At 40.7% G+C, this 72089-nt stretch overlaps 3 protein-coding genes across 3 annotated transcripts; all 3 read right to left on the reverse strand.

Moving 5' to 3' along the window:
- Nucleotides 1-15006: 15006 nt before the first annotated feature.
- On the reverse strand, nucleotides 15007-23676 carry LOC308090173 (threonine synthase-like 2). The gene is made up of 3 exons (XM_080435230.1): nucleotides 23471-23676; nucleotides 17841-18004; nucleotides 15007-15777 (listed from the first exon to the last, which is right to left on the reverse strand). Exons 1-3 carry the CDS (start codon nucleotides 23579-23581, stop codon nucleotides 15552-15554), a joined length of 501 nt encoding a protein of 166 aa, XP_080291356.1. The 5' UTR covers nucleotides 23582-23676; the 3' UTR covers nucleotides 15007-15551.
- Nucleotides 23677-30442: 6766 nt separating this feature from the next.
- Nucleotides 30443-32790, reverse strand: LOC308089664 (low affinity immunoglobulin gamma Fc region receptor III-A-like). Its single transcript, XM_080434522.1, has 5 exons — nucleotides 32661-32790; nucleotides 32321-32563; nucleotides 31852-31968; nucleotides 31035-31132; nucleotides 30443-30504 (listed from the first exon to the last, which is right to left on the reverse strand). The coding sequence occupies exons 1-5, from the start codon at nucleotides 32755-32757 to the stop codon at nucleotides 30475-30477; spliced, it is 585 nt and encodes a 194-aa protein (XP_080290648.1). The 5' UTR covers nucleotides 32758-32790; the 3' UTR covers nucleotides 30443-30474.
- Nucleotides 32791-49631: 16841 nt separating this feature from the next.
- On the reverse strand, nucleotides 49632-65442 carry LOC308090912 (uncharacterized protein; the record flags this gene model as incomplete). Its single annotated transcript, XM_080436185.1, has 21 exons — nucleotides 49632-49722; nucleotides 49813-49847; nucleotides 49939-49992; nucleotides 50126-50176; nucleotides 50402-50499; nucleotides 50599-50614; nucleotides 50869-50919; nucleotides 51168-51253; nucleotides 51352-51367; nucleotides 51672-51722; nucleotides 51964-52052; nucleotides 54262-54272; nucleotides 55869-55894; nucleotides 55987-56289; nucleotides 56434-56712; nucleotides 56861-57127; nucleotides 58009-58138; nucleotides 58311-58450; nucleotides 58788-58917; nucleotides 63596-63735; nucleotides 65439-65442. The coding sequence occupies 21 exons, from the start codon at nucleotides 65440-65442 to the stop codon at nucleotides 49711-49713; spliced, it is 1989 nt and encodes a 662-aa protein (XP_080292311.1). The 3' UTR covers nucleotides 49632-49710.
- Nucleotides 65443-72089: the final 6647 nt, after the last annotated feature.

The raw sequence follows: 72089 nt of genomic DNA on the forward strand, positions 1-72089 counted from the left end.
TCAAATTATTTGTCACATTGACAACTGCAAAGATCTGTGCAATTCCAGTGTGCCTTCTTGCATGAGCACCTTGCACCACAACCTCTTTTACAACCGCACTTGACCAGTTCATTGCAGGCTTTTGACGCCATCGGTAGAATGCTCCACACAGGAAGCCAGACCTGGTTGTTGTCATCCAATGTCCATCCCCATTCTTCTGGACTGGGTGTCGGCTGCTGGGCCTGTTCAGATGTGGCCCAGATCCCAGACTGGTAGGCAACTCGCTTCACGTGCTGCAGCAGTGAATCATGCGTTGGTGGAATGTGTTCCATTGTTTTGTTCTTCTGGCAGAACAACTCTCGTCGTGCTTCATTGACAGATTCCAAATCACTTGTCTTATCATACATGATGACTGTGAAACGCTCAAGAAGCGTGTTGGGCATCTATGGTCACAGAAGTATATGGATTTTCTGCCATGTAGGCCTGGGTGACCTCAGGGTAGGAATTCCAAGCCACCCATGCTGACTTCTTCCCTTTCCCGCAGAATGCTGATGTTGTGTCACAGCCTGTGTAACAGTGGAAGACGGGAAGTGCTGTGGACTTGTCTTTGCCCAGAGCATGGCAGATCGTGTTTATATGAACATAGGTGTAGTTCTTGCCAGTGCCAAAAGCAACCTAGATGTCTGCAGCTGGATACTTGGCGAGCAGGGCATGGAACTTGCCGATGAGGATAACGACAACATCCGTATCCACAGTGCGTATCAAGCAGGTAGATCAGCCATGTTCCAGGGCATCAAGCAGGTGAATCACTATCCTGGTGTTGGCCTCTTCATGGTTACATGGCAGCATCGAGTGGCTGGTGTCTGTGCCAACCACTGTGATGCCAGATGTGATGAAGACCAGCTTGCCCTCTGGCCAGGCAGTGGATGCAATCTTCCCAGAGAGAAAGGCAAAAAGTTCCTGCTTGTTTATAGGATCACGCAGGAAATCTGACCAATTCCCCGGCAGCTTGTTCTGACCAGCCACCTTCCGTTGTATCCCTTTGCCTCGCTTCTCCCTTGTTGACTCTTTAATGCTGCTGGTGATGTAAGTATCCCAGACCACATCAACTCTTTTGGAGATCTCCAGGTGTTTCATGATGTGGGGAACAAAGACACAACTGGCATATTCGTCAAATGTGGTAATGTTGGTAGTGGACAGGAAGTGCACCACAGCAGCTTCATCGAGTACTTTGACATCAAACGTAGCTGGAGGTTCTTCTTGTGTCTTCTGTCAGAATATTTAGCAGATCTGACTTCTTTCCCAGCCGTAGTTTCCCTCTGTCAGATAGAGAGGGAGGGTATGGATGGTTTTCATGTTTAAAGAAGGTGCTCATGTTCCCCTCTCTGTGTTGCATGGCTATATTTAACCGGGAGAAGAGTGCCACATCATCCTTCAACATTGAGATCTGCCCTGCCTGCTTGGTCTTGATCTTGAGTGTTGGGCATCTGAAGAGAGGCAGTGAGTTATTTTTGATGGGCTCATGAATGGAGTGTGTGCGGTCCATGATCACTGTCTTATGGTACTTGTCGTACTGCCCACTGATTCCACAGTGCGGACTGTGTTAACCACTGACTCGTCAATCACATTTTGTGTGTCCAACATTAGAAGCTCGTGGCTATCATCTAGGAACGGATTGCCCATCCCACTGATGGCGTGCACAAGTGCTAGTGTTTGCTCTTTGAACGTCTTTTGTGTAGCCTATGTATAAAATAGGGCTAAAATTGTTAATGTATGTTTCATAATATCATAATTTATATCTGAAAAGTAACTAGTAACTAAAGTTTTCAAATAATTGTAGTGCAGTAGAAGTAAAAGTATTGAAAATTGGAAATACTCGAGTAAAGTACGAATTCCTCAGTTTTCAAATTCCAGTACGGTACTTAAGTAAATGTACTTAGTTACTTTCCACCATTGATAACAACAGTCAGATCTGTCAAAGTTTGATAAAAACTCCAATACCAATATGTTGTGCATAATCTAGCCGACACATACATTTTAATACAATTGTGTAATACATATATGGCCAGAATCAACCAAATTATCTAATATTGGCAGAATTAGTCACTTATTGATATTCCCTATAGTTTTATTGCATTCCTTGTCCCAGAAAAAGTATATTTAGACACCAAGATTGACATTCTAAGTGGCTTGGAAGCCGAGATATTAGCACTTATAGATATTACATGGTGGCCATCTTTGCAATCCAAGATGGCCGCCTTCTGCCATCTTGATGACGTGGCTACCCTTCCAAAATGAAACTTATGGTGATGGAGAGCATGTAGAAAAAAATTGGCGCTTTTGTGAGCCGTGTCCACATTTTTCAAAAATCTGGTCTTAAGCATCCTCACTATAATAGATGTATGACCTCTGTGTGTGTCTGTGTGTGTGTGTGTGTGTGTGTGTGTGTGTGTGTGTGTGTGTGTGTGTGTGTGTGTGTGTGTGTGTGTGTGTGTGTGTGTGTGTGTGTGCGTGCGTGCGTGCGTGCGTGTTTACAGTATTTACAGTAAAAGTACTCAACTTTTTCAACAGTTGTCAAACTTTTTAGAAAATAGTAGATCTACAAGCTTGTGAATCAGCTATTTTCAAATAGATGACAAAATAGGGCTTAAGGGGAATGTTTTGTAATAACAATTTAACTCTATAAAGTAACTGGTAACTAAAGCTGTCAAATAATTGTAGTGGAGTTAAAAGTACAATAATTGCCTTTGAGATGTATTGAGAGTAGTGTTTTTCAGCTAAATGGGTGTAATTTGTACCCATTACAAAGGCATGTGAAACATCCACCAAGGTGATGTGAACCTTCAACCTTGGTGTGCACGCCTAGGCCACGCCTATTTCACACCACAGCTTCAGAGGAGGGGTTCTCAAACGTTCAGGCTGCGACACCCCAAAATAATCCTTTTTGAACTGGGGACCCCCCAAAATAATCCTTTTTGAACTGGGGACCCCCCACCTTGACAATCACTTGGAATTGTAGGAGTTGAGGCATTACATTTAGTTTGACTCGGTTCCACAAAGTTGTGAGGCGTTGTGAGCTTGTAGATCGGCACAATGTTTGCCTCTTTCTTATAGGTAATATTTGACATTTGGCAATTTTGTATTATATAGTCAGTTGATTACTTTTGATACAGTCATTTTTTATTTTGTAATTTATTTTTGAGGTATTAAAAAGGTCTTAAAAGTCCTTCAATTCTCACTTTACTGTCATCTAGGGATTCCCTCAAAATAATTTGGGGACCCCCTGGGGGTACCGACCCACAGTTTGAGAACCATTGCTTTAGAGTGACAACCAATCGGCTGTCGCTCTGTCTCGCGGCACTGACTATTCACCTGTTTCCTAGGCTGTGTGTTTTCCACTTCCTGTCGATTTGATCCAATGAAATCCAATGAAACTGGTCAGATGACCAATGATATCCAATGAAATCGACAGGAAGTGGAAAACACACAGCCCAAGGAAATTAGAAAACAAGGAAGGGACAGCCTAGGGGGCTGGCCGACGCCATTGCTTGCATAGCAGACGCCATTGATGCTCATGGGATCCAAAACTGGAACAGGAAGTTTGGTGAAATACTATGAAGTCTATGGCAGCCATCCGGACCAGCTTGTGAACAAACACTATTTCTGAACGATTGTGTCCTTTGTCAGATAATCGGTTCAGGAATATAAAAGAAGACATATCACAGGTTTTTATCCAATCAATTCGGATTTTTTTAGCACACTGTATAATTTTATTGAGGCATCTAAACAGCGGCATGTATCGTCCATAGACTGTATAAAAATCGTCTCTGGCAGTGTTGCCAGATTGTGTGAGAGAAATAAGCAACCAGGTCTAGGAAAACAAGCCCAAAAGAAGCACCGGGGGCCAGGGGTCTTCAACGTTTCCCCAAACTGATGGGGAGATGGAGCAGGGACCCCCTACCTTACCTCGACCCCATATATTGTATAATTATGTATACAATTGTGTTTCATAAACATACATGTTATTGTGCATCAATACTAAGCTATTAAAAATAATAGACAGATTAATATATTCATGCTTTTATTTTAAACATACATGTACAGGGTACAGTGAGTAGGGTGGCCGCACTGCCATTTAGTCAAGAAGAAGAAGAAAAAAGGTTATGTATAAGGGCAATCACAATCTGATGGAAATATGTGACTTTGATGTGGTGTCATAATTAGTGTGGTTGCCCTAACAGGGCAACCAAACTATTGTTATAGAGAAACTGAAAAACTTCAAACCGCATCTCCTCCCACAGTTTTCCCCCAATGTCGTGCCATACGTCAAAATGACCGGCTTGACCGGGAATTGTGTGCTTGTATTTTGCTAAGAGATTGGTTGCATAGTTTAATTGATATTAATTTATTAGTGAATTACATTTCCCCATCCACTTCAATGGAAAATGGGGAAATTAAAAAACTAGATTTCAAGTATTTTTTTCTCAGAAACCGTAAGAGCTAGAGATACCAGATTTGAAGGGGAGGTTCATAATTTAGTCCGAAATTATTTAAAAAATAATCAAACCATTTGGCCTCATGGTGGCGCTATAACAGTCCACTTTACGTTTTGGCCTATAACTCTTGAACCGTAGGTCATAGAATAAAAATATTTTTTTCCTTAGATTCCTTGGGTCATGACGCAGCTCCCCATATAGGCCACGCCCATTTGCGTCAGGATATATTTTCCGCCATTTTGAATTTTCTTCAAAACACACTTATTGCTCCTTTTCCTTCAAATTTTGTCCAAATCTCACACAAATCGGTACACGTGATCTATGGACCCATGCGATAAAGATATCCAAACGGCATTTTGATAGTCCTTCCCGTTCGTCCGTAAATGGCTTCCAAAGTTAGCGGGAGGGGCCCGTTTTACAAAAAAGCCCACAAATCACGAACAAAACGTCCGGTCAATCCCAAATTTAAATCACATGTCGAGGGTGGTTTACTCAACAAATCCCCCAAAGCATTTCCACTTTGATCCATAGGGGGCGCCACAAATGCTCAAAACGTAACCTTTTGATGCAAAAAATATATGTTGGGGGGACCAATCCTCTCAAAATGAAACGCAAGTGATCTCAGGAGTTGCGTGACAATGTAATTGGTGCAGCCTCCGACGGTATTCCTCCCAGCGTATTCCTCGAGTCCCGGCGGCAGCGACCCGCGACTCGCGTCGGCGCAACCACACTCTGCAATTGCCCTGAATTGCGACGCGTCTAGTTAAACTTAATGTTGACATGTCTCAATGACTATCAAGTAAAATACAAATAAAAACATGTCACTTCATGTTAAATAGGTGTCCGACCCCACACCCTCAGCAGTGCTTGTTGAACTGCTTGTTTCTGAGCCATTAGTCCACTGAGCGAGCTGAGCGACCATCCTGTGCCTCGTTATACATCTTCATAGCTAGTTGCACAAAGGACTGTCTGAGTCTATTTGCTGTCCGTGCGGGGAAGATGAATCTATCATTACCCCTGCTGCTGAACCTTCCTAAAGTAGGGATGCCAGGTTGCAAGTGGAGGAAAGCAAACAACACGCATGCATGCATGTTGTTTGCTTTCACATACACACACACACACACACACACACACACACACACACACACACACACACACACACACACACACACACACACACACACACACACACACACACACACACACACACACACAAACACAGATAAAATAAGATATGCACACAGACACTCATAGTCTAACCTCTGCCTGACACACCACACCATTCAACACTAGAACCAAATCATAATCCAAAATGTGACATAAATACGATCATAGTCGTAACAGTGTGTGCGTGTGTGTGTGTGTGCATGTGTGCGTGTGTGCGTGTGTGCGTGTGTGCGTGTGTGTGTGTGTGTGTGTGTGTGTGTGTGTGTGTGTGTGTGTGTCTTCATACTGCAGCCCCACAGAGATCACACTCTATGTAGGGCATGAGGAGCTTTAGCTTCCTGTCAACAAAAAGTTGTGAATTTACACCAAAACCACACGATGAGTGAGTTTGCAGATCGGCTATTTTTGGCAGACATTTAGCCCTTGAGAATCGGGTCGACTAAGTATAGGGCCAATCCTCATTAAGGATGTGTAATGGAGAAGCCTCAACAACCTTTATAGTTATCTCTGCCAGGCCGGACGGCCAAAGGCTTTAAAGGTCCAGTGAATACATTTTTGGTCATTTTATTTTGAAGTTTCAGTCTGAAACGGCCTCGCAACTAATCAGAAGGTTCCATCCCTTCAGGCTATGGCACGGTGGAACCTCACTCACACGGTGCACAGTGCTAGTGTTTGTAGCCTGCAGGCGCACGCTGGCCAAGGGAGAGAGAGACGGCCACTGTGCAGAATGTTTGTCACCAAAGTGCTATTTTCTAAACTAAAATGTTTTCAGATACATATTTTAGTGTGCTGATTAAGTTTACAATGAGTAATACACCGTAAGGTAGTAGTTCTGTAATTAGAATCAGCTGTGTTTGGATGAACGTGCATCTATGGGAATCACACAGCACAAAATCTGTGTCATCACGCAGCACGTTTTCGTTCACAGGAAATAATTAAGATTGGCTTTTTAGGGACTTTTGATATAAAAATACACAAAAATGTATATGCTCTAAAAGTGTGAAAAACATATTTTTTATTTCACCAGACCTTTAAATTTAGTTTTTGCCCTGTCACGGGGTAGCCTGTGCCCCACACACACACACACACACACACACACACACACACACACACACACACACACACACACACACACACACACACACACGCCATGTCACACACATCCATTACACACATAAGCGCACACGCACGCACACGCACACGCACGCACACACACACACACACACACACACACACACACACACACACACACACACACACACACACACACACACACACACACACACACCTACTTGCAAGCCCAACTGCGTAACGTCTTTGTCAAGTAGGCTAGCAGCCTAGATGAATGACAGATTGTGACACCAATCACATCGCCATGAATGGAATATGTTTGTATATTAATTTATTTAACCCATACCGAGCAGTGCGCGTTCGAGTTACACTAAAATAAAGCAGTCATGTAGGCTATTCCCTGTGAGACTCGGGCGGGCTGCAGTCAGTCCCGTGCCACCACGTTAATGAGAGATAGGCTGGAGAGGACATTAATGGATGAAGGCAGGTGTGTGTTGGGAGAGTTAAATGTCCGATCTCCCGGTGGCCATGAAAAGATTACAGCGGCGCTGCTGCGCCCGGTCCAAACTCCAGAAAATGCTCTTACATAAGAACTTGTATATTTTGAAAATAGCAGATCTACAAGCTCACAACGCATGGTGATGCGATACGATGCGTTGGGGGGGATATCCCCCCCACTTTTGGGATGAAGAATAAAGAAAAAGAAAAAACCTCTGACTACACTTCATGGAGTAGGCCTACATATGTTGTAAGGAATTAACAGAATTAACCGGATTAAAGTAACAAACCCCCCCAAAAAGTAACAAACATGTTCACGCTGGCTAAAGTCAAAGTCATGATACATTGATAAATGCTGAAAGTTGCGGTGATCTCGCTGTACGCCCATTATTTGGTCTACACCGTGTTGATAAATGAGGGCCAATGTGTTTATTTAAATTGTCATTCAGTTTTCACCCAAGTTGTACGTGTTTAATTGTAAAACATACAACTCTAACATTGTACAAATGGCACCAAATGTGGAGCCATTTGTACACTCTCATAGTTGTGGGGGTCTGTGTCCTGGTAATTGTAATCTGGAGTGTCAAGAATCCACTGGAAAATCAACTTTGATCTGCCCTGCCTCTACTCACTGTCACACGTGACGTGAAAGTAAAGACTGAAAGTCTCACTGACAAACGTATATATTTTCGATAGATGAGTGATCACAGCCACATCCAGCCTATAGCCAAACGTGTCCGTTTGGTTCCATTTGTACACTCTCACAGTTATGGGGGTCCTTGAAATAAAAACCTTTGAGAAGCAGCGCTGTAATTTAAACTCACACACTGTATAGAGACCTGGTTTCAACCATGAGCGTCACAAAAAAAACTATACAAAAAGTCAAAACAAACAGCTTCCATGGTGTTCATGATGATGACAATATGAACTCTACATACGTAGCTGTTACACTGAGCATAATTCACACAATATACATCTGTACACGCCAATGAAGTCTTTAGTCCATGTTTAAGATGTCCAGAAATTCATCTATTACCATGACTCAGCCATGCAACCTTTCCTCACTAGCATAATTTGCATACAATGTTTTGAACTTTGCACATTGTAAAGTGCTTTGGATAAAAGGTGCTGTATAAATACACCATTTTATAGACGGACAGGCATATTACATTTTTTAATATTTTGTATTATTTTTGAATAATAAAAATAACATTGCTGTCGGCAGACTATCTCCATATTTCAACAAAAATAAATTCATTATACAACTTCATTATACAAGTGACGCACACAAGTAGGGATAATAGCAGATCTACAAGCTCACTTAAAGCTTAAAAATACAGATTACAGGGCAAGAAAATGTATACTGTATACAGCCTGATGGAAAGACATCACAGTCCAAGCAACAGCATCAGTAAGATGGCAAAAACATAATGAAGAATATGCACATATTATATACAACACTATACACCAGGGGTAGGCAACCTTAGGGACAGGTACTCACACACACACTCATAGTCTAACCTCTGCCTGGCACACCACACCATTCAACACTAGAACCACATCATAACCCAAAATATTATAGAAAATACAACCATAGTCAATAGATGACTGATCACAGCCACACCCAGCCTATTCACACACTGTAGAGACCTGGTTTCAACCATGAGCATCACAACAAAACTATACAAAAAGTCAAAACAAACAGCTTCCATGGTGTTCATGATGATGACAATATGAACTCTACATACGTAGCTGTTACACTGAGCATAATTCACACAATATACATCTGTACACGCCAATGAATACACACACACACACACACACACACACACACACACACACACACACACACACACACACACACACACACACACACACACACCCATCTGCCATGACGGGCATGATGGCACAATGTAAATATATAAAACCTGGATATATTATATTCTTGTATAAACAGATGAATACAATAAATTAATACAATAATGTAAATGACATAATAATACTATTATAGAGGCTCAAAGTGCTTTACATAAAAATAGCAACAAAGGAAGTTAAGGAGGTGTTGATAGCAGAGTAGTTAAGGTGTATACGACATATAAGCTGATGTCTGACACTGAGTCCCGGGTTCGATTCGAGCCCGGCGAACCTTTGCTGTATGTCACTACCTGACTCTGTTTCCTGTCTCTCTACACTGTGGACTGTCAATAAAAGCAGGAAACCCCCCAAAATTAACTTTAATTTAACATTAAGAATAGGCTACGTCACAACTACATTTCACTTCACGCCATGTCACACACATAAGCGCACACGCACGCACGCACACGCACACACACACACACACACACACACACACACGCACGCACGCACACACACACACACACACACACACACACACACACACACACACACACACACACACACACACACACACACACACACACACACACAGTGCATGTTAACATGCAGTAAATCATCCAGCAGTACTAATGTGTTTAAGCGTCATGGTTCTCTTAGCTGTACTAATGCGTCATGGTTTTCTTATCTTTGTGCCCCAGTGTCTTTTCACAAGGTTCCACATCAAGCAACAAGTGTCATTAAAATCTTCTTCATCTGCCATGACGGGCATGATGGCACAATGTAAATATATAAAACCCAATAAATCAAATACTGGATATATTATATTGTTGTATGAACAGATGAATACAATAAATTAATAAAATAATGTAAATGACATAATAATACTATTATAACAGTGCTTTACATAAAAAGAGCAACAAAGGAAGTTTAGGAGGTGTTGATAGCAGAGTAGTTAAGGCGTATACGACATATAAGCTGATGTCTGACACTGAGTCCCGGGTTTGATTCTCGAGCCAAGTGAACCTTTGCTGCATGTCACTACCTGACTCTGTTTCCTGTCTCTCTACACTGTGGACTGTCAATAAAAGCAGAAAACACCCAAAATTAACTTTAATTTAAAATTATGAATAGGCGACGTCATAACTACATTTCACGCCACGCCATGTCTCTCACACACACACACACACACACACACACACACACACACACACACACACACACACACACACACACACACACACACACACACACACACACACACACACACACACACAGTGCATGTTAAAGTGCAGTAAATCATCCAGCAGTACTAATGTGTTTAAGCGTCATGGTTCTCTTAGCTGTACTAATGCGTCATGGTTTTCTTATCTTTGTGCCTCAGTGTCTTTTCACAAGGTTCTACATCAAGCAACAAGTGTCATTAAAACAGAGTGTTTACCTGAGCTCCAAAGCAGCAGGAACAGTATCCCTGTTTTTTCCATGTCTGGATTCACTCACACTGGATTCTCAACTGGAACTTCACCGATCTGCACCGATTGATTCTGGTTGTGATTCTGATCAACACTCGCTGTCGTCTGTGTGTTTATTAGTGACACGTCAGCTCATCATATCTCTTCATCATCATGTGGTTTTTATGCAAATTCACACCTTCCTAGTTGACAAGAAGCTAAAGCTCCTCCTGCCCTGCATAGTGAGTGTGAGCTCTGTGGGGCTGCACCATGAAGACACACACACACACACACACACACACACACACACACACACACACACACACACACACACACACACACACACACACACACACACACACACACACACACACACACACACACACACACACACACACACACACACAGAGGAACACGTATGCATCAAATGACGGAGGATGTGTTGAATGAACGTTTATCACATGATGTGACTGCTGGTTTTTAATAAATAAATGATGTATTAAATAGTAAATAAAGACAGAAAATACGGGCGATATTGTTTCTGTACTTTTCCACCTTTGACCTTTTTTGTAGCATAGAGCAGATAGTTAAGGGCCGTTCACACCGAGCACTATAACTATAACTATAAAAATATAGTTTTAAAAATGGTGTGTGTTTGTGCATGCGTGCGTGTGCATTTATTATTATTTATTTATTTAAACACTTACTAAACATGGGTCATAGCTGCCAAAGTCTTCTGTAAGTCACTTGCTGCTCTAGACCATCTATACCAGTGCTTCTCAACCAGGGGTCCAGAATCAGAATCAGAATCATAATCAGAAGACTTTATTGCCATGACATGTAGACAGGTTAGGCATTTGGTTTACAACAGGACTGGTGCAAGACAGGACAAGACAGTGCAAACCACATCATAGTGCAAACAACAAGTAATAAATACAAATAAATAAGAGAAGTGCCAAAGGTGCCAAAAAGATCAAGTGTTCAGTTAGGACAGTCCATATTGCTCTCTGAGGTCAGGTCAGCTCAGGGGGGGGTGGGGGGGGGCAGCAGCATTCAGTAGCCGGATGGCCGTGGGGAAAAAGCTGTGTGAGTGTCGTGCCTTCACAGTCTGTAGTGACCACAACCTCCTGCCTGAGGGGAGCGGGGCAAAGAGACCATGGCCTTGGGTGTGTGGGGTCAGCCATGATCTTCCTGGCCCTCCCCAAAGCCCTACTTTTAAACAGGGCCTCCAGGGGGGGCAAAGGGCAGCCAATCACCCTCTCCGCCCAGCGTATCACCCGCTGCAGCTTGGCCTTGTCCTTGGCCGCTGCAGCGGGGAACCAGATGATGATGGCGAAGGTGACGATGGACTCGATGAAGGCAGTATAGAAGTTCACCAGCATGTCCAGGGACCACCAGTGGTCCTTGGGAGGGTACCAGGGGGTCCCCAGCTAAATTGGTTAACATAGTGTCACGATCATTTTAACCACTTAGCTTTGGCTATTCAAAAATAGCAGATCTACAAGCTCATAGCGCGTCACCGAGTGCCGCACTATGAGCTTGTAGATCTGCTATTTTTGAAAAATCTTGAAAATGCATATCTTGAATATATATATATTTTTGAAACAATTGTTTTTAACTCAAATCTTTGCTTCTTGGGGTCCCTGGGCACAAAACCTTTTCAGATGGGGGTCCGCGGCCAAATGTATATCAATTTAGGGGTCCTTGGCATGAAAAGGGTTTAAAACCACTGATCTATACCAATGGTCAGCAATAGGCAGCCCATGGGCCGAAACAAGCCCTGTATTAATATCTGACCCGGCAGATTGATTGATTGATTGATTGATTGATTGATTGATTGATTGATTGATTGATTGATTGATTAATTGATTAATTGATATTGACTAAAATGTTCAAATAATTGTAGTGGTGTAAAATGTAAAATATTTGCTTCTGAGATGTTAGTGGAGTAGAAGTATAAAGTAATGAAATATAAGTACAGTACTTGAGTATATGCACTTAGTTACTTTCCACCCCAGAAATTGGCAGCTATATTTAAAGAGTTCCTCTCTGTGAAACTGCTCACTGTCAGGTGAAAAAAAGCGGTGTTGACATCATGCGTAGGAGGAGATGTGGTTTGTCTGTGCAGGCTGATAACTTAAAAAAAAAAAAATACCTTGAAGTCAGATTTGGTGACGTTGACATTTTTTTAATCCACTGCAAACCATCGGCTTTGACTGACCTACTGGATCCTCAGTAAAATACATTTAGTTAAAATACAATAAACTCTTACAAATTAGATTTCAAAAGGTACGTGATCCAAGGAGCCCAGGGGAAAAGGATTTTTGATGCTATGACCTACGGTTCAAGAGTTATAGGCCAAAATAGGCTAAAAAGTGAATCTGCCTGTTTTTTGTTATGGATATTGATATGGATAATTGTATGGATAATTTTCTAATTAAAGTTTGGGTCCCAAGGCTAGAATCCATCAGTAGGCTCCACACACAGTGGATGATCCTCACTGGTTTTACAACAGGAAACATCTGGCTGTGTTCATCATGATGGAGGAATGATTCACACGTTACATGACTGTTACTTTACATGTACCTTTTGAAATCTAATCTGTAAGAGTTTATTGTATTTTAACTAAATGTATTTTACTGAGGATCCAGTAGGTCAGTCAAAGCAGGTGGTGTGCAGTGGATAAAAAAAATGTCAACGTCACCAAATCTGACTTCAAGGTTGTTGTTTTTTTGTTATCAGCCTGCACAGACAAACCACATCTCCTCCTACGCATGACGTCAAGACCGCTTTTTTCACCTGACAGTGAGCAGTTTCACAGAGAGGAACTCTTTAATTAGAATAGATGTTAATCTCTGTGGTGGAAGTGCATTTACTCAAGTACTTTTTTTAGGTACTTCTCTGAGGCAAATATTTTGTGTTTTACACCACTACAATAATTTGAAAAATTTAGATTTCAACTCAAAACGTGCAATTGAACCCTAATTTATACTTCAGCTATTCCACCCAGAGCATACGTGGATGTGATACTATCACATTAAGATACACTGTCATGTCATGTTACTGTAAGATCTGCTATCACTTTATTGACTTTACTGTAAGATATACCATCATGTTATTCACTTTACAGAAAGAAGCCCACAGTGGATGTGATACACAGTGGGGGTGCAACAGTTAATTGAACTAATTGGTTTAATTGATTATAAGAAATAATTGAGAATCGGTAAAAACTCACAAGCTCTACAAGCTCACAATGCATTGTGATGCAATGTGAGCTTGTAGATCGGCTATGTTGGCGTGACATCGCTGTGCAAGGTATAATATAGGGCTTAAGTGGTTAATCAGACTGATGAATTTAGTTGATTAAAACAATACGAAATTAAACTTTACGTGTCGATTGGTGAATACAAAAGAAAACCAAATCTCCAAGAAAGAAAATGCTTTTCGATTATTCAACGATTGACTACCAGAATTATTTCAGATTTTTTGCAGTTGTCTAACAGAGATTTTTCATTGAAAAAACTAAAAGTACTCAGGAGCCGAGATACAGGATTTTTAAGTTTTAAGTTAACAAGGAAGTGGATAGGAGTCTAGATCTTCGAAAAATCATATCTCCTTGGTCTTTGGAAAAAGAAAATCTAAAAACGCATATAGGCGTTATTGGCAGGCAAGTGATGGATTCTAAAGAACGCATATGCGTTATTGGCAGGCAATGATTGAAAAAGTATTTTATAGAATAATCACTGCGAAAATAATTGATACAGCCTGTGATACTGTCATATTATTCAGTTTACTGAGAAACCACAGTATCAGTGGATGTGATACTGTCAGATTATTCAGTTTACTGAGGCCCACAGCATCAGTGGATGTGAGCCCAATCAACCACATATCTCTTGTGCACAACTGCTAGTAGGCCAACTTGATGTCTTAGTAAAACAATAAAAGATGAGATAGGTAATTCCTTGGCCAGTACACAAGACATTCAGTGCTGATCAGTCCAAAGGTACAGCTTACTAAAAGCATGGCCACATTCTACCTGAGGGAAGCTGAGCAAGATAACAGGTCATGGAGTCACCAATATCAGTTGGGTTCATCATACTGATGAAATGTGAGATATTTATTCATTTGTACATTCATCTGATTTGACTTGTCTTCATTTTACAGCACATTAGTCAACATGTGTCAAAAAATAAAGTGACACACACACACACACACACGCACACGCACACGCACACGCACACACACACACACACACACACACACACTGTAGGAAGGCCATGAAAGCCTTCATCATATTTAGAAATTGCATTACAAACAAAACTGGGATCGTTGAGTATAAATCAACCATTCTGAATTAAAGGACCACTTCACCCATTTTCAACCTATCTTCATATAACTGGTAAGGATAAAGGATAATTCCTTTTAACAGGTCGTTCATGAAAGTCCTTGAGGTCTTGTTTCCAATGAGAACCTGTGAGCAATTAGGGGTTAAGAGTCTTGCTCAGGGACAAATTTCATTTCATCGACACATACTGACCTGGCCTTGAATCGAACCTGGGGCAACCAGGGCCTCTGGCTCCCTAGGCGGACTCACTAACCACTCAGCTATGGCCGGAGTCTCAGAGTAGGACTGTGGACAGTTCAGATACCTGCCTACCAGTGACATCATCGGTAGACAGGTTTGGTCATTTCAAACAAGATTTCATTTTTTGTTTGTTTATAATGTAAGGAAAATATCTTCTATTTCAGCATGCTAACTTTCCAGGAAGAGAAAGGGTGTAGTTTCTATTAGCTTAGATAGCATTGGTAGGCAGGTTTCTGAACTGTCTACAGCCCACCAATGAGACACAGAGTGAGTAGACAGAAATTGTGCCATTTTATAATGAGTATTAGAGAGGATAAATTATATGAAGATAAGGTTGAAAAATGGATGAAGGGTCCATTTGGACCACTGGTGGTCCACAGACCCGATGTTGAGAAACAGTGATATAATCGACCATTCTGAATTTAAACAACGTATTGTCAATAACATGAATCAAGTGTTTGTGGTAAGTCTGGGTTGTCTAGATGTGTATATAGACTGGATGCATTCTGTCAGGCGGTTCTCCCAGTCAGTCTTCCAGTCCAGACTCCTCTCCAGGTTCTGGCAGCGGGTGGCCATCTGGTCCAACGCCTTCACCGACTCCGGAGGGTCAAAGGTCAACCCCGCCCTCTCCACTGCCGCCTGGAACTTGGCGGGAGAGGCTGTAGCTACGTAGCACCTGGAAGAAAACATGCTTAACTAATTATAACTAATTACAGACTAGGGGTGCAGCAGTTAATCAAACTGATTGTAATGTAATGGATTATAAGATGTAATCCATTTGAATAAAATAACTGATTTGGGGAAAAGGCTAAAGTGGCCACTTTCAACCTGGCATCAATATTTATCTCCACCAGGCCGGAATGGTCAGGCTGTCTGTGTGTCTGTGAACAGCAAATCTGAAGCAGCGCTGAACAAATCAGCGTCAAACTTTGCACACACACTCTCAGTAGGCCATGGAAGAACCTCTTGGGCTATAACTCTTACTCCATGCCCACTGTGGGCGTGGCCAGGTAGGGGAGCAGGGGAGGTGGGGAGCCCCTTATCAATGAGTTTCCCGTTTGCCAGTGTTGCCATGTCTGCTTACATTAAGCATTGTGGGTCTTTTTTTAAGTGTAGTTGCTTAATTGGGCTTGCTTTCTAATGTTTTTTAAACCAGTGGCTCCCCCATTTTTTCATTTCAAAGACCGCCAGATAATATGTATTTGTCCCATAGACTGTATAAAAAGAATGGACTAAGCCACACCTCTGGTTTCTACAGAGCAAAAATGAAGCTGATTGTTCAGGAATTTGAAATCCGCCATCTTTAATATATGCCAAAGAGCACGTCGGGAACAGGAACCGGAAAACAATCCCCAAAGAATGCTATTGGTTGGGTAGCTTGTCAATCAAGAGCGGGGGCGGGGAATGAATGCTATTGGTTGTGTAGCTTATCAATCAAATCATCCCGCCCCTCCTAGAGCATAGCCTACTTTATCGTAACTTTTAAAATAAATGAAACTATAATTTAGCAAAACGCATATCATGATGATTGAAAGGAGACTTTAAACTAACGACTGGAAGCATGTAGTATTTATGACAATGTTTATTAAGGTAAGAAAATTAAGTTTAAAGTTAAGTCAAAAATCCATCCGCTTACAATGAGAGAATATTCTTTCTGACACCAGCAGGGGTAAAACAGTGAAACTACAGGCCATTCATATGAACTGTCTCTTCCGTATTGGAGTCAACGTAAAAATCTCAAGCTGGTCCCTTGATTTGTCCGCAGAGTTGCAGACCCCCATCTGAAAATATGTTTTTTTTTTTTTTTACCCAGGGTAGTAGCTGAGCACAAGTGCTCATTTTCAGCAACGCCCTGCACATAGAAACACACAGACAGACAGACACATTAAAACCTGGGAGCTGACTAGTACAACCACAGTCTTAAGGTCCTTACACACCGGCGAATATGCGAATATACGCACAATTCGGACTCATTTCGAATAATTAAAAGACGCTTTTTCGCTTCGCGAAACTGATGTGGACGCTTGCATTGACTTTATAAGGTTTTTTAAAAAAAAGTATTTATTCGCATGAAGAATTCGCCCCGGTGTGTAAGGACCTTTATGCTGTTGGCCACTAAGCAGCTCCACTGGAGCAGTTGGGGTTCAGTGCCTTGCTCAAGGGCACTTCAGCAGTGGTGGGGAAATGGTGAACATTCACTTCCCCACCCAGATTTTTCCTGCCGGTCCGGGGTGGCATGTGGTGGCAGGGACCCCCATACAAGATGTGTTGTTAAAATGTGTCCACAAATATTCTACAAGCTCACAACGTGTTGTGATGTGACACACTGTGAGCTTGTTGATCTGCTATTGTCTAATAGTCAATTTTCCTTGGATCATGATGCAACTCCCCATTTAGGCCACGGCCATTTACACCTGACAAGAATTTCCACCCATTTGTGTTTTCTTCATAAAACACTTTTTGCTAAAACTCCTACAGATTTTGTCCAAAACTCAAATTGGGACACATTATCTCTGGAGTCACGTGATCAATATTTCAATCAGATGTTATTATGACATTCCAGTTGACTGTGATTGGTTTACAACATTTTCAGGAGGGGCCCATTTAGCAAGAATGGGCCCACCACCAGATTAGGAACAAAAGGTCTGGTGAGTCATACACAATGACCGTCAGACAGGGTTTGGGTACTCCATACTTTGTGCCTGTTGCTGCATTAAAAACAATGTGATGACCTTTCACCTGAATTTCACGTGAATTGCAGGGTCGTGGGGACAGTGGTAGTGATGCCACACTGCCACCGCTGTGTGGGGACACAACAAGTAGCCGTTCTCCTCCCAGCATCTCCTCATGGAGCTCACAATGCCTTCATCTGTCACCGTTTGTGTCCACATGGCCTGGGATAACTGATGAGAGAGAGAGCACAACCACAGACCCATTAGACCACTGTTTCCCAAACAGTGGGTCAGGACCCATGTTTGGGTTGTGGACACATTTTTATGGGTAAATTACCCCTTTTTTGTCTTCCATTTAAAAAAATATATGTATATATTTCAAAAGATGTAAAAAAGTTAAAAAAAATAATAATTAAAAAAATAGAAATCACAACTTTTCATGAATTAAATGAACTAGATGTCAGGGCCGCTTCCGGCACACGGAAACATAAAGATGAAGACAATGAGCAAGAGGAAGATTCCATCTAGAGGGAATATCTCATACATTCACCCTAATAGATGTATTGACCTCTGACCCCAGGCCATAGCAGAGTTCACCCTGTGTGTCCTGTTGACTGTCTCACCTACAGCCATGCACCCAAAACATCACTTACACCTTGTAATCACAACATGATCCTCTCTAGTTGTGATGTGATTCATTTAGCCACCTTCTGTTTAAGTAAATCTATCAAATGACTTCATCATCATGACAAAAGATAGAGACAAGAGATACTTTGAAAGTGTGTGTGTGTGTGTGTGTGTGTGTGTGTGTGTGTGTGTGTGTGTGTGTGTGTGTGTGTGTGTGTGTGTGTGTGTGTGTGTGTGTGTGTGTGTGTGTGTGTGTGTGTGTGACTTTTTAGAAAATAGCAGATCTACAAGCTCACAAAGTGTTGCATTGTGTGAGCTTGTAAATCAGCTATTTTCAAATATAAAATAGGGCTTAAGGGGTAAGTTTTGCAGTAATAATTTAACTCTATTTGTAACTGTAAACTAAAGCTGTCAAATAATTTTTGTGGAGTAAAAAGTACAATATTTGCCTCTGAGATGTAATGAGAGTAGAAGTAATTTTTCAGATCAGATGGACCTTTATTTTATTAGAATTAGACGCACTTTGCGTGCTCCGCCTCTCCGCCTCTCAGCAGCTTTCCCAGAGATTCACCAGCTTACATGGAACTGCAAATATATTCGAGGCAATTCACCCCAATACACTGTTGGAAGCTCACCCTCACCCTAAAACCGAAATAAAGTAACTTTATTCTCCATCCTGGCTAACCCCTCCCACCCACTCTATGGCGAGCTGCAGGATAGGGTGAGCACCTTCAGCCAGAGGCTCACTCTCCCCCCGAACATGCACACTGAGCCGTACAGACTCTCATTTTTCACTGTTTTAACCCAGCAGCCCTATGTAGATCCCAGCCCAAACAGTAACGTGACTAATAATTGGGCCGCGCGAACCGGAAATCACCGTAATGTTCCTAAAACGGGAGCAAAAAAACAAAAAACAAAAACATTTTTTTTTAAATTAATATTATTTATCTTTTTTTGGGTGGCCCACCGGCCGTTTGCCCTGTCTTGGTGGCCTGGAATGGCGCGGCCGTTCTGGAATCGTCCCAAATTTCCCAGTGGCCAGCACGTCCCTGGGTTACACTAAACCCCCATGTGAGACCAACCACCTGTAGGACTATAGCCCACCCAGACTATAACTGGCAAGACAGTAATGACTATACTAAGCCCTCTTAAGCTAAAATTATTGATTTGCACAATAACAAAACAATACCAAACAATACTATTTAAAACAAATATCTGTGTCATTTTAGATTTTAGCGAGAAGAGAAGAGAATGTATCTTCCTTTCTTACTCTCCTGAACTGGAATGCAGCATTTTGTGTTGAAATAATTGCCCTCTGTAGAAATCCATGCGGTACACCTTATCTCCAGTAAAGCTTGATTATACTTAATTGAGTGCGGTGTCATGCACAGAATTACAAGATCTACAAACTGCGACGCCTTGTGAGCTTGTAGATCGGCTATTTTCGGTGTGCGATACCGCGCGCAACGTCCACTCAACGAGGAGAGCACACAGACACACAGAGACGCGCAGACAAGTGATCCGTCTGAATTTGCGATCGATAGGTATGTGTGGACAAAAGCAAACTAAGTACTGTTATACTGTTCATTTAAAATAGTTTGTCAAGTATGGGCCTCTCTCGCTCTCGCTCTGTAAGTCCAGTGTAATTTCGCAATTTGCAAATACAAATTTGATTGATCACAAAATTGCTGACTGGTAGACACTTCTAGGCAATCAAGTAAATAATTTAATATAATTAATAACTGCAGTAATTAGGGCAGGCTTGGGGCAGGTTGTGGCTCTTCTTGCAATTTTTTTTGATGATCAGGGCAACAAGGTTTTGTCCCACTGTTGTAGAGTAATGTACAGTATGCTGTATTGCTCATATAGATCATCAGTGACGGCAGCCACCTTTAACTTTTGTATGAATATTCTTCAGTTTGTGGAGTTATTTTTTCAGTATAATTCTTGATTCTTAACCCTCTAGAACCTGAACTATGAAGGAAAGGTCAGAAAATTCCAAAATTTGGAAAAGGGACACTTTATTGGGTCCTAAAACATTTTTGATTTGTTTTATTTTTTTTAACATTCCTTTGTATCATTTATTTGTTGTATCATATTTGATACAAGGGGTATTAAAAGTATTAAAAGGGGTATTTCAAGTCGGTTTTACTGCCTCCCCCTGGCCAGCCGGGGCGCCTGATGGAGGGGAAAGGAACTGGTTGGAATAACGTGTTCCTTCCACGCGCTACGTCCAACCAGGGAAACTCTCCCCTGTCAGGTGATAAGAAGGTCAGTTAGCTCTCATGCATTGAAGGAGGCATGAGCTCGGCCCTGGCCTCCCTAGGTTGGCAGAGGGAGTGATTACATAGAGATTGGCATAGACCTGTAGTATCAAATATGATACAAATCGTAAAGGACTATAGACCTGTAGTATCAAATATGATACAAACACTTTTGACATCATAAAAAACAAACTCAAATGCTACATTTTGAGAGCTCTTAAGTGCATTCAAGTTATCCAACACTTATTTCAAAATATTAGTAAAGATATACTAGGAAAACGTACCCGAACTGCTTAAAAAATCATTGTTTGTTAGTAGTGCATCAACCTCTCCTGTTTAGTTGATGGCAGCCATTTTGGGTCAGACCACCTGAGGCTAACTACCTGCAGTGCAAATGGTATGGTCCAGGGGGAAGTGGGGATGTGTCAGATATGATACAACAGGTTCTTGGTCCAAGTATTCATTACACTGATTTATAAAAAAATCTGTGTAATGTGTGTATCATATATGATACGTTTGGTGACATAGGGCTAGTGTTAATTTAAAAAGAGATATTCCTCTAAATCTGGGTAGTCTGGGTGTGTTTTTTTAGGGCATTATGTGTCCTTTGGAAATTCCAGCGCCTGCCTCTCCAAATCCCTCTGCACGTCCCTGGTGGTTACAGAGAGGCAGGTGTTCTTTGCCAGGCTCAGGCTTGTGTTCAGGTTGAAGGTTTCACATGTAAACATGACATACAGCCTGCTCTGTTACCACATCCTCTCCTCTACTGCTGTTCTCTAGACCAGGGGTCTTCAACAGGGGGTCCAGGACCCCTAGGGGGTCCTCAGAGCTACTACAGGGGGTCCGCCAAATCTTTGTGTGAAATGATGATGATTTTTTTTACCTTAACCACTTGAACCCTAGCGTCCATTTTCTGAGGAGAACTTTAACCAAAAATAGCAGATCTACAAGCTTTCAGCGCCTCGCGCTGCGAGGCGTTGTGAGCTTGTAGATCGGCTATTTTTGTCAAAGAGGTACAGTATAGGTGTAGAGGGAAAAAAGAGCAGACCAAGTAAACAAAAAAAGTATAATCCGAAACACAATTGTATACAATATAGAGGGGGGTCCCTGCTTCATCTCTCTCTCAGCTAGGGGGTCCTTGGCCTGAAAACGTTGAAGACCCCTTCTCTAGACTCTCCCACACACACACAGAGCTACTAGCTCCAGTTTAATATCTAATACCAGCATGCATAACGGATGGATGGCGCAATGGTAAAATATTTAGGTACTAGCCTATAGCTTGTAGAGTTGCTAAGTTTTGCCATTTCTTTTAAAACTGTGAAGTGTTGACTCAAACACCCTGGGAGCTGAGCTAAGAACACCAATACACTGCTATTCAACACTGTGGCCTGGCTCTGCTTGAAATGTATATTTATTATGATCAGAGTTTTATTTGTAGGAAATTCAACAGCTTCTTTGTATATGTGATTCTGCCAGTCAGTCTTCCTTCTTTCTCTCATGTCACATGTGAATGTAAAAGTCTCCCCTGTGTGTGTGTATGTGTGTGTGTGTGTGTGTGTGTGTGTGTGTGTGTGTGTGTGTGTGTGTGTGTGTGTGTGTGTGTGTGTGTGTGTGTGTGTGTGTGTGTGTGTGTGTGTGTGTGCATGGCTGTATGTGTGTGTGTGGTGTCAGTGATGTGTGTTTGTCTCTGTGTGTATGTATGTGTATCAAGAAACGACAAATCTGCCTTTGCAACAGCATCCAGCAAACATTTTTCTAAACTTCAGATATACTTCTAAATGTCTGACTTCATCACAGCAGCATTTGTTCTATTTTTCTCAACCGTACTTGGATTTTTCAAACAAAGTCAAACAGTACTTTAACGTTCCTAAAGCCATAATTGTATTGTGCTTCAAAATCGACCATTACAAAACCACTTTTCAGACATATTTCCAGGTTCCCTTTAACTTGTAAATTACTCATTAAATTTCAACAACATTTGTTGTATTTATATCAAACACACAAGGATTTTTCCAACATAGCCAACACCGCCTTTAGCTTCAATAACACGCTAGCCTTTACTGTCACATCAGTGTGTGTGTGTGTGTGTGTGTGTGTGTGTGTGTGTGTGTGTGTGTGTGTGTGTGTGTGTGTGTGTGTGTGTGTGTGTGTGTGTGTGTGTGTGTGTGTGAACCATCCACACCCTGCCCTTATACAAACGGCCAGCAAAATTATTTATAAACTTCAAGCTAATTTCTAAATGACTGACTTAATTTTAGCAACATTTGTTCTATTTTTCTTAACCGTATCTGGATTTCTTAACACAGACAAATATTATTTTCACGTTCCGAAACCCATGGCTGTGTTGTGTCTCAAACCGTCCAAACTTCCCTTTCAAACTCCCTTTTCTTACATATTTCCCTGCTTCTATTTAACTTGTAAATTCCTCATTTAATTACAACAATATGTGTTCTAAATGTTTACCAACAGTAAATGTTTTTTCAGACAAGCCAACATTATTTTTAACATTCATAAAAACATCGCCACTTCTACTGTCTTCAAACTTCCATTACAAACGGCTTAGCAGAATTATTTAGAGCTTCGGTATAACTCCTAAAGTATTCAATTAATTACAACAACATATATTCTAATGTCTTTCAAAAGTACAGCATTTTCCAAGCAATCCAACCATTATTTTAACGTTCCTATAACAATGTCACATCACAACTGATCCATGCGAACGCTATGCTTAAAACTGAGAAAAGAAAATGATTCACCATCATTCATGAAAATACATTTATTTTAGGGTGACCATACGTCCTCTTACCCGGACATGTCCTCTTTTGGGTGCCTGTCCGCCTGTCCGGGGGGGTTTTATAAATTCCTTCAAATGTCTGGGGTTTTGCGCGTGTATCTGTGTATCACAGTCACAGACCATTAAAGCATAATGTATTTACAATGCACGTTCCATGGCTCGTTTGTAAAAACAAACTCTGAGAGGCGGACCTCCACTCCACCCCTGAACGTGTATTATTCATAACTCAACTCTGCCCTGCGCTACTTGCTGCTTCTCACTAACTGCCCCAACTGTAAGTGCATCAGAGCAGGAAACCTGTTGGTGGCCCCTTGCTGTCAAGGCACAAGATGAACAGGATGTGAACCGTTTGTGGTTAAGAGAAGGAGACCATACAGCTGAACTAGACTCTAGAGGAGCGTAGGTTGCCGAAAAGGTTGTAAGAAAGGCTGATAAAAAGGCTTCAAAACTTAAATCTAAGGTCAACAGGTGCAAAGACAACTCAGACCTGAGACACTTTGTATGTGACAAAACATACATTAATGTTTACACACTGTTGATGGGCCAAAAGTCAGACAAAAACATGCGGCCAACAGACAGATCAGACAGACAGGTCAGACCAGACAGATAGGTCAACAGACAGATCAACAGACAGATCAACAGACGGATCAACAGACATGTGAACAGACATGTGAACAGACAGGTCAACAGACAGGTCAACAGACAGGTCAACAGACAGATCAACAGACAGGTCAACAGACAGATCACCAGACAGGTCAACAGACAGATCAACAGACAGGTCGACAGGCAGATCAACAGACAGGTCAATCAACAGACAGGTCAACAGACAGATCAACAGACAGGTCGACAGACAGGTCGACAGACAGATCAACAGACAGGTCAACACAGTGGCGTCAGTTCAGTAAAAGCTAGGGTATGGCAGGGTTAACTATCTGGGGCGCGCGGCTTCGGCGGCACGGCAAAGCCGTGCCGCCGAAAAAAGAATTGGGGGGCCCCTTTTTTGGGGGGCCCTTTTTCGGCCGCACGGCTTGTCTGCTGCGGGGGTTGCTGTGTCAGTCTTTTTACCAAAAAATGCATGCAGAGAGGTCTGCTTCCTTTTCATTTTAACTCACTGTTCACAAGTAAATAAAACAGCCTGTCTGATATTGAAAAAACGCGCCTCTGCTGCTTGCTAATTAACAATAATGCATTGCACCTGTGTTGAACCTGGGATTCCCTAGCCTGGGCACCATTCCTTTTCGGGTATATGATCCGGTCGGGAGTGGAAGTTAAAAAAATTTAAAGTGGCCGGATGGGCAGAACCGGAAACACGTCTCACCTCAAAATAGGTCCGTCCTAATAAAATCCTTGATTTTTTAATGTAAATGTGCGTGCACTATCCGGAGACTATTTAGCGTCTGTATTATCCCACGGGGAAATTCTATTCCATTTAAATAGGGATTGGGGACCCAAAACAAAGTAGCACCGCAAAACCGGATGGGCAGAATCCGGAAACAGGATTATTATTATTTATTTTTTTCAGTAGGCGTGGCCTAGACCGGATCATATGGGTCTTTAGTAACAGACACCAGGCTTTCCTCCGAGGTGGAAAGACTGGTGATGCGAGGTTAGGGATTCTCAGGCTGGGCCTGGGAATATACCATTTGACAAGATAGGGGAGAATAGGGGAGATACAAGCAGTTGTGAAGAATGAAATACCCTGTGAAAGCAATCATTTTGCATTGGTAGTTATTTTACTGAAATTTAATAACAGAATAATCAACGCGGATAGACAAAGACATTCATGGATTTTTTTATTTTTTTTTTCCTGGAGCCAGGGTATGGCAGCTGCCATACCCTGCCATACCCAATTGACGCCTCTGGGTCAACAGACAGATCAACAGACAGGTCGACAGACAGGTCAACAGACAGATCAACAGACAGGTCAACAGCCAGATCAACAGACAGGTCAGACAGACAGATCAACAGACAGATCAACAGACAGATCAACAGACAGATCAACAGACAGATCAACAGACAGGTCAACAGACAGATCAACAGACAGGTCATAATATCATCACACACAGTCCAGAATTCCCATTTTAATCTCATCTCTTCTTTCTTTGTTCCTATAAAACTCTGCAGTGAGTTTTTAGTTTGTACCTTGTATGTCCCAGGATGAGGTGACATTAACCACATGAACCCTAGCGTCACTGTTCTGGTTAGAACATGTGGTGGAAATAGTAGATCTACAAGCTCACAACTTTCAGCTTGTAGATCTGCCTTTTCGGCAAACACATTTAGTGTAGAGGGAAAAAAAGGGGACCTGCAAGCCCTGGGGGACTCCGGTCAACTAAATATACAGTAAATAGGTTTTAGTGTTTGTCTGTTTGTCTGTTTGTTGATTGAGTGGATGGTTGGATGGTTGGTTGGTTGGTTGGTTGATTGATTGATTGATTGTCAAGTGGTTATGGTATTTAACAAGTCTACACTTTCAAAAAGGAAGCCTTTTCACACAGATCAAATTGCCAAACAATTACTTGCTTTAACATCCCTTCAGCAACCAGGGGGGTGACGAGCACAGCCCCCATGTCACTCTCTCTCTCTAGAGGACGGGGGGGGGATGGCGGGGGGGACACTCGCCATGCTCTCTCCCGGGCACGAGAATACTCTATCGGCTCTTCAACAAGGCGGCCTGCATACCCAGGTAGAGCAGGCGACAGCTTAAAGCCGGTGGAGGAGCTCTCTCCCGGGACGACCAACCATGCAACTCCTACACTCTGTGAGTGTGCCCGTAGCTTCCATGGCTACGTGTCTGACAGCTCGCTCACACTGGACTCCGGAAAAAGACTGTTTCTGTAAAGCCTCCAACCCAGTGGAAAGGTCGTATGATTCTGAAACATGTGAATTATGGCAACATTCCACGATATGCTGTATGTATGTGTAGTTTCTCACTTCCGAAAGGCTTCATGATCTATCATTTTCCCCTTCATCACTTCCACACAGCGTTGTGTCATTTAAATAGTCAGTCTATTCCTGTTCAATTATTTTCCCACATGATGTCCGATGTTTAATTTTATCTACTAACATTCAAGCCCTCCTTAAGTGGGTGGACTAATACTTTTCTTTTGTTCTAAGTTATTCGACTGGTCCGTTAGGAGAACATGTCCCACGTCAGGTCTCCCTCAAATATGGGCTTCAATTGGAACAGGCATGAGCCTAAGTCACAACCTTTGATGACAGCAAATGCCTGTCATTAAACGCTTGAATGAAAGATCACATAGTTATGACGTACAACGGAATGCAGTGGCATTTCGAATATTTTTTTGCATTTATTTACCTTGATACATTTGTGAGACGATTTTTATATTAACAAGGTGTCTGTCATTTCTTACTCTCTGTTTACAGTAATACTATTGGGATATTTATAGCAAGTCTGACAAGAATTCACATTACTATTACTATTATTACAGTGACGTAATTTCGATATTTCATAATAAAATGATATTTTAATATTAATACGAAAAGGCACCAGAAAATATTAATAATAAAATATTATGTTCTGTTCAGCCTCATTACTACAGGCATGGTTGTTACATAATGCAGGTGCTGAGCTGGAGAAAAACAAACAATAGAATGAAATAAAAAATCCTCACACACAGACAGCATGGGCTCCAGTTTAATCATTATTTTATTGCATAAAACGTTTAAATAGCTCTATATTCTTATTTTCTATAGCTGTGTTTGTTCAGTAACTCTCCAGCTCTTTAATGAACAGAAAATCAGGAGAGATAACTCAGACAGGATACAGAGAGTGATGACACAAAGCAATTAGCAGACAACATTGGAACAGAAACTCTAAAAACTTGAAGTTCATAAATGGTACTGAAATTGGCAACCCAACTGAAAATTTATTTTCCGTTAACTAAAGAGCTGGAGAGTCAGGGAGACCCCTGTTACTGAGCAAACGCTCTATAGCAATGATTACTATCACAATATAGAGCTTAAACCTTTACAAAAAAAAACATAGCAAATAGCAAAAACATATTAGGCTACCCTACCTTTAATGCACAAATCATCAAGTGAACAAGGGATTGTGAAACAGTGAACAAGTGGTGTACACCCAGTTCTTACATTAATATGTTGTAGGAGAAACCTACTTGAAAAAGGCAGCACAAGCAACAGAAGAACGGAAAATATTAAAATTGTACACATGAGAAAGCTCAATAGTTTGACACACCACCATCAAGCTAAAAGGCCATCATTAAGTGTGAACACAGCCTATAGAGACACCTCTAATAATCTACAAATGGTTCAATATTAAAAGAGAGAGAGCCCAGATATGAAGACAACATAATTACAAGGGACCAAAAATAAACAAGTGTCCTGTCGGCAGGCCTGTTTGGTGGATATAAAGAACATTGTGAAAGTGTGAATACATATGACTTCTTCCATGTTGTCTTCTCTTCACCATGTTTTCCGGACGTCTTCATTTACCAACCTGGAATAAAACAACATAAAACTTTAAAAGGTTAAACACAGACGCACTGACTGACAATGAATAAGATATTACAGTCTGGCAATTTCTATTTAACTTCCATAAGGTCAAAGAATATAGGTAAATAATATAGGCTACAGAGATTGTGTGGCTGCTGCCAACAGTTACGATTCTCCTACCACAGTTTGAGAACGAGTCAAGGTATTGTCTTACTCTCATAATAACTACATGACACTGTATGTGTTTTCACCTTCACTTCATCAAAGCATCTCTCACTGCTATCAAGTGGATAGAAGAGTTCACACCACAACTATAACGATGACAGTGTTGAATGATACAACTTGGGATCAATTGCACAGCGATTGATGAACGATAGAAACAACGACAGCCAATCAAAATCCATCCCAAATGACAGGATGTCACATTCAACACGTCACTCATGTTCAAAATGTTTACAGAATGTTATCATTCATCAGTGTGGATGCTCCCATCATTATCATTACAGTTCATTGGTGTGGATGGCAATAGCTCTGGAGTCCTGCATCTTAATGAATCAAACATTATGGTTGATGAACAGTTTGCATGGCAGATCTCTCTGCAGTTAGTTTTACAACCATTTGATCAATGTCACTGTAAACAGTATCAACCAGAGTTTAGATCCCATAACCCAGAGGGACAGTGTAATTGACTATTTGGTTGTCATAACAACCGTGACAATGGTGTAATGGAGGAGTAACATAAACACTTAGATGACATGACAAGATGTTGATCAAAGTGACAAATGAGGTGTTGATGAAATGACTATTTATGGTTATCAGCAGCATTAGCTCTGCAGCTGTTCTACATGAAGATAGAATCTTACCAAGAGATGTTCCTGCTTTGACCTGAGAATAAACTGTATCTTCACTTTGTTCTGGAGCTGCTGATTCTGCCAACGGAAAATACACACAAACAATAATAGCAGAAATGATAATCAAATAATTCAAATCCAGAGAATACAGGACCTAGTGGTATTTTCTCATTATGTTTCAATGGAACATAATATCGTTGCTGTCGGGCAGAAACCAGCTAACTCCATTTTGACGCTTTTGCATTTCTCTCCATAAATCAGTGCTATTGAACACCCTTTACGTCTGTGTGTTGGTAAAACAAAAAGTATTGAACCAATGAAAAGTATTAAAAAGCGCTTCTGACAAAAGCAGCTACCTCCATTGGATCCTCAAACTTTCTGCTAAACCAGCTAACCCCACCAAAGGGGGGTGGAGTTAGCTGGTTTTGCTGACTCCAGGCTCCACCCCCTTTTGACCTCCAACCTCATTGTGAGCTTGGAGGTCCTTTCAGCTGTTCTTATCAATGATGAACAAAACCTCCTAACCCCACTTTTTGTTTAGTTTTTTTCCATTTCCTGAAAAAAGAACATTTTGAAGTTGCTGTCGGGCTGGTTTCTGCCTGACAGCAGAGATCTATAGGATAAACTAGCATATTGTGAATTGATAGTGTACATACTACAGTAGGTGGATATACATTTCACCTACCTGTCCTATTCTTGACTTTGTTTTGGTAGTTAACCTGGGCGTAGGTCACATCTGCTTCTAAAACACACAAGTCAGAGCAAAGTATTCTTCCTCCATGCATATGGTTTATACACACACTTACACTCAATGGACCACAATATAAATAACCTTTACAGCTTGTTTTGTTTTATCTTTGCATTTGAATCCACAGTATGTTGATTCAAGTCTCATTCTTTAACCATATGAAGCTGTCTACATGTCTTGTCAGTACTTAGTGGTATTTTCTCATTATGTTTCAATAGAACAGATATAGGAAAAACTCCTACTATATTGTGAATTGATAGTGTACATACTAAGTGAATATACATTTCACCTACCTGTCCTATTCTTGACTTTGTTTTGGTAGTTAACCTGGGCGTAGGTCACATCTGCTTCTACAAAACAACACACAAGTCAGAGCAAAATAGTTGTAAAACGTGTTTAGAACTGTGAGTTGATCACCTGAATCTGTCAGGTTAATTATTACCATTATACATTACACCTAAAGGTCATTCAGATGAACAATTTTCAGATAGAATACATTGAATATGTACCTGTGTGTGATACCTCTGTGGAGGAAACTCTCTGTTAGGAACTCTTGTATTTATGTTTAGCTGACTATACATATGAATATGATTATACACCGTTAGGAAGACACAGGCTGTCATAGTAATGTGATGATAGTGTGTTGTAGTTGACATACTTGATGACATTCATAGAGAGTAAAATTTACTCTCTGGCCTTTCAGACACAATTTTTTTGTATGATTTTATTTTGTATGTACAACATACAACATACAACACCCCCCCCCACACACACACACACACACACACACACACACACACACACACACACACACACACACACACACACACACACACACACACACACACACACACACACACACACACACATTTCATGTTTGTTTGTTGTTTGCTCACCCTTCTTTTTCTCGCCCAAATGTTTGAGTTCAATCTGTGAATATGTCACATCACTGGACTCAGCTGCAGGCTCGTCTGAAAGAAAGAACCATAAACATATACAAACAACAAACAAACAGATAAATAAATACTGTACACACACACACACACACACACACACACACACACACACACACACACACACACACACACACACACACACACACACACACACACACACACACACACAAACACACACACAAACACACACACACACACACTGTAAAATATCAATATAATAATATCTTATTTTCTACAATTCTGTAAAATCTAATAACTCCCTCTTTGAAACCCCACATTTAAACAGGATACTCTATGCTACTCTAGCATTTTCTGTTTTTGAGAGCCTTTATGCCACCTGCTGGTAATGTAAAACAGATAAGGTGACTTGATCACTTCATGTTACTGTGATTCAGATGTGTTGGTTAAATCTGTAAACATTCCCTTTAAATGTATGCCTGGATTTTGATTGACTGATTCACTGACTGACTGACTGACTGACTGACTGACTGACTGACTGACTGACTGACTGATTGATTGATTGATTGATTGATTGAAAGGCTGACCATGCTGAAGTGGGGCGTGGCGGTCATCTGGACGTCCTCTCTGGTTTGGTCTTTGGTCTGCTGCTGAGTCCTGATTGGTTCCCTGGGTCCTGACAGATCTATTTCAAAATAAATGTTTAACATCATAAAGTAGTGAATGATGGTGGATTTACACTCAGGCTAGTTAGCAAACATTGGAATATTCATGATTATTATGTATTATTATTTTGTGCCATTCCCAATAGTCACACACCAGCCTGTCAGTGCCCACTATAATGTGCTACTATTAATTAACCCCTTCCATCCCCTGCAACCAGCTCAGTGGCCTTGTGGTTAGAGTTTCCAATTCCTCTGCCGGGTCATACCAAAGACTATAGAAATGGGACCCAATGCCTCCCTGCTTGGCACTCAGCATCAAGGGTTGTATTGGGGGTAAAGGTAAGTCTCTATGACATATTCATCATGTCCAGAGGATGTATAACAGGCTTGATGTATATCAAGACACCTCACACTACAGACACAGGAGATATGCTCCTGACCTATGGGCCACATGGCTCAGAAAGGCTCCTTACTTATAACCTGTAATAGTTGACTGTAATATATTACTTATAACCTGTAATAGTTGACTCTGTAGAAAATATAAGCTTCCACTTGACTATAAGGACATTAATTATCAGGAACATTCTTATCAGTACCTACCTGACACAACATGGATCTGAAATAAAAAAGAGTAAAATATGTTAAATAGTGTTTTACACGACAACCAGTCCTCTGTGTTCAGTATGATAACATACAAGACATTATTTAAAGATATAAACCGTCTTTGAGTGCATCTCACCTTTAGATGTTCTGTATCGACACAACAGGAGCAGAAGGATGGTCAGTAGAATCACAACAACAAGTCCTACAATCAACCACACTACATGTAGAGAACTCTGTTCCACAGGTACAGTCACTGGAGGTTGAGTCGATCCAGACACTGAAGACTGAGTAGATCCAGTCACTGAAGACTGAGTAGATCCAGTCACTGAGGATTGAGACACTATAACAGCAATAAAAACATCATTTGAAATGAATAGATTAGTATTAAAACAACTCATTTCAGCATTTAGGCTGCAGTGCTTCAAAAAAGTGTGCTTCAGCTACCGTAACTGCTATAAACCTGGAAGACCACTGCCTATTTATTGTGTACAAGTTCACAAACAAAGCTGGATTTTTTTTCTGTATTTGAAATTATTATTATTATTATTTTCCACACCTACTGAATTACAATAAAGAAAAGTAAAACATGAATGGGTTTACAGTACCTCTCACTGCCATCCAGCTCTGTGGTGACTCTCCTCCAGAATAGTTACACTTGTAGAATCCCTCATCAGACTTAGATACAGCAGGTATGATCATCTCTCCATTGGTTTTAGTTTGGACCAGTTCTTCATTTCTATAAAAGTCCACGTTGGAGAGAGACGAGTCTGTTGTGTGTTTGCATAGAAGAGAGACAGAATGTCCCTCAGTCACAGGGTGAACAGGACTCACCAGGATGACAGGACCATCTGTAAAACAGTTAACAAGTTAAACACAGTCAACATGTTAGGATTCACACTGAACTGATACAAAAGCATGTTTAGTGAGTGAAGTAACTAGACTCACAATGTACTGTGATGTTGACAGCATTGCTGAACTCTCCCAGTCCAGACTCACACCATTTCACTTTGGTACTTAGGATGTATTGATTACCATAGGTCATCACTCTCCATTCAGTAGAGTTTCCCTCACAGCTCACTGAAGACCTTGAATTATACTCAGAGTAGAAGTGTTGAGTTCTGTTAGAACTCACTGTGATAGAAGCTGAAGAATGAACATCTAAAACACAACACAGGATCAGAGGTCAAACAACGAGCAGTGTTACACTGACATAGTGAACATAATACTCAATAAAAGTGAAAACAAGATCATAGAATGTGAGAGAAATATGAGACATAGCATACTGACTAAGTTAGGCTATCCAGAAACCAGTGTTAATTTTGTCGACATAAACCATGGCGACAAATGTCCGTCGACTACCTTTTTTCACTGATTAAATAAAACTAAGTTATGTTGACAAACACTATGACTAAATATATTGACAAGACAAATAAAAACAAGACAAACATGTTAGGGACGGACTTATGGATAAGAGAACTAAGACAAGTCATTCTGAATTTTATTCAAAGGTAACCACACAGGCTAAAGTAATTTTCATCATGTAAGCTGGTGTGTTTACGCTCAACTTCAAATACAATACAAGCTAAAAAAAACACCATTGAACTGTACTGATTAGAAAAGTGAATGACCCACAGCTGCTTAGCTCGTTAATTAAAATATTGATTCACACACTGAATGAGTGTAAAGTTTCACTAAACTGAAAGAAATATGTACTTAAAAAAAAATGCATGTTTGAGAATAATTTAAAACAATGCATTACACTTTTATGCATTACACTGTTAAATTTGAGTAGACTAAATCTACTGTAGATTTAGTGGAGTAAAATCTTGTTACATTTAGTGAACTAAAACATTTCACATTACTAAAATATTACACAAACTAAAAATGGATTTTATTCAAAAGACTGAAAAAAACAAAAACAAACGTGCTGTCAAAACACTGCGAGAAACCAACATAGAAGAATAAAAGACAAATAAATACATTATATACAGTAAGTCACACTCACCACCAAACCACACAAACTGAGGTTTACTGTATCCAGTGTAATAAACTGGATCTCCTCTCCCAGCTTTACACACATATCCTCCTGTGCCTGTAGGATTATGAATGATGTAGGAACCTTCTACAGTTCCATTGATGCTACCAGGTAAGAGATTAGAAGTGTAGGAGTAGTCTGATGATGATAGTATAGGAACCACTCTGTACCAGTAGAACCTCCAGTCTGCAGATGATTCTTTAACCTCACAGCTCAGAGTCACTGAGGCTCCAGGACTCAACCATGGAGGAGACACACTGAGAACAGGTTGAGGTTGGTCTGTTGGTAAACATAATAATCTCAATTAAAAACATTATTTATTGTACTGTTGTCACATACTGCATGAATTTATATTTCATGCAATGCCTGTCTGAAAATATAATGACCGCACTGACACGACAATTTCATGCTCTCTAGATAGAAGATGAACCCTACTGATTTTGGTGACCCAATGGCCTTTGCAGTAACACCACCCTTACGCTGTGTTCACACTAGCAGCTACATAAGATACAAAGGTACAAAGTGCAGCTTTGTACACATACTGATCATTAATCAGAAAGGAAAGATGACTTAAACACACATCTTTACTTGTAGACTTCAGGATACAGAATAAACAACAGGTTGCAGTGAACTAGACATACACACTCATTTATTAGCTGGACAAACATTATGAATGTGCATATTAAAGCCACAAGGTGGCAGCCAAAGACCACTTTACTTTGTGCAAGAACAAAATGTGACTTAATACATACATATAAACTGACATGAATAGATAATAATAATAATTAATAATTGAGAGTATTAAGCACAGTAAATACATAAATCTTCACCTTGACTGTGTCCATAGGAGAGGAAGTTACTCAGCACTGAAACACATTTTATGAGACAATATCAAGCTGAGCATAATATATCTATATTTTAAGTTTTTCCTAATAAACACAACACCAACATACTGTAGACAGGTGACTTCAGTTCAACATGCAAATTGCAACGAACAGTAAATTAACTATTCTGCTCATTGAATAAAATGTAATTTTGTCCAATCTGTATGGTAGAGTTTGTTAATAAATTATAACATTTTATACAATTGGGGTGGTTGTATTTTGTCTCCCTGCTCTATTATTGAAACATTCAGATTCTGTGTCTAGGTGAGACATGACCTTTGACACGATCCTGTTTCTGGTTTAACAAAGATGTTTAACTGAAGGTCAAGATTCAATTTATCCCCTAAGCAAGCAGGCAGGCTCAATGGTAAAAAAAAAAATGTGCGTGCGTGCGTGCGTGCGTGCGTGCGTGCGTGCGTGCGTGCGTGCGTGCGTGAGTGCGTACGTGCGTGCGTGTGTGTGTGAACAGTGGTTTGAGGAAAACATTGAAAATATTTCATAAAGTACGTGGGCAATAACAATGTTATCTAAGGTGAATGTGAAAAAAATATTTGCAATAATATCCTGACATCCAACAAATGTTTTGAGTATTGAAGGTAGCTAATCATCAATTGTTAATTATATATATTTTTTTAAATAAGAAAGAAAGAAAGAAAGAAAGAAAGAAAGAAAGAAAGAAAGGCCGTCTGTACTGTATAGTTGCATCATCACTGTTGGCTCACCTTGGTTTGTTATTTTGGTTGTCTTGATAATAGTAAATTAAAATATTGTTAAAACTACAGCAAGGTGAGAACATTGGTCTAAGCCTAGAGAATACTGATCAGATAATAATATCAGACACACTGGGTTGATTTGGCTTTGGTGTTACTTTATTAAACTGACATGGTGTTACTGTATTAAATCTCAAATTAGCTTCCTAAATTGAGTTGATACAATTCCTTCATTGAAGTAATGGATAAAATACTATATCAATAGAGGTGCTAGTAATAATAGTAATATACTCACAGAGGAGAACACAGAACAAGATATGAGCCATCTTCTCCTGTGATGAACGACTTCTAGCTCCTGTTCATACTGAACTAATGAGACACACTGAGAGAGAGAGAGAGAGAGAGAGAGAGAGAGAGAGAGAGAGAGAGAGAGAGAGAGAGAGAGAGAGAGAGCTGAAGAATATAGGCTGGTATTAAAGACCACAAAGGAAACAGCCTCTTCGTCAAACCACACTCTGTCTCACAAATATACATCCTCCATCACAGTGGAGCTTCAGTGGTCAGGTTTCCATTCAATGCTATTCTGACACTAGTTGCATGTTTGTGTGTGTTTATCAGAGGTGGGTATAGTATCATGCTGCAAGTAGGAGTAACACATCAGTGTTTTTTTTTATTCAAGAAACGAGTACTTTTGCTTGTTTCTTTAGTTTTTTTTACTTTCTTTATATAAGTATATTTTGAGCAAGTAATCAACTTTTTGCGTCGCTACATTTGCCATTTATCCCTCATTACAACTAGTCTATTTAAAGGTGTGGATCAAAGTGTAAAGGGTGAAGATAATGCAAGGAACACCTCTGACGCACTGCCCGCCTGGCTATGAACACACAGACCTGATGGTATATGTCATGTATCCACGTTTGTGATTAGCAGTTAGCACTGTGGTTTCACATGCACTTTTGTCAACACAATGACGTGGTGAGGCACACAGCTCGACTGGGCACAGCATAATGCAGAAGAAGAACAGGAGGGGCTGTGTGTGGAGAGACACCACCATGGTCCATCTGGGCTCATGGTGGGTTTTGACACACGCCCACTTTAGAGGAGAGACGAAAAAAGTACTGAGAAAATGATCTGTTTAAAATGAGTTAATCCCAGAGTCACAATCCTGAACCATTTATATCATTTATTTTTGTACGCTCCTGGTTGGTTTTGCACTATGTTATATGTTTATCTTCTTATATTATCTATCTATCTATCTATCTATCTATCTATCTATCTATCTATCTATCTATCTATCTATCTATCTATGTGTTCCTGTGTGCACTACTACATACAAACACATCAGAGTGGACAACACAGTGCAAAGAAGAACTATAAACCACAAAAGGCTGCAGTGTCACAGCATTGAATGACAGGAAGACTCTATGAAACCACACATCAAACAGGAAACTGGCTTTCTACTCAGTTGTACAGACAATTGTGTCATGTGACCTACTCATATAGTATTAAAGCAGAATGATGCAAAACAAAATGATATTATTGTATTTGAAATTGTGTGGTCTAATCTGTCATATAGCCTAGTGACAGAAAATACATAGTGTAATAATTGTGTTATGTTATTGATGATGTAGCGACCTTTTGTCCATGTGGTGGTTGACTGAGAGTACCCTTTTTGCACTGACTGGCTTTGTGCAGCAAACATGACAAAAAAGGGAAATGAGGAATGTCCAGAAGTTAAAGTTGAACTCAAAAAAGGTTTATTCCATATCTGTTGTTCCAGGCTTGAAAACATAAAATCAATAGACTTGAGCATATAGCACATATCTTAGAAAAGAAGGCAGCAGCAACAAAAAACAGACATAAAAAGCTGTGCACCTCCAATCAACTACACCTGGCCCTCTCTTGGCCAGGTTCTTATGCTCTCCTCTCCTCCATGTCTGTAGAGGTGTAACAAAGCACACTGACGGTGACATTAGACATGGCACATACTGTAAATGTGGCCTATTGTAGATCGGCTCCTACAGATGAGATAATGTTATCATTTCATGGTAGGACTATTGTTCATAAAAATGAATTCAAAATAAGGGAATTACCTTTTCTGTTTCTTTACAATTTGTATTCCTTCTGAAAGTGAGGCAGTGAGACTCAGATTTGTGCAAGCTGTAAAATAGTTTGAACTCTTATTAAGCAAAGGAGAGCACACAAAATAAGACTTTTAGACCTGACGCATCTGTCCAATCATTTCCCCTTAAATATTACATAAATGGATTTTATTTAGAGTTCAAATATGTTCTTCTAATGTTTGTGTTAAACTAAATTAATCCTTAATTAAAAGAAGGGGATGCAGTGTCACCAGAGGGCCAGTAGGAGTGTCAGGAGGAATCTATAGGGGAGTTTTAAGGACAACAATGATAAAGCAAAATGTGAAAGATGAGTTGTATTATATATTAGGTGTAGAAGAACATTCTCATCCAAAACAAGGCAGGTGCTGAGCCGAAGAAAAACTAACTGTGGAATAAAAGAAAACTGCTCACACATGGCTCCAGTTTAATTAAGCAATATTACACGAGAGGGTTTTCCATCATTATTGGCTCAACAGCGATACGGTCAGGAGCAAGGAGCTTGCACCGAGTTCCCCAAGCATCACTGAAGTAATCGCTAGTTTTGACTACATAAGGGGTCCGTACTATGACAAGTTATGTTGTCATATACGGTCAACAGGTATTGCATAAACGGTGTAGCATGAGTTCCCAGCTTGCATCATTCCCGACTTAATTTTTTCCAGAAAAGGCCGGTGACCATTTATACATCATGGTACTGTGGTAACAGGTACTGCACTCGGTACTCTAACAACGGGTACAGCAAGTGTTCTGACAATTACAGGTACAATGGGAATTGCATAACCGGGTGGTACCGGTTACGTGGTCCCCGAATAGGCCAAGTACACACGCACACACTTTTCTTTTCTTTTCTTTCTCTTTTGTAGGCCGAGTAGCTAACCGTCTAGTATGAAAAACTGCACCAATCACCAAGTCATGGTGCTATATTAGAGCCCTGCAGGCCCGTCGGGACCCGACCCGGGCCGGCCTGGCTAAGGCCGTTTCTGTATTTGACAACTGAGACTAGTGCAGCTGCTGCGCGCACCAGCGGAAGCGCACGCTCGAAAATAATTAGTTAATAATAATACATAAATAAAAAGGTTTCGGGCTTCGGGTCGGGTTCGAGCTGTAAAATTGAGCCACCTATCGGCTGAATACAACGGGCCAGGGCCGAGCTAGGGCCCACATTTTCGGCCGGTGCAGGGCTCTATCCTATATAGACCTAGACAAGTGAGCCATTGTGAAACAGTGAACAGTGTGTAGATCCGCTTATTTTTTTAAGTTTTACTTTGGCACTGTATTTACTTTCATAAAATACTTTTGTACTTTTAATACTTTTGTACGGTACCTTTATTCAAGTCAGGTATAGTCACGTCTAAAATGAGCCTCAAGTAGAGTTCTTCTTCCACCACTACCTCCACCCACATGAGAGTTGGATGTGTTCAATATGGCCACATAGCAAAGAGAGGAGACACACTGGCTCTCATTTATCAACATTGAGCAGATAAAAATGGACGCACGGTCATTTCAACCCAATTCTTGGCATTTAACAATCTGTTCTATGGATTTCACTCGAGCGTAGCTGACACTCAAATCTCACTCAACTCTCAGCTCTTCTAAGCCAATGTGTATTTCATTATAGACTTACAGTGAGTGCAGCATAGTCTGACAATCTGACAGGCATCTAAACATATCCAGCAGCCATTTAAAACAGACCACATAGGCTACTGTAGGCTATACATTCCACGCCAAGGAAAGTGTCAGACATCATTGTAGGCCTGTCACAGCATACATTATATAAAGTGATTCTGTCATTGTTTTACTCTTATAATATCTACATACAATATCACTGTGTGCTTTCACCTTCACTTCATCAAAGCATCTCTCACTGCTCCTCTCCCTTATTGCTACAGGTTACACACATGGACACAAGATCAGCTCTGTTACATCATTACATACATTACATAGGTCCACACCAAGAACAATACATTGAATGATAACTATAAATGAATCATTTTTAAATCGAATTCTAACTCAAGTTGATCGTGTCCACATCACAAATATTGGGCCATAGCTTAGTTGGTAGAGAAGCTAACCAGCTTTTTTGTGTTATCCGTGTAGAAACTGTGTAGAAATATTTATGAAAAACCTTATAACTCTTAGTTATAACCTGAATAATTCAGTTCAACCAGTTTATTGTTCATGTGTTAAAATTACAATATTATTATATGCTGCTAGATTAAGCAGCATAAGTGACCCCTGATACATTACACCCAAAAGGAATTCAAATGAACTGATTTTATGTATTTTTTTCTTCTTACCCTTTGTATTCTTGCCCATATTTTTTAGGTCAATCTGTCACCTCACTGGACTCAGCTGTAGGCTCAATTAATCTCTACAATGTTGTAAAATCTGAACACTATGCTATAGACCAATTATTTGTTTACCAACATTGAGACTGGATGCACATGTGACTGTTTCATGTAATCAATTCCCAACAGAACCTGGTTTCAGTTCATTCAACCTCCTCTTGTGTGTTGGCTAATGGGGTGCACACATGGCGAGACATATACTTCATTGCACAACGGTATTGCGCGCTGAGAATAGCTGACATACAAGCTCTCAACCACGTCGCGGATGCGACCGTTGTGAGCTTGGAGGTCTGCTATTCTCTGTGCGCGACACTTTCGCGGGACGGAGCATAAATTAGGCTTGACGGGCTGCAGCTGCGCGAGCCAAGCAGTTTCTGGTGCCATGATCATAGAGCGCTCCCTCCATTCTTATGACAGCCACTGGAGGTGGGGTTTGGGGGACAATTGCTTTGAATTGCTATTATTGTTTACACACAACAGAAACCAAGGATTATATATTTCAAGAGCGAGAGATCACAGTAAAAATCCTAAGCATTCTTCCTCCATACTGTGAGAAAAACAGCATCTGAAAGTTTGATGAGATGCATTTTTACACATGAGTGCAGTGACCACTTTTACATTGCATCTTATGAGCGGTGGAGTTCATTTGGTGCTATCTATTTTATAAATGCTGTTACAACTATGGCATAATGCAACATCATTGAAAAATGAATTGATTTTAAAGGCTACTAATATACTGGAGACAAAATAAGGGTTTAGGATGTGTTTGTTGTGTCATTGATGAGAGACTATTTTAAAACTAAGGCCTGTTGTTCATAAACATACAAAATATGTGAATGTTATTATATGTTCAGTTACTGTCACGAGCCAATCCAACTCTGGACAGAATGTTATTATTTAATAAATCATCACTTGTTGTCTATATGCTTGTAGTGGCAGCTGGCCAATAGGAGGCGCTAGGCCGGCACCCCACCACTCTCAACATCTGGTGTGAAAACACAATCCTTCACCTTTGGCTGTTCCAGCCTAGTGGGGAGAATACTGAATATCTGGAACTGTTCTTAGACAATAAAGCTCACAATATAGAAGTCTTTTAGAGCTGAACCATCTTTACAATAATTTCCCCTTAAAGATAATGATTTGGGGGCACGGTGGCGCAGTCGGTAGCGCTTAACAGCTAGAAGGTCCTGGGTTCGATTCCCGCCGGGGACGCTGTGGGCGCCTGGGGCGTGTCTTCTCCTCTGCTTCATCAGCGCCCATATAGGTGGGGTTGGCGAAAGGGCCTACAATGTGTGGAGTTTGCATGTTCTCCCCGTGTCTCCTAGGGTATAGTTAATTCCCTCACAAAAACATGTATAGTAATCCTGGTCATTATACCGCCTCCCCCATGACAGCCGGGGTGCCTGATGGAGGGGAAGGGAACTGGTTGGAATAACGTGTTCCTTCCACGCGCTACGTCCTACCGGGGAAACTCTCCCCTGTCAGGTGACAAGAAGGTCAGTTGGCTCTCATGCATTGAAGAAGGCATGAGCTCGGCCCTGGGCTCCCTAGGCTGGTGGGGGGAGTGTAGCGCCCAGGATCACTTAGAAAATTGGCACCGGGTGAAAAAAGGGTTACAAAATCGTGGGATATTTTTTTTTTTTAACTTTCTATTGTTTTAAGTAACTCTATATTCTGACTGATATAGAGTGTTTGCTCAGTAACAGGAGTCTCCACGTCTCTCATGCTCTTTAGTAAACAGAAAAGGCATTTCGGTCGGGATACCTATTTTATTTATCGGGAGAGAGACAGAATGCACAGAATAGATTAAAGAAGTGAAATTGGAAGAGATGTCACTAAGAAATGAGCAGACAAAATTGGAACTGGAACACTATCAAATTGGAGCTGATAAATGGGTACTCTCTCTGATTGGCTGACATTTTTCAAGCCACCTGAAAATGTTTTTTCTGTTTATTAAAGAGCTGAAGAGACCTACCTCTGTTACTGAACACACAGTCTACAGTGCATAGCAAGGGTTCCCACACTTTTCAGACTGTGACCCCCCAAAATAATCACATTTGAACTGGGGACCCCCCACCCTGACAAGCACTTGGAATTGTAGGAGTTGAGGCATTATATTTAGTATGACTCGGTTCCACAGATAAATATTGTGAAAATAGCCAATCTACAAGCTCACAACGCCTCGAGGCGTTGTGAGCAAAAAATCCATTTGTCTTTACATATTTTAAAAACATTTTCCACAGGTATGTTTAAAATAAATCATGATTCTGTCCATTTTGAATAGCATGTATACATGATTATTGTGCAATTGACAGATTGTTGTTGTTCTCAGTTAATAACATAATTATGTTTATAAATGGCAGTACGGCCACTCTACTCACTGTACCTTGTACATGTATGTTTAAAATGAAAGCATGAATATATGAATCTGTCTACTATTTCGAATAGCTTAGTATTGAATGAAAAGCACAATGGTATATTTATACATATGAAACACAATTTTATCAATAATTATACAATATGTGTCAGCCCGCAACAAACCTGCGAGCTCAGAACATAAGTTGAATGTCTAAAGAAAAAACTAACGACTGAGATGAGATGTCAGAAGTATAGAACTGAGTGGGGAAAAGAATAAGGGTGGCTATCAGTTTAGGCATTTAGCAGACGCTATTAATCCAGAGCGATTTACAGTAAGCAAGGACACAAGATAATACATCATAATACATCATGATACACATAATACATCAAATGCATAATAATAGTAATCTAATAATAAAGTAATACATAAGTAAACAAATAATCTAATAATAACTAATACATACGTAAACCAAGAACCTATCATCAGCCTACATTGAAACTATACACACGCCAGGTGACAGATAAGATAATAAAGTGTGACTGAAGATTATGTACAAACCAGGCGATTTTTCTCAGTTAGCCATGGTGGAATCCATAAACAACATGAAGGGAAAAGTGAAAAGCAGGCAAGCAGCATATAAGCCATGAGAGCACTGACACCCTTGTCTGCCAAGCGACCCCAGACTGGCTAACATGGTATGTGAAATAAATGCTGATTTTGTTTTTAAAACCTAATGGTTGTTGTTACTTGTTACTGTATGCCAATATGATTAAACTCGTACTGGGTAACCATAAGAGTGGGCACATGGGAACCCTGTATATGCTTTGGAAAATGATGAGAAATAAGGTAAAATATATATGATTTGAAGGTAACAGGATAGATAGATAGAGGAAGAGTGGTCGATGTTAAATTGGTTATTTTTTCAAACATGTAAAAAACATACATTTAAGTACACATATTCCTACATTGAAACGGTTGAAACACTAGTTCATTAGACCTACTGTAATAGTAAAATTAGTGATATACTCACAGAAGATCACGCAGCGCACAATGTGACCCATCCTTTCCTGTGAAGAACGACTCTGAAATGCCTTTCTACTTCCTGTTCACAATGAACTAATAGCTGTGAGAAGCAGATAGAGAGAGAGAGAGAGAGAGAGAGAGAGAGAGAGAGAGAGAGAGAGAGAGAGACACAGACAGACAGACAGACAGACAGACAGACCACGCACCCTTTATGCTGTATGCTCCATCAAACCTCATCTTTCTTGTCTTCTCGAGAAGATTCATGAAAATCAACATTCACACATTTCTTGATTTTTGACTGACAGGAGTGATTACAATACTCTGCCTGTCACACACTGTAAAAGTATCACATTTAATACACAAGTAGCCTATGCTGTAGAATAGTTAGGGTGGAAATATTGTCCAAGAAAAAATAACCTGTAGTTATTATTTAGTCACGCTCAGTCACTGAAACACACTGCTACACACGACCTTCGAATGTGTGTGTGTGTGTGTGTGTGTGTGTGTGTGTGTGTGTGTGTGTGTGTGTGTGTGTGTGTGTGTGTGTGTGTGTGTAAGCAGTAAAGGTAACCTATAAAATTGAAACCACAGAACCAACACGTGCGCGCGCACACACACACACACACACACACACACACACAGACAAAAACTCCCCCGCGCAGGTGAATACTACTGGAGGAAGCATATTATGTTGATCGTGTGTTGATAATGTAGACTAGGAGCACAGTTTCCAAATGCATATTCGGAAATGGATGAAAAAACTGACAGAATCTGCTGCAAGTGCAACCACCTCTGTTCCTGGGCTCACACCTAGCACTGTGAGTGTGGACGATAACAACAACACAAGCACGGCCTAGTCGCTCTCTGCCCAGGACCCGGTTCCCAGTTCTCCTGTTGTCACTGTCAGCACTGAATCGCCATTATCACCACCAACACCGTCAGAGTCTTAAGACGAGCCAGTCCAGGTTAGTCTGTAATTGCATTTTGTACAAAAAAAAATGTGTGTGGTGTGCACACTCTTTTTGACACGACAGTCTGAGCTATATCTGTCAATGTACCACTGGTACATTAGAAGACTGCATAAATATATATTTTGAACTGTAAGTTAATAAAAAAAACCTTCTGGTACTTTTTAATGAATAAGGCACGGGATACACGGACGCGTTTCGGTTTAAGTAGAAAGTTGTCACGGTGCGAGGCAGAGAAGTGTAGGACCCAAGCGCAGACAGTGAAACGGAGACAGAACAATTCAGATGCAGGGGGGTTTATTACTTAAACAGGGAATATAAAGACAACCGGTAACTGACAGAACACAGTGACAACATCAATGAACCAACACAGACTGGAAACAGAGGGGCATATAAATAGACAGGGACTAACTAGGCACAGGTGAGAACAAAGGACAATTAACACATGATTGGCTGTAACAGAGCAAGACACAGGTGAACTACAATTGCAAAAACATACTGGTGAGACAAGACAGGAAGCAACAACTAGGGTAGACAGGAAACACCAAGACACAGAGAACAGGGAACAAAACAACAGAAAGAGTGGCCTAAACAGGCCTAAAGGGTCCAATACCATATACGGTCAGTGAAGGGCTAAATAATAAAGTCACAGTCCACGGTCCGAGGAGCGGACCGTGACAGAAAGTGGTCAGTGTTGTTTATTACCGGGGGGGACTGATAGACAGACATGACAAGGACTTTAGCTGCTGTTCGTGGTTGTAAAAAGCCACCATGGCTCCACGACAGTGTCAATCTCAAAGAAACCTGATTTAATATGTTGAGGTAAAAAATAATAATTATTAGCTTGTCACCCACCCCCTTCTCTGTTCTCGGCTGTGGCTGGACCTGGAGCTGGGTGTGACTGCACACCTGTTCTGTGATGATAAATGGTGCATTTATATAGCACCTTTATCCAAGACACTTTACAATGGCTGCAGTTACATGGGCAGTTTTATTCGGAATGAATACACTTCTATTCAGAATGAATGAATGGATGAATTCATTCAGAATAGAAATGCTCACGTAAACACCTCAATTGGAATAGAATATTCCATTCCAGTCTGACCCGAATGCATTTTCATTCGGGTTAAGAGGGGTGGTATACCGTTTGAATCGGTATATACCGATCGGAATTGACCATATAAACACTTTATTCCGAACGCTCCTGTCTGTTTGGAATACATGCATTCCTTTGCGCATGTCCGTGCTTAGTAGTGCTGTCAGAATTGTCCAAAAATGACCTATCAAATCTCCAATTCGGTCACGGCTGGTGCTGAGAAGCGCTCGCTCCTGCGGGATAAAATTAATGATTCTATTCTATAGCGTCATTTAATAAGCCTGTAATGGTTAAGCCCAGACTTGTCCAGGAGAACGGACGCTCCGAGGATTTCTGGCCTATAGACTACATTTATATGGATATTTTTCTAAACAGATATTTTAGTCCTCCGTTTTTAAAAATAATCCCTGATTCCCTGGCCACATGACAAAGATAATAAAAAAATCCCTGTCCACACGTAAACGCAGAAACGCATTGATCAGCTAGCTGCAAGTTTCAGATTTTACATTTATTTATATATGAGGGGCCAAATTATACCTTTTTAATCACATGTTAAGGCCCAATACTGCAATAGCTGCATTATTTTAATAGCATACGTGAACAAAAATAAACGAAAACAACATTATTAGGGTGCAGCTACAGCGCAAACAGCTGAGTTTTACTTCATCAATTCATTCCATGGGCAGCCGGAACGGTCGTCCCAAAACTGGACGGTATGCCTAAATCAGTGATTGCACAGGCAGGCCATCAGGAAATGTCTCCAATCTGCCAAATCCGTTAGCCAGTCCAGACCTGCACCAGTACACTCCAGTATCTTCATGGTACTGGTCTCTGATGACACGGTGGGATGTGATTATTTGTCCCCAGTCTGTGGGACACACTCAAAAATGTCCCCATTGAATGAAATATTCCTCAGTTCCCATGTACTTACAATACAGTATATACACATTTTACCACTTAAACCCTAGCGTCCCTATTCTGGGACTAACATTCAGCAAAAATAGCAGATCTACAAGCTCAAAACTCATTGCAACGTGATGTGTTATGAAAACAGGGGGCTATGGTTTAAAGAACCTCATTGGAAACAAGACCGCAACGTTTTAGACAAAGTACTTTAAATGTAACTGTGCTGTTTTACATGTTTTGACTAATAAAATATTCAATCAATCAATCAAGAGCACTTGAGAATCTGGTCAACTAAGTATTGAATTTACGTGGATAAACCAAAATAATATATATTAGTGTACTGCAATGTTTAGTGTATGTATAGGTATAGTATTTATGTGCACGTACACACTTTAGTGCAGAATGCTGCTAAACTGTTGATAGAGTAGATAACAGGATGCTCTGCATATTGAGGGCATTGACATGAAAACACAACCTCCTGTGATGTTGTGTCGAAAGAACTGCCATCATAAGAGAGGGGGGTCTGTGGAACAGCCATATATGATTGAAAACACGACTTGCTGTCACCTTCTGTAGAAGAACTGGCATCATAACAGAGGGGTTTGTGTGGAACAGCCAAGTATGATCGCAGTAGATGGAAAGAGTTGTGGTAGATGGCTCAGGTACAGAACGTTTTCACATCTCAAAACCACAAACCACAATCATTTAATTTCACACCAACCATTAATATTAGGCTAATCTCCTTGCTGATTTACCATGTTATATATTTTATACATTAAATTGGCTTTAACCAGTTTATCTTGATATTGTTAAGAACATACGTTGAACCCTGTTATATTGTCTATACGTTAAACTGACTTTGCAACAGTTTATATAGTTAAAATCGGCTATGTTACATATTTTATATACTAAACTGGTTTTATATAACACTAATATTATGAGTGTAGTTTCTAAGTAACAGTGGACATGCTTATGAATGGGCGTGCAGCACCATGTCAGAACAACTGACCCATATTCTACTGTCAGACTAGCCCTGAAACATGACTGTCATACCATGACAGTCATGGTGCCGAGTCCCCCTGGTCTAAAGTTGTGTTCGATTTTTTCACATTGCCATCTCTCACATAAACATAAACGTTCAGATTTCAAATATAAAGTGCTTACCACCGAGCCACGGATGTTACAAGGCGATGCGGACCGCAATGAGTACCCGTATCTCCCGTATTGTTCAATAAAAAGCATTTTAATCACATCACATTTTTTATTTATTTTTTGGTAATGTATCAGTGGTTGAAAGTATCGGAGACAATTTGGAGAAAATGGCCGGCGATGGGATTAAAATGCTTTTTATTGAACAATACGGGAGATACGGGTACTCATCGCGGTCCGCATCGCCTTGTAACATCCGTGGCTCGGTGGTAAGCACTTTATATTTGAAATCTGAACGTTTATGTTTATGTGAGATAGAGATGGCAATGTGAAAAAATCTAACACAACTTTAGACCAGGGGGACTCGGTGAACCATGTGAACCATGGCTACTGTCAGACAGGCCATACTGCAATCTGTTCATTCAAATACTGAATGAACAGACTGGTGACAGTTGGATGGTGGTATCACATGCTGAAAATAGCTGATCTACAAGCTCACAACGTATTGCATCCGCCACATATTGTGACCTTGTAGATTGGCTATTTTCAGTGACCTGTCGCTGACCTGTCACTCACTTCATGTCAATCTGACTGTACATTCCCATGCATTTGTTTTCTATTGCATATCGTTGCTGTTGCGATGCAACACATTTTGATCTTGTAGATCTGCTATTTTGAATATTTTTGTACAAAACTGAATGAAGTAAGGCATACATTTGCAAAAAAACATAAACAAGTTGAGATATGGAGATACAAGGTTTCTACGCCGTAGAAGGCGATAACCCTTATTGATTAATAACTTGTCACATATAAAACAGTCACCCTGCATTTATTAGTGAATATTGTGCCTTGTATAAATCTCTTACCCTGCATTTACTGAGAATAAGATAATTAGATAAAAAGGAATAGATTGGTCATAATAATAATGATAATAAACTTTATTTTGTCTCGTCTTACAAAGCATTTCAAAAAGCATAAAATGCAAAAATAAAAACTACACATAGAAAATATTTAAAACAAACTAATAATAAAAACATTATTTCAAAGCACATGTCGAAAAGGGCTTGCAAATTGCTTAATTAAAAACAAGATAAAACATATAAAAGAAAACCAGAAAATTTGTAAATTTACAAAATATGAAAGAAAATGAAATGAACATCAATAAAAACAAACATAAAAAGGCACAGAAGGAAAAAAGCATGGATAAAAGACAATCAAATAAACAAATTAAAGTAGGTTTTCAGAAGACATTTAAAAGATGACAGTGACTTTGCTTGTCTTAGATCCTCAGGTAAGATGCTACAAAGCCTATAGGTTCCCAGACCGTAAAATGTCCTACAGCAGACGTTGTTCTCAAACTTTTTCATGTCAAGGACACACAAATGCATGTATTTGGCTGCGGATCTCCCTCCACCCCCCCATCTGAAAATGTGTTGTGCCAGGGACCCCCAGAAGAGATGATTTGTGTAAAAAAAAAAAAGACAGTTATTCAACATCTTCCAAACATCTTTGTGATTTTTCAAAAATGTAAAAAAATAGAAAATGCACAAGCTTGCAGGCACAAAGTGACGCGCTGTGAGCTTGTATATCTGCAATGTATAAAATATGGATAAAGTGGTTAACATGCATGTGATGCTATTACCTAATTCAGCTGGGGACCCCTGGGGGACCCCCACTTTGAGAACCATTGTCCTAAGTACTTCTGAGATGACCCGTTGAGGATTATTGCTATGGAAACCATAACAACACATCTTCAAACGTGTTACAACAGTCCTCATGGAATGTTTCACACAGAAGCACAGATTTAGATTTTTCATTTTACAGATTTACAGATATAAAAAACGATATGATTTTATAAGCCTACTGTATATATACAACATACTATAGTAATTATCATCATGGTCTTGTGGAGCACCCACCTGCACTAAGTATGATCATTAAAGTATCACATACATATATGTACATATTGTAATTAAAGGGGATGGGGAATGGGGATCAGTAAACAAAAAACAGGGACTGCTATTCTCCTCTGGGTGTTATTATTAATGTGAATCCTAATTTATTACCATTTCCGTTCAAAACCGTCATGATTAAACTCAAATAGTCCATGTGGTCACTGCACAGATCTTGAGGAAGCAATGCTGCTTGCTCCATAGACACCAAATACAAATAATCTTTAAGCCAGTTGTCTACATAGAAACAATTCAGTTTTCGCCATGCTTTCCAATTACTGTTTGAGAGAGAGGTTCATAAAAAAAATTGAGCTCTGGGAATTGTCACATTTGATGTATAAAAGTGACAGTCAGTCCCCAGTTATGCCAGCACATAATACATTATTTCCAAGGTGATTTGACATATAAAACCATATTTCAAGTTGGGTTGTCCGACACGTTTCTATCCAAGGACCTGAAACAAAGTTACAGTAAACATTTACAGGATAAAATGCCACTTTTCATTAGTTCACTAATCTCTGGATTATATGATACTCAGCATTACCTCCACATATGTAGACTCATGCCTTCCGGATGATTCTGTAAGTGAAAATGAGTTGAAAGACAATTAGAAGCTTTGCAGAATGAGGGTCATATTTGAACAGTTTGATTAATCTGTTGGTGTATTCACCTTGCAGTTGGTTGGCAGAGTTTTGTTGTTCACCGAGTTCAATTCCCATTCCATCTTAAAAAAAAAAGAAAAAAAATCACAGATATCTCTGCTTACTGGAAATGTACAACCACTTAGCCTAAAAATATGAATAACTCTGGACAACAGTGTTGCATGACAGAGAACATTTAAACATTAGATACTGTACCGTTTTCATAGTCAGTAGATCGCTTGAGTACTTCATAAAAGCTTGTGTCGCCTAAAGGTAAACAATACACAATACAGTGGATTTTGTTAAACACAATTGAAAAATTGTTCTGTGAATAGTTCTTTGAATTAGTTGGAAAAAACAAACACTGAACTGACTGACTTTAATGTACTTCCAAAAGGACCACTCATGGTTTAATGAATGAAAGAGATTTGTAAATTAGATGCAAATTAGTATCCTAAGTCCTTAGCCAACATGATTGGTTCAAAGACCTACCGTGCTGCAGTGGGAGGTACACATCATCAGGAGCTCCACTTTGATTGGCGTTCTGGTAGTCAGCTGAGCCCTGATTCGTTCCCTGAGACTGAACGGGTCTGTAATTAAAAGATCACATATCATAAATGAAGTAGAAAAGAAGATGGAATCTACTGCTGTCGTGTTGATGAATAGACAGAGGTCAATACTGTACTTACCTGACACAGGCAGGATCTGTAAATAAATAAATAAATATATAACATAAATATTTGAACCAGATACAAACCTACAGGCATAATTGTTTGTCAGGGTTTGACAAGGCTGTCCTGTGAACGGACAGTTGACAGAGAGCCATGCCCTCTCAAACCAAATCAAGTGATACACCTGAACCTGAACAAAATGATATTCCTAACATTCATATTCCACATTAAAATGAAATAAAATTAGATTACAATAATTGGATTGGATCTTTAAAAAGTATACTGTACAATTGTCATTGTCATTGGAGTGCTGGATTACTTCATCAATGCTGTTGTCACCTAAAGGTAAACATAAGCATTAATGTGGTGCTTATTTTAGTTAGGCAAACATGGTTTCAATTTAGTTAATTGTTCTGATAATTAGGAAAAACACAAAACAAACTGACTTTTAATGTGCTTCCAAAAAGAACACTCATGTTTTCATAAATGAAGACGTATTTTTAAGTTATAATTAATTCAGATTAAATTAGAATCAGTTGTCCGAATCAGAAGAACTTGCGAGAACATGATTGGTTCATCAGACTGACCGTGCTGCAGTGGGAGGTGCACATCATCAGGAGCCCCAATTCGATTGGTGTTCTGGTAGTCAGCTGATCCCTGAGATTGGACGGGTCTGTAATAAAAAGTGAATATTTTTCACAAATGAAGTAGAAAACAAGATGGAATCTACTGCTGCCATGTTGAATAGACAAAGGTCAATACTGTACTTACCTGAAACGACCTGGATCTGTGAATAATAAAAATGTATATATAACATAAATATTTGAAACAAATACAAACCTATAGGCATAATTGTTTGTCAGTTTCTCCTTAATGAGAAAGCCTGTTAACGTGTTGGTGACAATGTCCAACACTAAACAAGTTACTGTACTCAGCAGGGATTGATAAAACATTTCTAACAAATCAAGTGATACACCAGAACCTGAAAAAAATTACATTCCTAACATTCATATTCCACATTAAAACAAAACAAAACAAAAATAAAATTAGATAACAATAAATGGATTGGATCTTTAAAAAGTATACTGCACCATTTTCATAGTCATGTGGCTGCTGGATTACTTCATAAATGCTGTTGTCATCTAAAGGTAAACATAAGCATTAATGTGGTGCTTATTTTCAAACGTGGTTTCATTTGAGTTAATTGTTCTGCTAATTAGGAAATACACAAAACAAACTGACTTTAATGAGCTTCCAAAACGAACACTCATGTTTTCATAAATTAAGACATATTTTTAAGTTATAATGAATTCAGATTCAATTAGAATCAGTTGTCCTAATCAGAAGAACTCAGCGAGAACATGATTGGTTCATCAGACTGACCGTGCTGCAGTGGGAGGTGCACATCATCAGGAGCCCCAATTTGATTGGTGTTCTGGTAGTCAGCTGAGCGCTGATTGCTTCCCTGAGTCCTGTAATCAAAAGGTAAATATTTGGCATAAATGAAGTAGAAACAAGATGGAATCTACTGCTGTCATGTTGATGAATAGACAGAGATCAATACTGTACTTACCTGACACAACATCGACCTGTAAATTAAAAACAATTATATTAACCATACGTATTTGAACCTTAAAGAGGAATTTTGGCCCACGGTTTTCTTACATTTTCTATGATGTTTTGATATTGTAGGATGAATGGTACAGTAGAAACATGTCATAACTCCATCCCGGGTCCGCCACAGCATAAAACGCGCGCCAATAGGCCTTGCGCTAGATCGTGTATTTTAATAGTTTTTTCTTCTTTTCTTTTGGGTGAGATCTGACGTTCATAGTGACAGAACACTATGCAACGTGATTGTCTTGATTGTCACCGGAAGTCTCGCTAGACAAGATTTCAATCTCGAGATTTCAATCTCGTCTAGCGAGACTTCCGGTGAGGCGCATTCAAGACAATCACGTTGCATAGTGTTCTGTCACTATGAACGTCAGATCTCTAAGGAAAAAAATAAAAATTAGAATTAAAATACACGATCTAGCGCAAGGCCTAGCACACGTTTTAAGCTGTGGCGGACCCGGGATGGAGTTATGCTTTTTTTCTACTGTACCATTCATCCTAAGATATCATAACATCATAGAAAAGGTAAGAAAACCGTGGGCCAAAAATCCCCTTTAATATTGTTATGTTATTAGTACTGATTTATGGAGAGTTGTTCTGAGATTATAATCTGACTACAGACATAAAATGAGACAAGATTAGAAAACGTTTATAATTCCTAAGGGGAATTGGTTGACAGTAAATGGCAGCAGTCGTTCTAGATACAGAGAAAGCAAGAGCAGCATGTAATAAAGATCACAATGAAAGAAATATATCAAATAGACAAAAAGAGATTATGGCAAAAAATAATAACAATATAAAATCTTATACATAACACAATTAATACAAAATAATGTTTGTGGTCTTAATGATAATAAAAAGGGTGACTAAGGTACAGAACAACCTCAACCTCCTCAGTATGTTTTATGGAGAGTTGTAAGTGGTGCATTTATATAGCGCTTTTATCCAAAGCGCATTACATAGATTGTGCATTACATTCACCCATACACCGATGGCAGAGGGGAAACCATAGACATATAAAGGTAGACGCCTCATTCGGCTCTGAAGCGTCTGTATCTCGGGCGCGCTTCCTGCTTCCGCAGGGCTGCCGTGTGCGTCACACACGCGGAAGTTCGGTAGGCCAATCAGAGGCAGGTGGGGGCGGGTCTTTTTGTAACCCAGCTCTTAACCCTTTGAGAGGCAGCAGCTGACAGCTGTGCGCAGCATCTAGTTAGTTGGAACTTGGCAAACTCCACACTCTATTTGTGAAATTCAAATAAGAGACTGGTCCTTTTTCATATCAAGGTCCATTATTTATTCAGCATTTGAGTCACGGAACACCGTTTGATAAGCTTTAGCCTCTCACACCCAAAACGTAGAATATGTTATCGTTCGATAAGCTGTTGTCAAAATAACAATTGTTTACGTTCTCTAATTGTGTACTTGTTTAGTAAGTAATGCAGATGTTTAACAATTTGACTCTTGACAGCGTGAAATGTTATACTCAAGATTTAAAGATCTATAGATTTATATCTATCCAAATGGACCCTCCATTTGGTTATTATCAACTCTCCATCATTTAGCTGGGTACCACCTGGAACCCCCTCAATGACCACTGGTGGTTCCCTGACCACTGGTTGAGAACCATTGCACTGACAAGTCCCGGAAAAGACGCACTGTGATTGGCCAGTAGTCAACGCACTGTGAGCGCTGTGATTGGCCAGTAGTCACTTTGAGTGACAGGTTCCCTGCGGAAGACGGAAGAGCCGCCGTGTATTGCGATACAAGTCGCCCCAATGAACTGCAGAGGCCAATGAGGTATCTAGGTTTCTAATATCTATGGGGGAAACCATGCAAGGCACCAACCTGCTCATCGGGAGTAATTAGGGGTTCAGTGTCTTGCTCAAGGACACTTTAATTCTACACTAACTCTGGGGGAGCCCAGGATCGAACTGGGAACCTTGCGGTTCCCATCCCGCCGCTCTACCGGCCACTCTACCCCTGAGCCACTGCCTTTTATGAAGAATTCTTCAGTGATTATAATCTACGCTAGATGTGATCCATGTTATGTATAGTCATTCTCACCTTCGGATGTTCTGTATCGACACAGGAGGACCAGAAAGATGGTCAGAAGAATCACAACAAGAAGTCCTACAATCAGTCCAATTATAAGTGGAGAAATCTGTTCCACAGGCCCAGACACTTAAGGATGAAAACAGCATTGGAAATAAAGGACTTAATTTAGCATTTAGTCTATATTCATAGTGTCTATACACTATGACAGCAATGACAATTGCATTTGAAACTAGAAAAAGTGCTCCTCGGAATACAGGTCTCCGCCAGGTCAGGTAGGTTATTGTGGCCTCCTGGTGGCGCTATAATAGGCCAATGTGAAAGGGGTGTCATTTCTTCTTAGGCTTTTCACGGCAATCAGACACTGCATTCATGATTTGAGGCTTTTGTTCCAAAAATGTGTTTTGATAAGATTAGACCTGCTGGTGGCGCTATAACAGGCCAATGTGAAAAGGGTGCCATTTCTTCCTCGGCCTAGTGGGAATGTGCGTGTGAAATTTCACGGAAATAGCAAGCTGCGTTCATGATTTGAGGTGGTCACAGACGGACACACACACGGACGGATGGACAAACGGACGGAGGGTAAAACATACTCTCTCGCCTTTCGGCCTGGCGGAGACAATAAATAGATTAGCAGCATTAGAACATTTTCTTTTTGCTTGTACTGTAGGCTGTAGTATACATATGTCCCAAAACATGATTAAGCTGCTGTTATAAACCTGGGAGACCACAGTCATGTCTGTTATTATGTAATAGTTTACAAACAAAGCTGTGTATTTCTTTCATATAATTAAGACAATTTAAATGAGTGTCTTTTTAACTTTTATTCTGTGTACATTAACAACTGCGTGAAGTTGGGAATGGGATTAAGTACAATTATGCCTGAGTAAAAAGTTTAAAAATAAACCAAACATGTAACTCAGAATTAGGACAAAGCATAGGGATTTTTAAAGGGGTATACTGACTGTTCAAATAAATGAAAATAGCAAATATCAGTATACTCACATGCCACTGTCATCCAGCTCTGTGGTGACTCTTCTCCAGAATATTTACACTTGTAGAATCCCTCATCAGACTTAGATACAGCAGGTATGATCATCTCTCCATTACTTTTAGTTTGGACCAATTCTCCATTTCTATAAAAGTCCACATTGGAGAGTGACATGTCTCTTTCATGTTTGCAACCAAGAGTCACAGAAAGTCCCTCGGTCACAGGCTGAACAGGACTCACCAGGATGACAGAACCATCTGTAAAACAGTTCATCGTTTTAAAACAGTCCATGATGTTAGGTTTCACACTGAACAAATACAAAAGCATGTTTGTAATGAGTTGATGGAATGCTGCAGTATTGTTAGGTATAGTGCATGAAGGAACTGGACTCACCATGTACTGTGATGTTGACAGCATTGCTGTACTCTCCCAATCCAGACTCACACCAGTACACTGCACTGTCATTTGTAGATACGTTCCTCGTCCATGTAGATTCATTCATTAATAGCCCAGATGATAACTCTTTTACTCGATCATTAAAACCCTTCATTTTCCATTCAGTAGAGTTTCCCTCACAGCTCAGTGAGACAGACTTGTAGATGAAGTGCTGAGTTCTGCCAGAACTCACTGTGAGAGAAGCTGAAGAATGGAGATCTAAAACACAACGCAGGATCAGAGGTCAAACAAAGTAAGGTTGAATGTCAGAAAACAACCTTTACAAATGATGAATTATGAGTCGTACTCACCACCAGACCACACAAACTGAGGTTCACTGTCCTCAGTGTAATAAACTGGGTCTCCTCTCCCAGCTTTACACACATATCCTCCTGTGCCTGTAGGACCATGAATGATGTAGGAACCTTCTACAGTTCCATGCTGGCTACCAGGTAAGAGCTCATAAGTGTAGGAGTTGTCTGATGGTTTAGGTACAGCCCTGTACCAGTAGAACCTCCAGCCTTCAGATGATTCTTTAACATCACAGCTCAGAGTCACCGAGGCTCCAGGACTCAACCATGAAGGAGACAAACCCAGAACAGGCTGGGGTTTGGCTGTTGGGAAAACACATTATTTGAATTTGTAAACATTGTTTATAGTCTGTTGAAGATATTTCATGCTGTCTTGTAGAAGTTACCACTCCAATTCACAATATTCTCTTTACATTTTCTATATAAAGGAGATATATTCTGACTTACCTGACACAGTCAATTTAACAGCATCACTCCACCCTGTTGACGACTGCTGGTAATTTTTGGCACGACCCTTGCACACGTAGACACCGCTGTGATAAACAAAGGCTCTGCTGATTCTGAATTCAGCCTGGTTTCCTGGTTTGTATGAAGCTAAGCTTGTTGTGCTCCATTCATACTTCCAGTCTGTGTCACTTCTACCCAGTATCTCACACTTTAGAGTGATGGTCTCTCCCATGAATATGTGAGACCAACTGGGCTGCAGTATCAAAACAGACCTGCCCTCTGTTCAAATAAAATACAATCCGAATTAGCATACAAAACTTCACTTGTCTTTCACTACAGGAAATAGGCAGGGAGTGACTTGTAGATGTGTCATACATTTTTAGCTCACTATTATTTATTTATTTTCAAAGCAAATTAAATGACTCACCAATGGTGTCTATGGTGACTGCATCACTGTATTCAGTGTAGTAAACTGGTTCTCCTCTCCCTCCTCTGCACCAGTAGATTCCACCTTCAGACACACTGATTGGTCCAGTAGAGTATTGAACACCATCTTGCATGATCAGTGAGTCCTTGCTATGTTGGTACCAGTAGTAGTTCCATTCAGATGAGTAGTCCACAGAGCAGCTCAGTGTAACACTGCCCCCTACAGGTATGGCTGTCTGGTCAGCCCTCAGTATGGCCTTTGGTTTATCTGTTCAGATGAGGAAGAACATTTTAAAACTAGAACAGGCATTTCTTGGAGAAACCGTGGGCTAGCTGAAAGCTGCACTGAGTAGCTTTGCATACATCATTAGTTACTTTAAAACGTTTATCAAGGAGTCAACTCGTTCATCGACTGTATCTATTCTCAACAGTGAATGAATGAGTTGACTCTAGAATAAATTGAATTAAATTGTGTTTGGCCATTGAAGAGACAATATATTCCATGGGGCCATGAGCACTTTGAACCTAGCAGACCACAGGCTATGCTAAGGGGAAATGTATACTAAAAACATGGAGGATGACCCTGTTAAAGTAAGATAAGAGAATGCTCTCCATTCATTTCTCTCCTTCCCGCAGTTTCTTGTCCTACCCACCAGACCAACCAACGCTAACCCATCATCAGCCCTGCTCGCTAGCCGTCATGCTGGCCCATAAACCACCCATATTACGGTAAGAACAGAAGAGACACCATTATAGCGCTGCCAACCCAGTGGAATTCCTTCCTACGCAATCACCCCTCAAAACGCTGACTCATTCCGAAGCCAGTCAAGAGCTCGTCTTGACGCCTCGATGCGGCTTACTGACATGCAGAGAGAGGGTGAGGCCAATAAGTTCAGTCCGGACGGACAGAAATGGATTCATTCCAGAATCAGATTTTTTGTCACATCACAGGTTTACAGAAGTAACATTCTGTATCAAGCTGATTTGACCCTGGCACCTGTCCAAAAATGCTACCATTGTACTGGGTATAGCCTACAGTATCTGCACACGTTTATTAACTCTAAACTCTATAGCATAGAGCACAGATTCAACATTACCATGGACTACAATTGTGCACTATCACATGAATTTATTCTATAGCTCACTTACGTGTCTTGCCGTTCTCTGACATCCGTTGTCCCTCTCCAGCAGAGTAGACAGGCACCACGGTCACAGTGTAGACGGCGTCCGACTGGAGGTTGGTCAGGGCGGTCTTGTAGGTGTTACCAGATACCTGCGCCTGGAGCCACAAGCAAACACATAAACCGTGTCAAAAATATGTAAAGGAATTAACATTGTCTCTACAGCTTGGGGTTTTCCTGGATGAAAAAAAAGAAGGGGAACAAAGAAGACAAGTAGAAGCGACGGTGTCAAACTACACTACAGTGCATGGAAGGTGTCGTCCAGCCTACCATCTCCTCGGCTCCTCCAGCCACAGGCACGTAGAAGATCCTGTACTGACGCACGTTTTCCTCAGCGGGCTCCCACTGGACGTTCAGGGTGGTGGTGGTGGGGTCTGTGACACGCAGGTTCCTCACACCACCCAGGGGCTCTGGAATAAGGTAGGATTAATTTACGTACGGATAAAAAAACTACACTAAGCTGTCCTTCGTCTAACAGTATGACTACATAAAACAGCTTTCTGTATCACAATCTTCACTGTGCATCCTCAGTGGCACCACCTTTAAATCATCATCTTCTATGTCGACTCAAGTTCCTCTGACTAAGCAATTCATCTCAGTCAAACCTCCCCCAAAGGCATTGCTCTTTATATAATCCATGTATCATTAGCTAGAATGATTGAACGCTCCCAAAAGACAACTCTTCATGAGATCTTTGCACATCTGTCCAAATATCGGTGAGAGAAAAAACTAAAACAAACGACTTACTGGTCTTAGCAAGGCCGCTCAGCTCACTGCTGACTCCGGTGGCGTAGACTGCTACCACGGTGATGGAGTACTCTGTGTCAGGGGTCAGATTGGGAAGCAGGACTGTGGTCTTCTTTCCTTCGATCTGGGTCTGGTGGTGCGGGAGTTGGGGTGGGAGAAGGGGTGATTAACTTCCTTGATATACAGTATATTACTCTTGATTAGATATTCTACATATGACTCTTTCAAATGATGAAGAGGTCCCTAAGATGTCCTATCTAATGTCTCATTTCATGCTAATAATGTAGTTGTACAGTAGTAGCCAACTTGCAGCAATAATGGCTCGCTAGTTAAATGGGTTGACAGATACAGTAACTTGGCTGCCGTATTCCGTTGGACAGCTGTGGTATCTTTCTTTTAAAGTAACCTCTTTTGTCTAAATTCTAAAAGCATTTAACCGATTCTGCGACTTTAGCGTCAACTGAATTTGGATGTTCTTTTGAATTCTGGGAGACACTGGGGGGAGGGAGTTGATCATTTTCTAAGATGGGACACAAAACTCATCCCAGGATTCTTGATTCTGGAGTTACTAGAGTGTGTAGCGGTCATGGTAAATATATACCCTAATGGCCAAAACAGTTGGATGTCTTGCCATTACAGGCATTAGTGGAGGGTCACTTTACTACGCTGTGTTTGGCTAGGCTAGAGGGATACTGTACAGTCAAGCCCCCAGAACCCAGTGGTTTCATTGAAGCGGAATGGACATGCTGGCCATTTGAGGTACTGCACATGGGGCCACTGTCGGCGGTGACGGTGGTAGACGGTGCTCGCTCACGATTAAACTATAGATGCAAAACGCGTCTATAGTTACATAGACATAGACAGTTCAAAAACATATATTTATGAAGGAAAATAACGACCCCAGAGGTTAGGTAGGTTAAGACTTAGACAGGGGCCATTTTCGAATTGCAGCCTCATGAAGGTGTATCTTTAGGGCAGTTTTGAAAGTGAGTAGGGTTTTACACTCCTTTACTCGTTTTGGTAGGGCATTCCCCATTTTTGATGAATAGCATGAGAACGAGTTCATTCCCTTTGTTGTGCCAAATCTGGGTTGAACATGATTCGTGGAGCTGCCTCTGGTGTTATGATCGTGGACTTCATTAACGTTTTGGAAGTATTTTGACAAATACAGGGGGATCCCAATGTTGTGGTGTATCTTGAAGACCAGGCCCATAGCAAGTTGCTGTACTCTGTCCTCAACCCTAAGCCATCCAATCCTAGCAAAATGAGCAGGGGTTAGATGGGTTTTGTGATTGAGGCCAAGAAGTAGCCTTACTAGTTTGTTTTGGGATGTTTGGAGCCTTGTTTTTAAGGCCTTGGAGGTGTTGTGATACCATGAGGAGCATGCATAATAGTAATATATATCAATCTTTATTACAGCCGAAGCCAATAAGGGACATACAAAACATTAAAAGTTAATATATAAAACAACTAAAAAGCACAGTAAAACACAACATTATAAAATGCACTTGTACCAATGCTTCCACATTTGGGAGCGGTATCTTACTGAGCTATGCCTTGGATTTATCATATTGATAATCACCTCATTAAGAGACCCATCAAGTCTACACTTAAAACTATAAATAAGGTTTCTCAGGAGAGCCTGAAAGGTGGTTAGACCCGAGTCACAAAAAAGCTGACTAGCACTGCCACCCCTAGGCTTCCTCAGGAGAATCCTGAGAGCGTCATTGTAAGCCACCTTAAGTTTGCGTAAGCTCTCCTTTTTATATTTCACCCATAAAGGGGCAGTATACAAAGGAGTGCAGTATGCTCTAAACAAATTAATTTTAACCTCATCAGAGCAGTAGTGAAATTTTCTTACCAGCATATTAGCTTGAGCATACAACATACGTCTCTGTCTGAACATGTCAGCATCATCTTCCATCTTATCATTTATGATATGCCCCAAATATTTACAACTGTTGCACACAGTAAGGGTTTGCCCAGACAAATAGAAAACAGGAAAATTAAGTTTCAGGTCCTCCTTGGTCCTGCAGATCATTACCACACTCTTTTTGGCATTGTACTTCACGTCAAACTGAACACCATAATCGGAGCAGATGTTAAGTAGCTCCTGAAACCCAGCACTACTAGGGGATACAATGGCCAAATCATCGGCATACATAAAGTGATTGACCAGGGTGTTACCTATCATGCAACCAGTCCTAGCCCCTCCCAGCTGCTTTGACAGGTCGTCCATATATAGGTTAAAGAAGGCGGGGGATAAAAGCCCCCCCTGCTTAACCCCATTGCCTACACCAAAGGGAGAGGATATGCTATTCCCCCATTTCACTCTCATACTTTGTTTGGCATACCAGTAAGCCAGGATGCGTATGATGCATCCAGGCACACCCCTCTGATTAAGTTTGACAAAGAGTTTGTGATGATTAATACGGTCAAAAGCCTGAGACGCATCAATAAAACCTATCAGCATAGTAGAGCCTTGTCTTCTATATGTTTCAACAGCCTCTTTTAAGGCATATATACATAAGTCTGTACTGTGTTTAGCCTTAAAACCAAATTGGTTGTCTGTGGTGGAGATAAAAACACTTATCCTATCCAGTAGGATCCTTTCAAGTACTTTAGACAAAATGCTGGCTAGGGCAATGGGTCTATAATTAGCCATACTCCCAACCTTGCCCGCCTTGTCCTTAATGACAGGCACTAGGATGACTGTGAGCATGGAATCTGGTAGGATCCCATGTGTTATCAGTCCTGTAAGGCAGATAGACAGCAGTGCTGCAACTCTAGGGCTGGCTAGCTTTAGGTGCTCAGCACTAATGTTATCTAGGCCACATGCTTTTTTTATCAGCTAATTGTCTAATAGCTAGATAGATCTCATTAGGGCTGAAGTGTACTCCACCCTCATCTAACTTACCTATATAATAGGGTTCACTCTTTACACAGTTGAACAGAGCAGCATAATGCTGCCTCCATAACTCAGTTATGTTTTCTGTACCTGAAACACCATCAATATTACAAGGCAGTACTGCTTTAGACCTATTTATATTTTTAACCTCTTTCCAAAAGCCATTGGCATTATTGCTTAACAGTTTCCCAGCCATAGAATCAGCTCTCATAGTTTGCTCATGCTTTCCCACAAAACGCACTGCCTGCTTATACCTGGCATTAGTTAACTTTTTATACATAAGTTCAGGCCCCTGTCTAGGTTTCTCAGCAATAACCCAGGCCCTATGGGCCGCCTTAGCTTCTTCATGGTGGCTAGCAACATACATGTTCCAGCCCGGCTTGATGTTTTTAGACCCTCTAGGGTGAGAGAGTAGGGGCCTGCTGGCCACAGAGAGAGCATTAACTATACCATTATACATAGTACACAGGTCAGTACAGTGATTGGGGTCCTTACAGTTCACATTACATAGAATAGCATCCATTGGCACATGAACTTGACTTAAAAGAGCATCTGTTCTCTCACTGTAAAAGGAAACATCATCTAACAACAACAATAACAATAACCTTGTATGAGGGCCCCTGCAAGAATCTTCAGAGTATTCTTATTGACTAGACGTCCAATCCTATACAAAAAGCGTATTCTTTGGTTGACCTTTTTGATCACTCTTTCGGCAGGGCCGGCCGCTGCTATAAGCAATATAAGCGGTCGCTTAGGGCCACAACCACTAGGGGGGCCAAAAAAAAAGAAAACAAAAATGGTCCAACAACTAGCGTTATTATTTTAGTATGCAACAAAAAGTAACAATGATTTTATAATGGGGGTGTCTTAGGGCCACGAAAATCCTAGGGCCGGCCCTGTCTTTCAGCGTTTTTGTTACCGGAGAGATTTGCCTCCAAGATGGAACCCAGGTAGGTAATTTCCTCCTTTCTTGTGATAACGTCATCACCCACTTTGATCGTGAAACTCTCAGCCTTGCTAAGGTTAGAACTGGACCCAAAGAGGATGGATTCAGTTTTACCCAGGTGTAATGATAGTTTGTTGTCGGAGAGCCAGATACAGATCTCGTTGAGTTCAGTGCTGAGAGTTTTCTCAACCTGTCCGAGACCAGCAGAGCAATGTCATCTGCGAACAGGAACAGTTTGCAGTCGCAAGCTGAAGACATATCGTTCACATATATCAGGAACAGTAAAGGTCCTAGTATACTTCCTTGAGGAACACCACAAGTCACTGGGAGGGGAGGGGACTGGGTGCCGTTTACTTCCACCACTTGCTCCCTCCCTTCATGAATCATGATATCACCCAGGCAATCATCCCAGCCAGGTTTCCTCCAGTCGAAAAGATGAAAACCTTCATCCTGTGTTAAAGGGTTACGTAGCTGGTGGTCAGTCAGCATGCAGCGCGTGACTTCCACACAGCCAGCTGGACTAAAGCTGAGTTTTTCGCAATCTTCGGCATGAAATAGAACCTATGCTGGATGGTAACGGAATGAACATCTGGGCCATATTCATTCACAGCATTCCATCTTGTACAGTGCAAGGAACACAAACTTCAAATACGACGGTACATCCAGACAAAAACGTACCGATACTTCCGCTCACTAATTTCAAACATACACAATTATATGCATACTGTATGTACTCTCTTTTAAATGACAGCCTTGCTTATATGTGTATGTGTGTGCGACATGCGTTGTTATCGTCTCTGTCGGGTGTACAAACCTTCCAAACTCAAATTCAAAAACAGCAAAAATGGCAGATCTGCAAGCTCTTAACATTTCGATATTGCAGATCTGCTTTTTGATACTTTTGTGTAGCTGTAGTATGATCAAGTAGGCAACGATATGTGAGTGTATTCTTACAGTTTGGGTCCTGACTCCAGCAGTAGGGACGTAGGTGATGTTGTAGTTCTGGACCCGGCCCGGTGTGGAGTTCCACCTGGCATTCAGAGTGGTGGTGGTCTCATTGAACACAACTAGGTTGGTGGGAGGTCTATCTGGCACTGGACACACATACATAATTACAACCATGCAGATATTTGAATCAGTCATGCACTGTATATTTCTTTTTAAAAAAAAATCTTTTAAGGGCACAATCCTTGATAATTTGCTCAACACTCTTTATTAATGTTATAAAAAAAATGTATCTTGACGAGACTTGCTTGTGTTTTTGTTTGTTTTTTTCTTTATCATATCGTCACCTTGCTAATGGCCTAAGTAATTTTTTGAGGAAAATGATATTTTTGCCTAAATCAGCTCCTCATGACACTGGCCACCTCTGGTAAAATCGCCCAACTCCTAATTGAAAAGGATCATGCTGTTCACTCCCCTTTTAGTATAATGACCTATACTCCCTAGTCACTGTGACTTAGGCCAAAATAGACCTTTTTTTGGCCTAAGTCAGCATGGTTTTGTGACTTAAGCCAAATTATTTACTGATTTAGGCCATTTTGAAAACATTTTTTCTTTTTTTTCTTGGCCTAAGTCAGATTTAATCCTATTTAAACCTATTTAAATCTCTTATGTTACATAACTGACAGACAGTGTCATTTATATTTAAATAGTCATATTTTGTTATAAACATTTTGGGTGAAATGATTAAGAAATATCATATAGTTTTGTTTTGGATCAGTTTTTAATTTTTCCTGAAAAACTAGTTTAGCAAGGCGACAATATTAGGATCTGGATAATTCCTTTCATGTATACTAAAACAAAGAGGCTGTATTGCTCCCATACAGCAAATAATACATTTGACATGTTTAAAAATATACAAAAATATATTTTTGGAGATCAAAATTAGGACAACAATATTTTAAGTGGCCAAACCTTCTAAAAACAATCTGTGAAAATAGATTTCCAGGGTCCAAAACACATTTTAAAATGATTTGCCCAACTTTGTAGTATTCTGAAACAAACATGTGAAATATTTTTATTTTTTCTTTGGGTATGGGCTGGTTTGAATCAAGGATTGCAGCTTTAAATAAGAAAAGACCATGCGTCCTCTGTTATGCTGTCTTTTCTGACGCATGGATGGATTCACTGGAACAGCAATGGATTAATAGATGGATGAATGGATTAACAGACTGATGAATACGGATGGATGGATGGATGAATGGATGGATGAATACAGATGGATGAATGGATGGATGGATGAATACGGATGGATGGATGTATGGATGGATGTATGGATGAATGGATGGGTGGAAGGGTGGATGGATGGATGGATGGATGGATGGATGGATGGATGGATGGATGGATGGATGGATGGATGAATACGGATGTATGGATGTATGGATGGATGTATGGATGAATGGATGGGTGGAAGGATGGATGGATGGATGGATGGATGGATGGATGGATGGATGGAAGGAATGCATTCATAGCCATGACATTCTAGTCCGGCGTTTTCGGGCAAAAATGGTGCACTTTATGATAAAAGCATGACATTTGGCACACAGTTAGGGCATGCCATAAGGAAAATGTTTGACTATAGGGCCATCGCAGATTTGTCCTGTGGTAACCATGGCAGCCATTTTCCAAAATGGCCTCCACCTGCTGTCAATGTACCAATAACTGGCAGTAACGGCAGCCCAATGCCTCCACTTGACTGAGCTGTGGGTTGCTTTTGGAACTGGGAAAAGGTTCCGTAACTTAGCAGCTCATGAGATGGCAAGGGCATTAGGCCCAGATCGATGCTTAGCCTTACCCATGTTCCATGCCTTTACTGGATGTGACACAGTGTCATCTTTTGGAGGCAGAGGCAAGAAGACGGCATGGGAGACCTGGAAAACCTATGGTGACGTCACAAGTGCCTTCAGTTCCTTAGCTGCCACCCCAGACAAAATAGATGACTGGATGGAGCCTCTGGAGCCATTTGTGGTATTGCTCTATGACCGCACTAGCGGCCAGGCATCAGTGAATCAGGCACGGAAGCAGCTATTCACCCAGAAAGGCAGAACAATTGATGGACTTCCCCCAACACCAGCTGCACTGATTCAACATACAAAGAGGGCAGCCTACTAAGCTGGTCACTGCTGGGGACAGGCGATGGTTGCAGCCCCTGAACTCCCATCCCCAGGTGAATGGGGGTGGACGAGGAAGGAGACAGGTGAATACAAATAATTTCATCCACTTCTTTACACTTGTAAACCTGTGATCTGACAATAAAGCTGATTCTAATTTTGACAGGTGGATGGGAAGTGCACTGGACCACACTGCCAGAAGCGAGCCTGGCCTGTCGGGAACTCCTCTGCTGTGGTTGCAAAAAGGGATGCAGTGGACAATGCAGATGTGTTAAGGCAGCACTTCAGTATATGCCCTTTGCTACTGTGGTGGACTGTGTAACTAACATTGTGTAGATTATCTGGCTTTATTGAATATGCCATTAGGCTATGACTCATGAGTACTCTGCCTTTGTTGTGTCTTATAGTCCATTGAAAATAATTATGCATTACTACTACTAATAAAAGAAGAAGTGAAGTACTGCATTCTTGACTCTCACTTGTCACAGTTTGAAAACATGTACAGTACTACGTCATTACATATTTCGATGGGTTTACAATTATTTAATTAACTGAATGCCATATGTAGTTAGGTAGCTACTAGCATGTTGTAAATAGTACCACTGCACAGCAGGTGGCGCCCATTTTGAAAAATGCCTGCCATGGTTACCACAGGACAAATCTAAATAGTACCACTGTATTCCTCATCCTTGAAAATGTAGGATTAGTCACCACCAGAATCAAGATCCTAGGTGGTCTAGAACCTGAGTTATTAGTAAAATAACAGCAGATGGAGGCCATTTTGGAAAATGGCTGCCATGGTTACCACAGGAAAAATTTGCGGTGGCCCTATAGCCAAGAATGTTCCTTATGGCATGCCCTAACTGTGTGCCAAATGTCATGCTTTTATCGTAAAGTGCACGATTCCATCAAAATATGGCGCGAAAACGCCAGACTATTCAGGATGAATGGAATGACACAGAACAACATTGTACCAAGCATTGTGAGCTTGTAGATCAGTTATTTTCGGCATGAGACACCGGAGCGCAAATAAGTATACAACAGGCATAAACTTGGCTGTTTGCAGCAACCTGGGGATGACTGGCAGGGACAAAGGCACACGCACAGACAGACAGACAGACCAACACATCGTATAAAAGTCTGTATTCAGCCGCAATGCAGCACCATTGGAGAAATGTATGGGTTAGGGTTTGGTTGTGACCTTGCTCAAATGACACAATGATAGCAGTCCGATGAACATCAGTGCTGATGATTGAACAAAATAATGGAACATGCGTTCATCGCTTGGGAAAAAAAAGAGATCATCCTCTTGGGGGTGGCAGCCCGAACATGTGCAAAACAGACCCCTGGCAACGGATAACAAGTTTTATTAATTTACAATGCTTATGTCTAGTATGAATTTGCTTTCTTTGATTGTATGGTGATTTTTTGACATTTTGGTGACATTTTTCCACCTGCACACATGTTCTACCTTGTCATGTTATCCTCCTCAGGCGATCCTGAACTACAACTAGATCTCCCACCGCGATATACAAACATATATTTGTATATCCCAGGATATACCACAGGGGTCCGTCCCCCAATACCTCCAGCTCTTTAAGAAACAGAAAATACAGTTTCAGGTGGGTTGCACTTTTCAGCCAATCAGGAGAACATACTAGAGGTCTTCACGGGTAAAATATAAAGACCCGTACCCAAATGGACCTGTGAAAAAATTACCCGGAACCGAATGGACCCGGCCCATAGTCCAATATGAAGGACCGATACCCGAATGGACCCGCGAGAATATTACCCGAAACCGAATGGACCCGGGCCATTGTTAGAAATCTGAGTTCCGGACCCGAACAGTACCGAGAGCTGTTATTGATCCGTATAGAACCGTGACATCACCCGAACACAAAATAGTTTGCCAACGTCATTACTAGTTGTTTTAATCATCCTATCCTTGTTAATATATCGCCATTTAGGTCAATGATGAACATTATATAGTGATATGATAATATAAATAGCAGCCAGTCATTAACTGCGTCACTGCCAGTCTGTCTTCTGAGCGACCCCCCTCCCTCCCTCCACTCGGGTATTAATGGAACCGTCCATTTCACAGTCTGAGCCCCGAGACCCCCCGCTTGCCGGGTCCACTCGGGTATTAGTGGAACCGTCCATTTCACAGTCTGAGCCCCGAGACCCCCCGCTCGCCGGGGCAACTCGGGTATTAGTGGAACTGTCCATTTCACAGTCGGAGCCCCGAGACCCGAGACGGACTGTACCGGCTCCGACCCGGAGTCACTTCTTGTGAATGGACCCGTGACCGAGCCTGGTACGGGTCGGAACCCGGGTATTTCGGGTTACATACCTTACCCGACGACCTCTAGAACATACCCATTTATCGGCTTCCATTTTATATTGTTCCAGTTCCAACTTTGTCTGCTCGTTTCTTTGTGTCATCACTTCCTATTTCACTTGTTTATCCTGTATCCTATATGAGTTCTCTCTCCTGATTCGATAAAATTTGTATCCCAGCCTAATGCTTTTCTGTTTATTAACTCATTTAGCACGGGAACCCCTATTTGTAACTATACCTTTCAAGACGGGAACCCCTTTTGGGGTTGTTGTTGCTATGTACAGTAGTTGCTATGTACAGTAGTAACATAGTTTTTGTAATTTTTGAATACAGATTTGAAGTATTTCAGTAAACTAAAAAGGATTTAGAAGGCGTTTTTAGAATCGGCCTCAGGTCTGAATGGGTTTAAGAGCTGGAGAGACAGGGAGACCCCTGATACTGAACAAACACTCTAGCAATGATTACCATCAGAATTGTTATGTAACAAAAAAATATCACTTATCCTACCTTTATTATTATTATTAATAATAATAATAATAATAATAATAATAATAATAATAATAAGGGTAATAATAATAATAATAATAATAATAATAATAATAATAATAATAATAATAATAAGGGTAATAATAATAATAATAATAATAATAATAACTAGAAAATGTGCTCCTCGGAGCACAAGTCTCCGCCAGCAGACTATAGCAATTATATTATCATAGCAATAACTTCCAGAGATTGTAGCAATCTTTGCTGTGTCATATTGTAAGCATTCATGGCTAGTCTTCGTCTTTTGTCATTTAGCGATTTTTTGTCTCTGATTAATTTCATTCTTTCTTTATGATTCTTAGCTCTGTTTAATTGAAGCAATGCTCTGTTTACATTGAAGCAATCTATCATATGGGAGTCGTCATAATTGACTGGTTTGTTCAAATACTTGTCTGTCTTCTTCATCTTCATTGTCTTGAACAGTTTCAGCAGTTGATTGGTGTTTGATCAGCTTTGGCCTTCTGCGCCTTTGCTTGACCAATGTCAGGTGTTCTCAAAGGGACACACACACGCACGGACGGGTGATTTGGACTAGAAGATACTGTTCCAATCAAGACTGATTGGAACTTACCTCGTCTTACCTCGCTTCAAAAACGTAAACGGCTTTTTGAAGTGACACACCTTTTTATTATAGGATTGTATTTCGTCATGCGTCCCTCTAGCCAATCAGAGACATTGATGTCAACATATTGACACGTATTAGGAGTTCGGCTTTGTTGTGGGATCATTTCAACTCTAGTCCTCTTCTACGTTACAATTGTAGATGAGTATGCTTTCTTAGCTTTGGCCTTCTGCGCCTTTGCTTGACCAATGTTAGGTGTTCTCAGGATCTGATTGATCCTGTTTTACCTCACTTCAAAAAGAGTGACACACCTATTTATAGAATTGTATTTCGTCACGCGTCCCTCTAGCCAATCAGAGGCATTGGTGTCAACAAATTGACACGTGTCACGTGGAGCTTGCCCAATGTTAGCTTGGCTAACAATGTTTGCTCACACAAAGCGAAAACATATTCTCCACCTTCGGCGGAGACAATAATAATAATAATTATATAACACACATTATTTGTATAGCACCTTTCATGTCATGACATGCAGCTCAAAGTGATTCACATAAAAATAACAAAAAAAAAGTTAGGAGGTGTTGATAGCAGAGGAGTTGCACCACATATGATCTGATGTCTGACATTGAGTCCCGGGTTCGATTCTCGAGCCCGACAAACCTCTGCTGCATGTCACTCCCTGACTCTGTTTCCTGTCTCTCTACACTGTGGACTGTCAGTACAAGTAGAAAACCCCCCAAAAGTATTAGTGACACGTCAGCTCATCATATCTCTTCATCATCATGTGGTGTGGATGTAAATTCACACCTTCCTAGTTTACAAGAAGCTAAAGCTCCTCCTGCCCTGTACAGGCACAGACTGGCACATAAATCGGCCCTGGCATGTGTGATCTTCACCGGCCCATAGCGGGGCGCAGGCGCGGAAACCACGCACGCCACTGCAGTTAATTGACAGATTTTGTTAGTTTCTTTTCGGTTTCTGGTGACTTTATTTCTTTTTTAGGGTTAAGATTAGGGTTAGGTTATGGTTATGTTATTTAATTCTTATTTTTGCCTGATTTTACTTTATTTGTTCTACTTTATATTTAATTTTAGGCCATATAGGTTTACTGTTTAAATAACATTGCAACAGTAGTAATAGTGTGTTCTAAATATATATAAAACAAAACCTATTCTTTACTATTACTCCATTTATAGGTCACGTCGTCAGTAGCTCCATTTTACGGCAATCTAGTCACAGTCCAAGTTTAATATCATAGCGCTCACTTGTCTATCAAATGATGTACACATTGCCTATATGCATACGATTATTTGTTACACTTAATATACAGCTTCACACTCCACAGAGAAACACGCAAAACCAGCCACCAACAACTGCCCGCTTGCCAAGTTCTATGAGAGAAACAAACAACCAGGTCTAGGAAAACAAGCCCAAAAGAAGCGACTATGGGCCACATGAGCACTTTAAACCTACTGTATACATCGGCTATTTGAAAATAGCAGATCTACAAGCTCACAACGCGTCACGAATCACGATGCGACGCGTTGTGAGCTATTATATCTGCTATCTTCAAATAAAATCTTGGGGAAAACGTATAATAAGCCGACCTGACAAGACTGGCTGCAGGCACCATAACTCACATCAAGCTGCAGCATCATCAAATAAGGCCACGCCGAATAGTTAAACTCTTTAGTCTATTACAACCAAATTCACCCTGAGACAAAGAGCAGGGCACGGCGGCCAAAAACACAAGAACTGTACGCACACACCAACATTGCACTGCGTAAAGACGCACAGCAGCAGCGCACAGCAGAAGCTGCCCAATGAATTGACCAAAGCACAATAGAATAGAATAGAATAATAATAAACAAGTACTGTAGGCTATGTTCTACCTTATTGAATGAGCAGCTGTCGCATCAGTGCGCTTTCGGTCGATGATGCCATCCTTGTCCAAAGACACAAGAGTCTCTTTTTCAATTGCCATCAGCATAAAGGCCTCGAGGTGTTCCTGTGATGCTGTGCTCCTCAGATGGTTTTTGATATTTTTTTATGTGGAAAAGCTTCGCTCACGTGCAACTTGAGTCACATCTTCCGTAGCAGCGGTGCTGCTAGTGCTTGCACTGACAGCAGCACATGGACCGACATTAACACTATTTTCAGCAGACTGCTGCTGGGCAAACATCTTTGTTAATTTTAAACATTTCCCTGCATCAGCCTCCAGACATTTTTGTTTTTTAGCTCGTACTTTCTCCGCATCAGCCTTTACTTTTTTGTTTTGTTTTCTCTCCATTTTCTCCTGCCAGTAGAATCCACCTGCTTACATTCTATTGACGTATTCCCGCCCGGCTTTTTTTTAAGTGGTTTAAGTCAAACATACGGAGCAAACCACTTGAGCGGGGGCCGGGGAGAACAAAGTCTCCACCTCCCCTCCATCAAAGTGTCACTATCACTTCAACCCCCCCTATGACAATGTAGTGAATGGACCGGGCCGGCCAATTTCTCTTAAAGGGCCGGTGGGCGGTGGCCCGGTGCAGGGCTGGGTCTTTTTTACAATAAAAAAAAAACATATTTTTTGCTTGGCTTGGCCGCGGCCCCAGACTGCCCGGCCCTTCTGGCCAGACCGTCCAATCCGGGCCTGGTAGTAGGGGGTACTAAGTGAAAAATCGTTACGCGGCGGATAAAAGCATGAAATTTGATACAGATGTCCCTTGGGTCATCCTAAAACATCCTAGAAGGGGTGCCCAAAAAAATCTTAAACAGGAAGTGAGTTATGGACAAAATCCAAAATGGCCTCCTAAACTGTTGACCGTTGACTCAAAAGACACCAAAATAATCTCCAAAAAGCATAAAATGTGGCACACATGTCCTTTGGGTCATCCTAAGACA

The sequence above is a fragment of the Gymnoscopelus braueri genome (assembly GCF_963280865.1).
Source record: "Gymnoscopelus braueri genome assembly, chromosome: 8".
NCBI lineage: Eukaryota > Metazoa > Chordata > Actinopteri > Myctophiformes > Myctophidae > Gymnoscopelus > Gymnoscopelus braueri.

What these genes read in the sequence shown, in the direction of transcription:
- LOC308089664 (XM_080434522.1), bottom strand. Translation starts at nt 32,757, where the DNA reads ATGACCTATGGTAATCAATACATCCTAAGTACCAAAGTGAAATGGTGT. An exon ending in GAGCTGGATGGCAGTGAGAG is followed by an intron (nt 31,969 to 32,320) that starts GTACTGTAAACC and finishes CTCAACCTCCAG; the next exon opens with TGACTGTACCTGTGGAACAG. An exon ending in CCACGCCCCACTTCAGCATG is followed by an intron (nt 30,505 to 31,034) that starts GTCAGCCTTTCA and finishes TCTTTCTTTCAG; the next exon opens with ACGAGCCTGCAGCTGAGTCC.
- LOC308090173 (XM_080435230.1), bottom strand. Translation starts at nt 23,581, where the DNA reads ATGGTCTGTGACTGTGATACACAGATACACGCGCAAAACCCCAGACAT. An exon ending in CCAAAAGAGGACATGTCCGG is followed by an intron (nt 18,005 to 23,470) that starts GTAAGAGGACGT and finishes CTCTCTCATCAG; the next exon opens with TTATCCCAGGCCATGTGGAC. An exon ending in GCAATTCACGTGAAATTCAG is followed by an intron (nt 15,778 to 17,840) that starts GTGAAAGGTCAT and finishes GTTTTCTTCCAG; the next exon opens with GTGCTACGTAGCTACAGCCT.